Below are 72,089 nucleotides of genomic sequence, written 5' to 3'. Positions count from 1 at the left end.
AGACATAGAGGGACAGTATATCATACTTAAAGGGTCTATCAAAAAAGAAGATCTAACAATTGTAAATGTCTATGTCCACAACATGGGAGCAGCCAATTACATAGGCCAACTGTTAACCAAAATAAAGAATCATATCGTCAATAATACATTAGTAGTAGGAGATTTTAAAAATCCACTCTCAGCAATGGACAGATCATCTAAGCAGATCAACAAAGAAACAAGAGCTTTGAAGGACACATTGGACCAGATGGACTTTGTAGATATATACAGAACATTCCACCCTAAAACAACAGAATACTCATTCTTCTTGAGTGCACATGGAACTTTCTCCCAAATAGACCACATACAAGGTCACAAATCAGGTCTCTACCAATACCAAAAGATTTGGGATTATTCCCTGCCTGACATTAGACCACACTGTCTTGAAACTGGAACTCAATCACAAGAAAAAAATTGGAAGGAATTCAAACACTTTTAAGTTAAAGAGCATCCTGCTTAAGAAAGATTTGGTCAACCAGGAAATTAAATAACTTAAACAATTCATGGAAACTAATGAGAATGAAAACACTTCAGTCCAAAACCTATGGGATACTGCAAAGGCGGTCCTAAGTGGGGAAATACATAGCCAACCGAGCCTCTCTCAAAAAATTAGAAAAATCCCAAATGCACAGGCTACCCTTACACCTAAAGGAGCTGGAGAAAGAACAGCAAATAAAACCTAAACCAAGCAGGAGAAGAGAAATAATAAAGATTAGAGCAGAGATCAATGAAATAGAAACCACAAAAAAGAAGAACAGATCAATGAAACTAGAAGCTGGTTTTTTGAAAAAGTTAATAAGATTGATAAACCACTGGCCAGACTTATCCAAAAGAGAGAGAGAGAGAGAGAGAGAGAGAGAGAGAGAAAGGACCCAAATTAATAAAATCATGAATGAAAGGGGAGAGATCACAACTAATACCAAGGAAATAGAAACAATTATTAGAAATTATTACCAGCAACTATATGCCAACAAATTAAGCAACCTGGAAGAAATGGATGCCTTCCTGGAAACTTATAAACTACCAAGACTGAAATAGGAAACAGACCAATAACCAATTGAAGCCTCAATCAAAAACCTCCCAAAAAAACAAGAGTCCAGGGCCTGATGGCTTTCATGGGAATTCTACCAAACATTTAAAGAGGAAATCATACCTATTCTCTTGAAGCTGTATCAAAACTAGAAACAGAAGGAAAACTTCCAAACTCTTTCTATGAGGCCAGCATTACCTTGATCCCAAAACCAGGCAAAGACCCCATCCAAAGAATTACAGACAAATATCCCTGATGAACATGGATGCCAAAATATTCAATAAGATCCTAGCCAAGAGAATCCAACAGTACATTAAAAGGATTATTCACCAAGACCAGGTGGGATTTATTCCTGGGATGCAAGGTGGTTTAACTTTAGGAAATCAATCACTGTGATACAGCACATTAATAAAAGAAAGGACAAGAACATATGATCTTCTCAATTGATACAGAAAAAGCATTTGACAAAATACAGCATGCTTTCCTGATTAAAACTCTTCAGAGTGTAGGAATAGAAGGAACATACCTCAACATCATAAAAACCATCTATAAAAGCCCACAGTGAATTTCATTCTCAATGGGGAAAAACAGAGCTTTTCCCTTAAGATCAGGAACACAACAGTGATGCCCACTCTCACGACTATTGCTAAACATAGTGCTAGAAGTCAGCCTCAGCAATCAGACAACAAAAAGAACTAAAAGGCATTTAAATTGGCAATGAAGAAGTCAAACTTTCTTTGCAGATGACGTAATACTTTATGTGGAAAACCCAAAAGACTCCACCCCAAAATTGCTAGAACTCAAGCAGCAATTCAGCCACGGGGCAGGATACAGAAATAAATGCACAGAAATCAATTGCATTTCTATAAACTAACAATAGGACTGAAGAATGAGAACTTAAGGAATCAAACCCCTTTTACAATTCCACCAAAAACCATAAAGTACCTAGGAATAAACCTAATCAAACAGGTAAAGGATCTGTAATTTAGAAACTACAAAACACTTATGAAAGAAATGGAGGAAGACACATAGATATGGAAAAACATTCCATGTTCTTGGATTGGAAGAACAAACATTGTTAAAATGTCTATGCTGCCCACAGCAATCTACACTTTCCATGCAATCCCTAACAAAATACCATTGACATTTTTCACAGAGCTGGAACAAACGATCTTAAAATTTGTATGGAAGTAGAAAAGACCCTGATTCACCAGGGGAATGTTGAAAAAGAAAACCAAGGCTGGTGCATCACAGTGCCTGACTTCAAGCTATTTACAAGGCTGTGATCACCAAGACAGCATGGTACTGGCACAAAAACAGACATTTATATCAATGGAACAGAAGAGAGGACCCAGAAATGGACCCTTAACTCTATGGTCTGCTAATCTTCAACAAAGCAGGAAAAAATATCCAATGAATAAAAGACAGTCTCTTCAATAAATGGTGCTGGGAAATTGAACAGATACATATAGAAGAATGAAACTCAACCAGTCTCTTGCACCATACACAAAGATAAACTCAAAATGGATGAAAGACCTCAAAGTGAGACAGGAATCCATCAAAATCCTAGAGGAGAACACAGGCAGTAACCTCTTCGACCTCGGCTGCAGCAACTTCTCGCAAGACACGTGCCTAAAGGCAAGGGAAACAAAAGCCAAAATGAACTATTGGGACTTCATCAAGATAAAAAGTTTATGCACGGCAAAGGAAACAGTCAACAAAACCAAGAGGCAACCCACAGAATGGGAGAAGATATTTGCAAATGACACTACAGATAAAGAGCTGGTATCCAAGATCTATAAAGAACTTACCAAACTCAACACCCAAAAACAAATAATCCAATCAAGAAATGGGCAGAAGTCATGAACAGACACTTCTCCAAAGAAGACATAAAAATGGCTAACAGACACATGAAAAAAAAATGCTCCACATCACTTGCCATTAGGGAAATACAAATCAAAAGCACAATGAGATGCCACCTTACATCAGTCAGTATGGCTAAAATTAACAAGACAGGGACCAACAAATGTTGGCGAGGATGTGGAGAAAGGGAACCCTCTTACATTGTTGGTGGGAATGCAAACTGAAACAGCCACTCGAAAAAACAGTATTGAGGTTCCTCAAGATGTTAAAAATAGAGCCACCTTACAACCCGGCCATTGCACTACTAGGTACTTACCCCAAAGATACAGATGTAGTGAAAAGTGTAATGTTCAAAGTAGCAATGTCCACAATAGCCAAACTGTGGAAGGAACTGAGATGTGAATGGATAAAGAAGATGTGGTTCACATACACAATGGAATATTACTCACAAAGGACGAATACCTACCATTTACATCGACATGGATGGAACTGGAGGTTATTACGCTAAGTGAAATAAGTTAATCAGGGAAAGACAATTATCGCACGATTTCATTCATATGTGGAATATAAGGAATAGTGCAGAGGATCATAGGCAAGGGAGGGAAAACTGAATGGATAGAAAGCAGAGGGAGATAAACCATGAGAGACTTTTGAGTCTGGGAAACAAACTGAGGGCTGTGGAAAAGGAAGTGGGTGTGGGGATGGGGTAACTGGGTGATGGGCATTAAGGAGGGCACATGATGTGATGAGCACTGGGTGTTATCTGCAACTAATGAATTGTTGAACACTACATCACAAAATAATGATGTACTGTATGTTGGCTTATTGGATTTAAATTTAAAAAAGAAGAAGACAATAGAGAATCCTTTAGTATAGAGATGTAAGAACTAAAACTACTCAGGCCAAAATTGAAAATGCTACAACTGAAATGCAGTCCCAAGTGGAGTCCATAAAAATGATGATGAAAAAAGGAGAATGGTGAATAAGTGATGTAGAAGATAAAATTATGGAAAACAAAGAAGTTGAAAAGAAGGAAATAAAAATATTATATCACGAAGGTAGATTTAGGCCACTCAGCAATTCCATAAAAATGAAATATTATCCATATTATAGGACATTCATCCCCAAAGATGAAGAGTGGTAAAAAGGGGCTGAAGGTTTATTCAAACAATAGATAGCTGAGAACCTCACTAATCTGGGTAAGGAAACAGGCATTCAAGTCCAAGAGGCACAGAGAACCCATAACAGCAAAATTGGTCAACCAATTCTGAAGAAGAATGGGACAAGAGAACCTGAACCCACAAGGGGAGACACATAAGGCTAGCCAGTAGTCCTTCCTGGGAGGCCAGAAAGGCCTTGAATGATATATTCAATCTGCTAAATGGGAATAATATGAATCAACATACTTTATCCAAGGGTTACTCTAGATGTAAATTACTCTGAATATAAACACACTAAATGCTCCAATGGTCAACCAGGAAATTAAAGATTTCAAAAAACACATGGAAACAAAAGAAAACGAAAACATGTCAATTCAAAACCTTTCAGATGTAGCAAATGTTGTCCTAGAGGGAAACACATAGCAATCCAGGCCTTCCTCAATAAGGAAGAAAAGTCTCAAATACACAACCTAACCTTAAACCTAAAGGAGCTGGAAGAAGAACAACAAAGCCTAATACAGCAGGAGAAGAGAAATTATAAATATTATAGCAAAAATCAATGATATAGATTTAAAAAGAAACAGCAGAACAGATCAACAAAACAAGAAATTGGTTCTTTGGAAGAATTCACTAAATTGATAAACCCCTAGCAGACTTATCAAAAAGAAAAGAGGACCCAAATATAAAATCATAAATGAAAGAGGAGAGATTACAACCAACACAGCAGAAATACAAACAATTCTAAAAGAATATTATGAGCAATTATATACCAAAGAATTAGGTAATCTGGAAAAATGGATGCATTCCTAGAAACACATAAACTACCAAAACTGAAACAGGAGAAAATAGAAAACCTGAACAGACCCATAACCAGCAAAGAAATTGAAGCAGTAATCAAAAATCTCCCAAGAAACAAGAGCCCAGGGCTGGAGAGCTTCCCAGGGGAATTCTGCCAAACATTTAAAGAAGAATAATGCCTATTCTTCTGAAGCTGTTTCAAAAATAGAAATGTAAGGAAAACTTCCAAACTCGTTCTATGAGGCCAGCATTACCCTGATCCCCAAACCAGACAAAGACCCCACCAAAAAGGAGAATTACAGACCAATATCCCTGATGAACATGGATACAAAAATTCTCACCAAGGTACTAGCCAATAGGATCCAATGGTAGATTAAAAGGATTATTCCCCATGACCAAGTGGGATTTATTCCTGAGATGCAGGGGTAGTTCAACACCCTCAAATCAATCAGAGTGATACACCACATTAATAAAAGAAAGAATAACTATATAATCCTCTCAATAGATGCAGAAAAAGCAATTGATAAAATGCAGCATCCATTCTTGATAAAAAACGTTCACAACATAGGGACATAATATCTTAAAGGCCATATACGATAACTATTTTCATCCTCAGTGGGGACAAACTAAGAGTTTTCCCCTAAGGTCAGGAACACACAGGGATGTCCACTCTCATCACTGTTGTTCAACATACTACTGGAAGTCCTAGCCTCACCAATCAGACAACAAAAGGAAATAAAAGGCATCCAAATGAAGCAAGGAAGAAGTCAAACATTCACTCTTAACAAACGACATGATACTCTATGTAGAAAACCCAAAAGACTCCACCCAAAAATCGCTACAGCTGTTACAGGAATTGAGCAAAGTCACAGGATATAAAATCAATGCATTTCTATACACTAGAGATGAAGTAGCAGAAAGAGAAATCAAGGAATTAATCCCATTTACAATTGCACCAAAAACCATAAGATACCTAAGAATAAACCTAACCAAAGAGGTAAAGGATCTGTACATTGAAAACTATAGAACAGTTATGAAAGAAATTGAGAAAGACACAAAGAAATGGAAAAATATTCGGTGGTATTGGATTAGAAGAATAAATATTGTTAAAATGTCTATACTACCCAAAGCAATCTACACATTCAGTGCAATCCCTACCAAAATACCATTAACATTTTCCACAGAGCTGAGACAAACAATCCTAAAATTTGTATGGAACCAGAAAAGACCCCAAATAGTCAAAGGAATGTTGAGAAAGAAATGCAAAGTTGGAGGCATCACAAACCCAGGCTTCAAGCTGTATTACAAAGCTGCAATCATCAAGACAGTATGGTACTGGCACAGAAACAGACACACAGATCAGTGGAACAGAATAGAGAGCCCAGAAAGGCACACTCAACTCTATGGTCAACTAATCTTCAACAAAGCAGGAAAGAATATTCAATGGGAAAATGGTGTTGAGAAACCTGGATAGCCACATGTAGAAGAATGAAACTGGACCACTTTCTAACACCATACACAAAAATAGACTAAAAATGGATGAAAGACCTAAATGTGTGACAGGAATCCATCAAGATCCTAGAGGAGAACACAGACTGTAACCTATTTGACCTTGGCTGAAAAACTTCTTCCCAGACACGTCTGCAGAGGCAAGGGAAACAAAAGCAATAATGAACTATTGGGACTTCATCAGGATAAAAATTTCTGCACAGCCAAGGAAACAAACAACCCAAAAGACAACCTATAAAATGGGAGAAGATATTTGCAAATGCCATATCAGATAAAGGTCTAGTATCCAAAATCTATAGAGAACTTATCAGACTTAACATCCAAAAAACAAAAAATCCTGTCAAGAAATTGGCAGAACACGTGAATAGACACTTTTCCAAAGAACATATAAATGGCTAAGAGACTCATGAAAAAAATGCTCAACATCACTCATCACCAGGGAAATATAAACCGAATCTCAAAACCACAATGAGATCCTAGTTCACACTTGTCCGAGTGGCTAAAATTAACAATTCAGGAAACAACAGATGTTGGCGAGGATGTTGGTGGGAAAGCAAACTGGTACAGCCACTCTGGAAAACAATATAGAGGTTCCTCAAAAAGTTAAAAATAGAGCTACCCTATGACCCAGGAATTGCACTACTAGGTATTTATCCAAAGGATACAAAAATAGTGATTTAAAGGGGCACATGCTCCCCAATGTTTATAGCAGCAATGTCCACAATAGCCAAAATATGGAGAGAGTCCATCAACTGATGAATGGATAAAGAAGAAGTGGTAAATATATACCATGGAATATTACTCGACCAACAAAAACATGAAATCTTGTCATTTGCAATGATGTGGTTGGAACTAAAGGGTATTATACTAAGTGAAATAAGTAGGTCAGAGAAAGACAAATACCATATGATTTCACTCATGTGGAATTTCAGAAACAAAGCAGATGGACATAGGGGAAGGGAAAGAAAAATAAAATAAGATAGAGAAGGAGGCAAATCATAAGAGACTCTTACCTATAGGGAACAAATGGAGGATTGCTAGAGGGGAAGTGTGTTGGAATTGGTAATTTGGTGATGGGCATTAAGGACGGCACTTGATGTAATGAGAACTGGTGTTACATGCAACTGATGAAATCACTAAACTCTACCCTGAAACTAATAATATACTATGTTAACTAACTTGAATTTAAATTAAAGTAAAATACAATTCTCACTGTTTCACCAGGGTCCCCACATAATTCATAAAACAAAAGATACAGTGGCATAATGTAATATTCACATATTTCAATCTAAATAGTAGTCAGCCTTTTACAAGTTAATTAGATTTAACACTTGTTTCCTGTGGGTTTAAAAAGGTTTATCCTCTATAATAAAGTTTGATTTCAGAGTTCTTTAATGGCATAACTATGGCAGAGTATCAAAATGGTCATTTATAAAGGTGTTTTCAAATAATCTCAAATGTCAGAAACTTGCAATGTCTAATATTCCTTCATTTAGATTCTCCAGTGGTTAATGATGTACATTTGCTCCTTCACAGAAATTCTCAGTGTATTTTTCCCAGTTTAGTCACAATTTAACTCAATGATAATACACAACTCACACATCAGCATAACAATGTTGAAAATCTAATCCACAGACCCACTTCAATACGAGTGTTACCAAGTACAACTACATAAAAAAATACATCTTTCTTCATCCCGATTCTGAGACTATTCCTTATTTTCATAACCTTGATTAATTTAAGGAGTTCAGATTTCTTCAACCTCATCATATGCAGTTTCAGGCATCATTGTATTCCTGATTTTAGAGAAGTTTTCAGTGTTTCATCATTGAATATAATGTGAACTGTGAGTTTGTTGTATGTGGCCTTTACTATGCTGATGTATTTTACTTCCATACAAAATTTTTTGGTGGTTTTATTATGAAAGAATGTTATATTTTGTCAAATTTATTTTTGTATCTATGGAGATGATCATATGATTTTATCTTTAATTCTATTAATGTGATATATCATATTTATTGATTTGCATATGAACCATCCTAGCCCCTCAGAAATAAATGTTACTTGGTCATGGTGTATAATCCTTTTAATGTTTTTTGAATTTGGTTTCTTAATATTTTTTGAGAATTTTTGCATCTATATTCATCAGGTCTATAGTTTTCTTTTCCTTTAGAGTCCTTATCTGGGTTGATATCAGTGTAATGTTGCCCTCATATAAAGAGTTTGAAAGTGTTCCTATTCTTAAACTCTTTTTTTGTAAGGATTTGAGAAGTTCTTCATTAAACATTTGGTAGAATTTACTGGCTGTTTAGTCATGGGTTTTCTGTACAACTAGTGTTTTCAGAATATTATAGTATACCTTATACTGGTGTATCAAGTGCAGTGGTGTACTACTGGTTAGTACACAGGTTTTTTGCAAACTGAGTGTAGCTCAAACTCTGAGTTTTTGGAAGTGCACATCTTTTGACTGAGCAGAGCTGTAGCATGTACACCTATAGAGAAGGATGGTTCTGGCCCAGCACAAGGTGGTGTCGGGATCTCCTGGGTCACACAGAGAGAGATCATTCCCCTCCTGGAGTACATTTGGAAGAGGGTATATTGCCTCTCCAAGGACAAAAGACCATGCAGGCACCAGCAAAGGCCTTCCATTGGCAGGTCAAAGAGGCACACATAGAGGGTGGATAACCTGGATGCTGCTTTTTGTTGTCTACACCATAGAGTTTGCACACTGCAGAAGCATAGACTGTGTTAGTGGTTCAAAGGGCACTAGTAAGAGCACAGAAAGGCTCTAATCCAAGGAGGGAGCAGATCCAAGGAATGCCAGCTCCTTTAAGATTTGGAGTTTTGAATCCCAGCCATGCACCAAAGAGAAAAAGCAGGAGAGCTGTTCAGCCAGGCATGTTCATGGCCCTCAACTTTTTGTTGGGCTTCCTGAACATGGAGATGGGAAATCCCCTGTCCATGGACAAGAGACTGGGGTAACACTATTTTACGATCGCTACAAACACAGTTGGACTTCAGAGAGCAACACAGCAGCCCCCAGTGAAGGTGGAAGCCCCTTACATCAAACCCCGCCCCCCATGCTTGGCAAATGTTTTTTTTTACTGGGGCAGGATTGACTCAGAGCCAGCGCAACAGACCTCTCCCCCAAAGGAGCAACAGGCGGCATGCCACAAGCACCATACAGTGCCTCAGCATCCCCTTCAGTTCTGGTGGAAATAGGACCAGGCTGTATTTCTTTTCTTCCTTTTTTTTTTTTTTTTGAATCAGGCTTATACTTTGGTTTTCTTTTCATTTCCTTTTTGTTTTTTTCTTCTTTTTTTGGATCAGGCTTCTTTTCTTTTTTTGATAGAAATGATCAAATTTTTGTTTTATTTTATTTTTTAAAGATTTTACTTTCAAGCAATCTCTACACCCAATGTGGGGCTCGAACTAACAACCCCAAGATCAAGAGTTGCATGCTCAACCAACAAAGCCAGCTAGACACCACAAAGATCAAATTTTTATTTATTATTTTTTTCAATTTGATATTTTATCTTATTTTATCACTATTTATTATGTTCAGTTAGCCAATCTATAATACATCATTAGTTTTTGATGAAGTGTTCAATGATTCATTAGTTGCATAAAACACCCAGTGCTCATCACATCATGTGCCCTCCACAATACCAATCACTCGGTTACCCCAACCCCCCCATTCCTCTCCCTTCTGTAATCCTCAGTTTGTTTCCTGGAGTCCAGAGTCTCATATTTTGTCTCCCTTCTGAATTCTTCCAATTCAGTTTTCCCTCCCTTCCCCTGTGGTCCTCTACACTGCCCATTTCTTGACTGGATTTTTTGTTCTTTGGATGTTAAGTCTGATAAGTTCTTCATAGATTTTGGATACTAGACCTTTATCTGATATGTCATTTGTGAATATCTTCACTCATTCCATAGTTGTGTTTTAGGTTTGTTGACTCTGTAGAAGCCTTTTATCTTGATGAAGTCCCAATAGTTCATTATTGCTTTTGTTTCCCTTGCCTCTGCAGACATGTCTAGGAAGAAGTTTTTCAGCGAAGGTCAAATAGGTTATTGTCTGTGTTCTCCTCTAGGATCTTGATGGATTCCTGTCACACATTTAGGTCTTTCATCCATTTTTAGTTTATTTTTGTGTATGGTGTTAGAAAGTGGTCCAGTTTCATTCTTCTACATGTGGCTATCCAGGTTTCTCAACACCATTTTTCCATTGAATATTCTTTCCTGCTTTGTTGAAGATTAGTTGACCATAGAGTTGAGTGTGCATTTCTGGGCTCTCTATTCTGTTCCACTGATCTGTGTGTCTGTTTCTGTGTCAGTACCATACTGTCTTGATGATTGCAGCTTTGTAATACAGCTTGAAGCCCGGGATTGTGATGCCTCCAACTTTGCATTTCTTTCTCAACATTCCTTTGACTATTTGGGGTCTTTTCTGGTTCCATACAAATTTTAGGATTGTTTGTCTCAGCTCTGTGGAAAATGTTAATGGTATTTTGGTAGGGATTGCACTGAATGTGTAGATTGCTTTGAGTAGTATAGACACTTGAACAATATTTGTTCTTCCAACACAATACCACCAAATATTTTTCCATTTCTTTGTGTCTTTCTCAATTTCTTTCATAACGGTTCTATAGTTTTCAATGTACAGATCCTTTACCTCTTTGGTTAGGTTGATTCCTACATATTTTATGGCATTTCTTTCCATTGTAAATGGGATCAATTGCTTGATTTCTCTTTCTGCTGTTTCATTGTTGGTGTATAGAAATTCAACGGACTTCTGTGTAATGATATTATATCCTGCAACATTGCTGAATTCCTTCATCAGTTCTAGTTATATTTTGGTGGAGTCTTTTGGGTTTTCTACATAGAGTATCATGTCATCTGCAAAAAGTGAAAGTTTGATTTCTTCTTTGCTGATCTGGATGCCTTTTAGTTCTTTTTGTTGTCTGATGGATGAGACTAGGACACTCAGTACTATGTTCAACAACAGTGATGAGAGTGGACATCCCTGTCTTGTTCCTGACCTTATGCGAAAAGCTCTCAGTTTGTCCCCATTGAGGATGATATTACCTGAGGGTATTTCATATATGGCCTTTATGATGTGGAGTTATGTTCCTTCTATCCCTAAATTGTGACCTTTTTTTCAAGAAAGGATGTTGTATTTTGCCAAATGCTTTTTCTGCTCCTATTGAAAGGGTCATATAGTTCTTATCCCTTCTTTTATTAATGTGGTGTGTCCCATTGATTGATCTGCAGATGTTGAATCCCCCCTGCATCTCAGGAATAAATGAGATTAATAAATTAAATAAACATATTTAATAAATCATTTCTTAAATAAATGATTTAATAAATCATTAAAAGGTGAATAAACCTTTTAATGTACTATTGGATCCTATTAGCGTGTATCTTGGTGAGAATTTTCACATTCATGTTCATCAGGGATATTGCTCTGCAATTCTCTTTAGTGGGTTCTTTGTCTAGTTTTGGGATCAAGGTGATGCTGGCCTTATAGAATGAATTTGGAAGTTTTCCTTCCATTAATATTCTTTGGAATATTTTCAGAAAAACTGTATTAATTCTTCCTTAAATGGTTGGTAGAATTCCCCTGGGAATCCATCTAGCCCTGGACTCTTGTTTGTTGGGAGATTTTTCATTACTGTTTCAATTTTTTTGCTGGTGGGTCTGTTCAGGTTTTCTATTTCTCCCTGTCTGAGTTTTGGTAGTTTGTATGTTTCTAGGAATGTGTCCATTTCTTCCAGATTGCCTGATTTGTTGGCGTACATTTGCTCATAATATTCTCTTACAATTGTTTGTATTTCTGTGGTGTTGGTTGTGATCTCTCCTCTTTCCTTCGGAATTTTGTTTATTTGGGTCCTTTCTCTTTTCTTTTGGATAAGTGTGTCTAGGGGTTTATCAATTTGGTTAATTCATTCAAATAACCAGTACCTAGTTTCATTGATCTGTTCTACTTTTTTTTAATTCTATATCATTGATTTCTGCTCTAATCTTTACTATTTCTCCTATCCTGCTGGATTTAGGCTTTAATTGCTGTTCTTTTTCCCAGCTTCTTTAGGTGTAAGATTAGGTTGTGTATTTGAGACTTTTCTTCCTTTTTAAGGTAGGCATGTACTCTACCTCCCAAAGGTTTTGGACTATCACCTCTTCATCTTCATTTGCTTCCATGTATTTTTTTAACCCTTCTTTAATTTCCTCTCAACCGATTCATTCTTCAGTAGGATGTTCTTTAACCTCCATGTATTTGTGATTCTTCCAAATTTTTTCTTGTGGTTGACTTCAAGTTTCACAGCATTGTGGTCTGGAACTATATATTGTATGATCTCAATCTTTTTGGACCAGTTGAGACCTGATTTGTGACCCAGTATGTGATCTCTTATGGAGAATGTTCCATATGCACTCAAAAAGAATTATATTCAGCTGCTTTAGGATGAAATGCTCTGAATATATCTGCTAAGTCCATCTAGTTCAGTACATCTTTCAAAGCCCTTCTGCTTAGATGATATGTCCATTGCTGTGAGTAGGGTGTTAAAGTCTCCTACGATTATTATAGTATTATCAATGGATTTCTTTATATTAGCTATTAATTGATGTATATATTTGACTGCTCCCAAGTTAGGGGCATATTTGCAATTGTTAGATCTTCCTTTTGGATACAACCCTTTATTAAGATATAGTGTCCTTCTTCATCTCTTATTACAGTCCTTGATTTAAAATCTAGTTTCTTTGATATAAGGATGTCTATTGTAGCTTTCTTTGATAATAAATGGTTCTCCACCCCTTCACTTTCAATCTGGAGGTGTCTGTGGGTCTAAAATGGGTCCTTTGTAAGCAGCATATTGATGGGTCTTGTTTTTTTTTTAATCCATTCTGATACCCTATGTCTTTTGATTGGAGCATTTTGTCAATTTACATTCAGAGTAATGATTGAAAGATATGAATTTAGTGCCATTGTATTACTGTAAAGTTGCTGTTCCTGTAGTTTGTCTCTGTTCCTTTCCAGTCTTTATTACTTTTGGTCTCTCTTTCTGCTCAAAAGGTCCCCTTTAATATTTCTTACAGGGCTGGTTTAGTGTTCACAAACTCCTTTAGTTTTTGTTTGTCCTGGAAACTCTTTATCTCTCCCTCTATTCTGAATGACAGCCTTGCTGGATAAAGTATTCTTGGCTGCATATTTTTCCTATTTAGCAGGTTGAATATATCATGCCAGTCCTTTCTGGCCTCCCTGGTCTCTGTGGACAGGTCTGCTGCCAGCCTTATGTGTCTACCCTTGTAGGTTGAAGACCTCTTGTTCCGAGCTGTTTTCAGACTTGTCTCCTTTTGTTCTTATTTTGCAAGTTTCACTATGATATGTCATGAGGTTAACCTATTTTTGTTCATCTTGAGGGGGGTTCTCTGTGCCTCTTGGACTTGAATGCCTGTTTTCTTCCCTAGATTAGGGAAGTTCTCACCTATAATTTGTTAAAATAACCTTTCTGTCCCTTTTTCCCCACTCTTCTTCTTCTGGGACTCCTAGATTCAGATATTATTTCATCTTATAGAATTGCTTAGTTCCCTAAGCCTACGTTCATGATCTAATAGTTTTCTTTTCCTCCTCTTTTCAGCTTCTTTATTTTCCATAATTTTATTCTCTATATCTATTGTCTCCTCTGCTTCTTCTATCCTCATTGTTATTATATCCAAACTATTTTGTATCTCAGTTATAGCATTTGTATTTCAGCCCGACTAGTTTTTAGGTCCTTTATATCTGCAGCAAGAGTCACTCTGGTGTCTTCTATGTGTTTTTCAAGTCCAGCTAGTCGTCTAATGACTGTTGATCTAAATTCTTGTTCAAATACCTTGCATATATCTGCATTCAGCCAGTCTCTGCCATGATATCTTCTGGCCCTTTCTTTGGGGAGAATTCCTCTGTCTTGTAACTTGGGCTAAGTTTCTATCTTTTGCCTGTTATGAAAGCTTGTTATATTGCCTGCACCTCAGATGAATGCTATATTAAAAAGAGGTCATATACTGTCTGGGGCTGACACTTAAAAAAGTGTTTCTGGTGTATATGCTGAGTGCACTCTGCTGTTGCATTTTGGCTGCTCTTTCCCACTGGTCATTCCTCTGCAGAGTTACTCCTTGATTGCAATGAGGAGTGCTTGGACCTTTATCTAGGTATACTTTGATTTGTTGGTTAAAAAAACCCTGGGAAAAAAAGGAGGGAGAGAAGAGAGAAAGAAAAAAAAGAGAAACAAAAAAAAGGAGAAAAAGAAAAGCCTGCTTCCAAAATAAATAAATAAATAAAAGGAAAAGAGGAAAGGGAATGAAGAAAACCAGACAGCCAAAAACAACAACAACAAAAAACTATTACCCTGGGGAGGCAAGAAGGTGGAGGAGTAGGGGCCCTATTTCAACAAGTCCCCTGAATTTAGCTGGATATCTACCAAACCATTTGGAACACTCACAAAATCAGCCTGAGATGTAAGAATATATATCAGGATCTCTACAAGCAGAAAAAGTAGCAGTCGTGAGGTATGAAGGGTGGAGTTGTGATTCTGTGGGCAGATATCACAGGATAAGCAGAAGGGGGAGGGAGCCGCCATAAGCTGGCACCAAGAAAGTGATATAACACTGGAGGACAAAAGCATCCTGCGTTGGGGACTGGGCACAAACTCACAGAATAGTATCAGACAGAAGATGGCTTTAGAGCAGCCCCCAGGTAGGATCCAGGAGCAGTGAGTGCACACCCCTAAAACCTGGGGCGGCTCATGGTTTTAGAAGCACAAAGGTCAGAGACACACCCCAGCCCTGGGACTGAACTCTGGGAGAGTTGCTGTGGGCAAACACCACTGCAGGAGGCTGTAGTTTTTAGCAGCTCATACAGAAACAGAGACTGTGTGTCCTGGAGGGCTCAGTGAAGAGCAGACTATGATTTCTCTGCTCTGGGACCGAGGTTTGGGTGTGGCCATTTCTGCTCTGAATCTCAGAACAGGCGTGGAAAGCTGCCAGAGAACAAAAGCTCAAAAATCCTGTTTCCACAGAGCCCACTTCCCCAAATAGGGAGGAGGGCAACTCTGCCCAAGCAGGGTTGCCTGAGTAACAGCGTGGCAAGCCCCTCCCCCAGAAGACAGGCTGGAAAAACAAGAGGACAACAACCCTAAGGTCCCTATAAAACAGGGGCATCTTGCTTGGGTCGTGGTTATACTTTGGACTCTGTACATTCCCTCAACCACCCCTCAAGAGAATGACGAAGAGGAGGAACCCCCAACAAAGAAAAGAATCAGAGACTGTGGCCTTTGTCACAGACCTAGTGGATATGGATATAACCAAGATGTCAGAAATAGACTTCAGAGTAGCAATTATGAAGTCGATATCTAGGCTTGAGAAAAATATGACCGACAATATAGAATCTCTAAGGGCCGAAATGAGATCTAATCAGGCCAAAATAAAAAATGCTATGAATAAGATGCAGCCTAAACTGGATACCCTGAAGCCAGGGTAAATGAGTCAGATGAACGAATTAGTGAGCTAGAAGATAAGACAATAGAAAGGAAGGAAATCAAGGAGGCCTGTGATAATTAGCTAAAAGCCCATGAGAACAGACTGAGAAAGATGAATGACACCATGAAACCTTCCAATGTCAGAATTATTGGGATCCATGAGGGGTGGAGAGAGAGAGAGAAAGGACTAGAAGGTATATTTGATCAAATCGTAGCTGAGAACTTCCTTAATCTGGGGAAGGAAATAAGCATTCATGTCCAGGAGGTAGAGAGCACCCCTCCCAAGATCAATGAGAACAGACCAATGCCCTGTCATTTAATAATAAAACTTGCAAATCATCCTGAGAGCAGCTAGGAGGAAGAGATTTCTTACATACAGAGGGAGGAATATCAGAATAACGTCGGACCTGTCCACAGAGACCTGGCAAGCCAGAAAGGGCTGGCAAGACACATTCAGGGTACTAAATGAGAAGAACATGCAGCCAAGGATACTTTATCCAGCAAGGCTGTCATCCAGAATGGACAGAGAAATAAAGAGCTTCCAGGAATGGCATAAACTGAAAGAATATGTGACCACCAAGCCGACCCAGCAAGAAATATTAAGGGGGTTCTATAAAAGAAGAAAGACCCCAAGAGTAATATAGACCAGAAATTTACAGAGACAATCTATAGAAACGGGGAATTCACAGGCAATATGATGGCACTAAACTCATATCTTTCAATAGTCACTCTCAACATGAACAGCCTAAATGCTCCCATGAAACAGGACAGGGTTGCAAATTGGATAAAAAGACGTGACCCATACATATGCTGTCTACAAGAGACGCATTTTGAACCTAAAGTTACGTCCAGATTGAAAGAGAGGGGATGGAGAACCACTTATCATGTCAATGGACCTCAAAAGAAAGCTGGGGTAGCAATTCTCATATCAGACGAATTATATTTTAAGCTGAAGACTGTAGTAAGAAATGCAGAGGGACACTACATCACACTTGAAGTGTCTTTCCAATAAGAAGGTCTAACAGTTATAAATATATATGCCCCCACCATGGGAGCAGCCAACTACATAAGCTAACTGTTAACCAAAATAATGAATCATGTTGATAATACTTTAATAGTAGGAGACCTCAACACTCCACTCTCAACAATCAACAGATGATTTAAGCAGTAGATCAACAAAGAAACAAGAGCTTGGATGGGCACATTGGATCAGATGGACCTCATAGATATATACAGAACATTCCACCCTAAAACAACAGAATACTCATTCTTCTCGAATGCACACAGAACTTTCTCCAGAATAGAACACATACTGGGTCAAAAATCAAGTCTCAACTGATACCAAAATATTGAGTTTATTCCCTGTATATTTTCAGACCACAGTGCTTTGAAACTGGAACTCAATCACAAGAAAAAATTTGGAAGAAGGAATTCAAACACTTGGAAGTTAAAAAGCATCCTGCTAAAGAATGATTGGGTCAACCAGGAAATTAAAGAAGAACTTAAACAGTTCATGGAAACCAATGAGAACAAAAACACTTCAGTCCAAAACCTATGCGATACTGCAAAGGTGGTCCTAAGGGGGAAATACATAGCCATCCAATCCTCACTCAAAAAAGTAGAAAAATCCCAAATTCACAAGCTAACCTTACACCTAAAGGAGCTGGGGAAAGAACAGCAAATAAAGCCTAAACCAAGCAGGAGAAGAGAAATAATAAAGATAAGAGCAGAAATCAATGAAATAGAAACTAGAAGAACAGTAGAACAGATCAATGAAACCAGAAGTTGGTTCTTTGAAAGAATTAATAAGATCAATAAAACTCTGGCTTATCTAAAAGAAAAGAGAAAGGACCCAAATTAATAAAATTATGAATGAAAGGGAAGAGATCACGACTAACACCAGGAAATAGAAGCAATTATTAGAAATTAGTACCAGCAACTATATGCCAACAAATTAAGCAACCTGGAAAAAATGGATGCCTTCTTGGAAAATTATAAACTACCAAGACTGAAACAGGAAGAGGTAGAATATCTGAACAGACCAATAACCAATTGAAACAGTAATCAAAAACCTCCCAAAAAACAAGAGTACAGGGCCAGATGGCTTCCCAGGGGAATTCTACCAAACATTTAAAGAGGAAATCATAGCTATTCTTCTAAAGCTGCATCAAAAACTAGAAACAGAAGGAAATCTTCCAAACTCATTCTATGAGGCCAGCATTACCTTGATCCCAAAACCAGGCAAAGACCCGATCCTAAAGGAGAATCACAGACCAATATCCCTGATTAACATGGATACCAAAATACCCTAATATCTTGGTAGCCAATAGGATCCAACAGCACATTGAAAGGATTATCCATCACGTGATTATCCATCACGACTAGGTGGGATTTATTCCTGGGATGCAAGGGTGGTTCAACATTCAGAAATCAAACAACATGATAGAACACATTAATAAAAGACAAGACAAGACAATGTGATCCTCTCAATTGATGCAGAAAAAGCATTTGACAAAATACAGCCTTCTTTCCTGATTAAAACTCTTCAGGGATAGAGGGAACACTCCTCAATATCATAAAAACCATCTATGAAAAACCCACAGCGAATATCATTATCAGTGGAGAAAAGCTGAGAGCTTTTCCCTTAAGATCAGGAACACGACAGTGATGCCCACTCCTGCCACTACTGTTCAACATTGTACTAGAAGTCCTAGCATCAGCAATCAGACAACAAAAACAAATAAAAGGCATTCAAATTGGCAAAGAAGAAGTCAAACTCTCTCTCTTTAGAGATAACATGATATTTTGTGTGGAAAACCCAAAAGACTCCACCCCCAAATTACTAGGACTCATACAGCAATTTAGTAATATGGGAGGATACAAAATCAATGCATAGAAATCAGTTGCTTTCTTATACACTAACAATGTCACTGTAGAAAGAGAAATTAGAGAATCAATTCCATTTGCAATAGCACCAAAAAACATAAGATACCTAGGAATAAGCCTAGCCAAAGAGGTAAAGATCTGTACTCTAGAAACTATAGAACACTTATGAAAGAAATTGAAGAAGATGACACAAAAAGATGGAAAAACATCCCATGGTCTTGGATTAGAAGAATACACATTGTTAAAATGTCTATGCTGCCCACGGCAATCTACACTTTCAACGCCATCCGGTATGGAACCAGAAAATATCCCAAATCGCCAAGGAAATGTGAAAAAGAAAAACAAAATGTTGCCTGATTTCATGCTAAATTACAAAGCTGTGATCACCAAGACAGCATGGTATTGGCACAAAAACAGACGCATAGATCAATGGAACAGAAAGAGTGTCCAGAGGCAAAGGAAACAGTCAATAAAACCAAAGACAACCAACAGAATGGGAGAAGATATTTGCAAATGACATATCAGACAAAGGGCTAGTATCCAAAATCTATAACGAACTTATCAAACTCAACACCCAGAGAACAAATAATCCAATCAAGAAATGGGCAGAAGACATAAACAGACATTTGTGCAAAGATGACATCCAAATGGCCAACAGACACATGAAAAAGCGCTCAACATCACCCATCATCAGGGAAATACAAATGAAAACTTTATTGAGATACCACCTCACACCAGTCAGAATGGCTAAAATTAACAGGTCAGGAAATGACAGATGTTGGCGAGGATGCAGAGAAAGGGGAACCCTCCTACACTGTTGGTGGGAATGCAAGCTGGTACAGCCACTGTGGAAAACAGTAGAGGTTCCTCAAAAAGCTGAAAATAGAGATTCCCTATGACCCAGCAATAGCACTACTGGGTATTTACACCAAAGATACAAATATTGTGATCCAAAGGGGCAGGTGCACCCCAATGTTTATAGCAGCAATGTCGACAATAGCCAAACTATGGAAAGAGCCTAGCTGTCCATCAACAGATGAATGGATAAAGAAGATGAGATACATATATACACACATACATACAGTGGAATATTATGCAGCCATCAAAAACTGAAATATTGCCATTTTCAATGACATGGCTGGAACTAGAGGGTATTATGCTAAGCGAAATAAGTCAATCAGAGAAAGACAAGTATCATATGATCTCACTGATAGGAGGAATTTGAGAAACAAGACAGAGGATCATAGGGGAAGGGAGGAAAAAATGAAACAAGATGAAACCAGAGAGGGAAATAAACCATAAAAGACTCTTAATCTCAGGAAACAAACTGAGGGTTGCTGGAGTGGAGGGCAGTGGGAGGGATGGGGTGGTTGGGTGATGGACATTGGTAAGGGTATGTGCTATAGTGAGTGCTGTGAATTGTGTAAGACTGATGAATCACAGACCTGTACCCCTGAAACAAATAATACATTATATGTTAATAAAAAAAAAAAAGAATATAAAGTTTATTCTAAAAAAAAAAAAAAAAAAGAAAGAGTGTCCAGAAATGGACCCTCAACTCTATGGTCAACTAATCTTTGACAAAGCAGGAAAAAATATCCAATGGAAAAAACACAGTCTCTTCAATAAATGGTGCTGGGAAAATTGGACAGCTATATACAGAAGAATGAAACTCGACCATTCTCTAACATCATACACAAAGATAAACTCAAAATGGGTGAAAGACCCCAATATGAGACAGGAATCCATCAAAATCCTAGACGAGAACATAGGCAGTAACCACTTTGACATCGGCCACAGCAACTTCTTTCAAGATTCACCTCCAATGCTAGTGAAACAAAAGCAAAAATGAACTTTTGGGACTTCATCAAGATAAAAAGCTTCTGCACAGCAAAGGAAACAGGCAACAAAACAAAGAGGCAACCCACAGAATGGGAGAAGATATTTGCAAATGACACTACAGATAAAGGGCTGGTATCCAAGATCTATAAAGAACTTCTCAAACTCAACACCCAAAAAAACAAATAATCAAGTCAAAAAATGGGCAGAAGACATGAACAGACACTTCTCCAAAGAAGACATAAAATGGCTAACAGACACATGAAAAAATGTTCATCATTAACCATCAGGGAAATTCAAATCAAAACCACATTGAGATACCACCTTACGCCAGTTAGAATGGCAAAAATGGACAAGGCAAGAAACAACAAATTTTGGAGAGGTTGTGGATAAAGGGGAAACCTCTTACACTGTTGGTGGGAATGCAAGTTAGTACAGCCACTTTGGAAAACAGTGTGGAGGTGCCTCAGAAAATTAAAAATAGAGCTACACCATTACCCAGCAATTGCACTACTGGGTATTTACCCCAAAGACACAGAAGTAGTGAAAAAAAAGGCCATATGCACCCCAATGTTCATAGCAGTAATGTGCACAATAGCCAAACTGTGGAAAGAGCTGAGATGCCCTTCAACAGATGAATGGATAAAGAAGATGTGGTCTATATATACAATGGTTTCAGAAAGGATGAATACACAACTTTTACATCAACATGGTTTTACATCAACATGAATGGGACTGGAGGAGATTATGCTAAGTGACATATCAAGCAGAGAAAGTCAATTATCATACGGTTTCACTTATTTGTGGAACATAAGGAATAGCATGGAGGACATTAGGAGAAGGAAGGGAATAATGAAGGGTGCGAAATTGGAGGGAGAGATGAACCATGAGAGACTATGGACTCTGAGAAACAAATGCGGGTTTTAGAGGGGAGGGGGGTGGAGGGATGGGTTAGCCAGGTGATGGGTATTAAGGAGGGCATGTACTGCATGGAGCACTGGGTGTTATACGAAAACAATGAATCGTGGATCACTACATCAAAAACTAATGATGTATTGTATGGTGACTAACATAACATAATAAAATAAAATTTTAAAAAATAAATAAAATAAATAAAAAGTGAATATAAAGTTTATTCTATAAAAAAAAAAAAAAAGCATCCATAAATGGACCCTCAACTCTATGGTCATCTAATCTTCGACAAATCAGGAAAAAATATCCAATGGAAAAAAGACAGTCTCTTCTTTAAATAGTGCTAGGAAAATTGGACAGCTATATACAGAAAAACCAAACTGGACCATTCTCTTACATCATACACAAAGATGAACTCAAAATGGGTGAAAGACCTCAATGTGAGACAGGAATGCATCAAATCCTAGAGGAGAACATAGGCAGCAACTTCTTTCTAGACACGTCTCCAAAGGCAAGGGAAAAAAAACAAAAAATGAATTTTGGGACTTCAACAAGATAAAAAGCTTCTGCACAGCAAAGGAAACTGTCAACAAAACTAAGAAGCAACCCACGGAATGGGAGAAGATATTTGCAAATGACATGACAGATAAAGGGTGGTATCCAATATCTATAAAGAACTTCTCAAACTCAACATCCAACAAACAAATAATCAAGTCAAAAAATGGGCAGGTGACATGAACAGACACTTCTCCAAAGAAGACATAAAAATGGCTAACAGACACATGAAAAAATGCTCAACATCATTAGCCATCAGGGAAATTCAAATCAAAACCACACTGAGATACCACCTTATACCAGTTAGAATGGCAAAATTTAACAAGGCAAGAAACAACAAATGCTGGCGAGGATGTGGAGAAAGGGGAACCCTCTTACACTGTTGGTGGGAATGCAAGCTCGTGCAGCCACTCTGGAAAACAGTATGGAGTTTCCTCAAAAAGTTAAAAATAGAGCTACCCTACTACCCAGCTATTGCTCTACTGGGTATTTACCCCAAATACACAGATGTAGTGAAAAGAATGGGCACTTGCACCCCAATGTTCATAGCAGCAATGTCCACAACAGCCAAACTTTGGAAGGAACTGAGATGCCCTTCAACAGATGAATGGATAAAGATGTGGTTCATTTATACAATGGAATATCACTCAGCCATCCAAAAGGATGAACACCCACCATTTGCACTGACATGGATGGAACTGGAGGGGAGTATAAGTCAAGCAGAGAGACAATTATCATATGGTTTCACTCATATGTAGAGCATAAGGAATAGCACGGAGGACATTAGGGGAAGGAAGGGAAAACTGAAGGGGGGAAATTAGAGGGTGAGACGAACCATGAGAGACTATGGACTCTGGGAAACAATCTGAGGGTTTCAGAGGGGAGGGGGTGGGGGATGGGTGAGCCCGGGATGGGTATTAAGGAGGGCACGTGTTGTAATGAGCACTGGGTGTTACATGCAAATAATGAATCATTGAACACTACATCAAAAACTAATGATGTACTGTATGGTGACTAATAAATAAAAATTAAAAAAAAACTATTACCCTGATTATAAAGAAAAAGGTAAAGAAAAAGAAAAAAAAAGAACCCTGATCCAGAGAAAAAAGAGAAAAGGAAATGAAAAAACAAACGAACAAGCAAACAAAAATCTATAAGCCTAATTCCAATGGAAAAAGAAAAAAGTAAAAGAAAGAATAAGTAAAAAAACAAAAACAAAAACAGCCTGATCCTATTTCCACCAGAACTGAAGGGGATGCTTTGAAGCTCTCTATGATTAGTAGACTTGATGCATGTGGCCTGCTGCCTGTTTTGCTCTCCTGGGGGACAGGCCTGCTGTGCTAGCTCAGAGTCAATCTTGCCCTTGTTAAAACAAGAACAACAACAACAGTTGCCAAGAACGGGGTGGGGGGTGGGGTGTATGGAGTTTGATGTAAGCAGCTCCCACCTCTACTGGGGGCCACTGTGTCGCTCTCTGATGTCTGACTGGGTTGGTAGTGGGGGTAAAATTGTGACACCCCCCTCTAGACAGGGGATCTCACACACCCTCCTATTCTGGAAGCCCTCACAGAAGAGCGAAGGCTGTTAGCACAGCCAGTGCCCAGCTTAACTGTATTTTATCTTTGGCAGGGTGGGGATTCAAAACTCCAAATCTTTAAGGAGCTGACCACTGGGATCCACTCCCTCCTCTGGATTAGAGACTGGCTGTGCTCTTACTAGTGCCCTTTGCCCCAGAAAAACAGTCCCCTGCCTTTGCAGTGCTCAGAATCTATGGTATATTCACTTCGAAAATCAGCAACCAGTTTATCCATCCCCTGCCCTCACCTTTGTCCCCTACCTATGAAAGGCCATTTGCTGGTGCCTGCAGGGTCTTTTGCCCTTGGAGAGGCAATATACCCTGTTCCAAATGTACTCCAGAAAGGGGAACAATCTCTCCCGGTGCCACCCTGGTGATTGATCCCTCTACCACTCTGTGTGCACTCCCAGGCCAGAGCCCTCCTTCTCTCCAGGAGTGCATGCTATAGTTCTGCTTCTACAAAAGTTATGTGCTTTCAAAATCTCTGAGCACGAGCTCCACACACTGCAGAAAAACCTGCGCCACTCAGTTCCCCCAGCTCCTCAGTCTTGGTCCAAGAGATTTTCTTCTTGTGCGAACCCGATACCTCCCTCTCTCAACCCCTCTCTCCTACTCTCCCTTTTCTCTCTCTGTGGAAAGTGTTCCCTCCCCTCTGCAGCACAGCAACTTTTCTCTCCCCCAATTCACTTCTATGTACCTCACACCTGCCTCCAACTATGGAGACCCTTCTTCCAATCCTCAGATCAATTTCCTGGGTGTTCCAAGTGACCTGACCTCAATACAGCTGTGTTTGGGGGACAAGGAAAGCCCAGAATCCCACTACTTCTTCACCATCTCAACTCCTCTCTCCTAAGATTAGCTTTTTATACCATATTTTATGCCTATGGCTCATGAATGAATCCCCTAGCTCTTTTTTTTTTTTTTTAATAAATCCCCTACTTATATTTAGATATATTTAAAAATGTACACTGGAAGTGCATCCGGAGTTATGGTAAAAATAAAACCCCACAGCTAATGAACACTATTTACACTGTGCTATATATTCCTTTGACTTTTTTTTTCATTTTAGCAAATATTTATTGAGTGGAAACTCTGTGCTAGTCTTTATTATAAACACTGAGGATATAGAATCTAACAAGATGGTCAGGGTACCTGCTCTTGAGGAGTTAACATTCTAGTTGGGGAATATATACAATAAGAAAACAAATTTTAAAAATTAGTTCAGTTAAGTACTATAAAGATCATCTCACAGGAAGATAGAGAATGATAGGGTTCTACCATACACAGAAAGATAAAAGAAGGCTATTTCTTACGCTCTTTCTCCTTCTTTATATTGGTGCACACTTGAGTCTGTAATGTTTCAGAAACAGCCTTCATTTTATAAAAATCTATTATTTCTTCTTCCAGTTGTCTTCCCTCCTCCTCAAGTTTCATGGTCTCCTCTTGTTGGGCTCTTTTAAGATGCTCAAACTTCTCCTGTAGCTGTGAAACAAATGTGCAGTTATGACTCAAAGTACCCTATGGTGGCACATTCCCAGGGACATGCTTGTCTTTTCTACTCGTTATCAAACATAGCCTACATCAAAGTAGAGCTTGATCTTAATGACAGTTTCAAAATTTCATATTTAAAGTAAAAAATCAGATATAGAATTTCTTTCTTTTAATTTTAAATGTGTCCCCATTGAACCAAATGTAATAAAACACAAAGTTATGAAAAGCACTTAATTGTAGAAATTTTTCCTAATGAGGTATGTATTTTTAACTCTACATTTTCCCATAACTCTACATTTTCCCATAAATCTCTTTGAGTAAAATTTAATATATCCAAGTCCACTAAAATTACATACATTAAAATATGACATGGATTATAAAATATTTCCTGACATTTTAATTCATAAAAGCATTTTGAAAGAAAGTCTGATAATTTTCTTGTTAAGTAATATTAGCATAATTATAGGAAGAAACAAAAATCTCATTCAGTTACTTTTTATTTGCTTCTGAGATCTTATTTTATCTGTGGGACTTAAAATGAGCTTAACTAACCATAAAAAGGAAACAATATCACCTAGAGTTTCCATTAGAGAAAGGCCTGGGTCTTTAGCATGACTTTATTCAACATAAGCATTGCTTGTATGCATCAGAGGACATATGATTTTTTTTTTTTTTAAAGATTTTATTTATTTATTTGACAGAGAGAGACACAGCGAGAGAGGAAACACAGCAGGGGGAGTGGGAGAGGGAGAAGCAGGCTTCCCGCGGAGCAGGGAGCCCGATGCGGGGCTCGATCCCAGGACTCTGGGATCATGACCTGAGCCGAAGGCAGACGCTTAATGACTGAGCCACCCAGGCGCCCCAGGACATATGATTTTTAAAGCTATGTCTACTGTGGCATAAAAACACGTAGGACACTTATCTTCAGTTTAACTTTTTGAAGAAAAAAAAACAAACAAACTGGGTGCTTAAACTGCCACAATATTAATTAGCTGGCTTATATAGGGCTGTGAAGAACACAAGCACGTTGTCATACTAGTGGTTCTCAACTCTAGATGACCATTAGAATCATTCAGTAAGCTTGCAAGTCTCCCAATGCACAGGTTGCACACAGATCAGTTGCATCCAACTATCTGGAGTGGAAACCTGAGTATCACTGTTTTTAGAAATTCCTAGGTGAAGTTTTTCCCGAAAAAGATGGTGGAGGAGTAGGGGAACCTATTCCAACCGGTCCCAGGAATTAAGCTGGATATCTACCTGACCACTCTGAACACCCACGAAATCAGCCTGAGATGTAAGAAGATATATCAGGATCTCTACAAACAGAATATTGCAGGGAGTTGGTTTTGAGGTATGAAGCAGGGAGCCGTGATTCTGTGGGCACATATCCAAAGATAAACGGAAGGGGTAGGGAGCCGTGAGGATCATACACTGCTGGTGATTGATAACCTCCCAGGCTGGGGACAGGGCACAGACTCACAGACCGGTAGCAGCACGGAAAAGACTTTAGGGCAGTCCCCTGGACTGAAACCTTGAGCAGCGGGGCTGCGTGTGCAAACTGGGGGCAGCTGGTGGTTTTAGAAGCACAAGGGCAGAGACGTGCCCCCGTGCCCTGATCTGGAGGCAAGGACTGGGAGCCCTGCTGAAGGGTGCACAACCCAGGATGCTGCAGTTTATAGCAGCACAGACAGAAATGGAGATAGTGTGGCCGGGAGAGCTCACTGAAGAACAGACTGTGATCTCTCTGCTCTGAGGCAGAGGGTTGGAAATGGTCTCTTCTGCTCTGACTCTCGGAAGAGATGCAGAAAGCCACCAAGGAAAGCTGCCAGAGAACAAAAGCCCCCCAAAAACGGTTTTCACTGAGCCCATCCACCCCCACAAGGGGCAGGGCAACTTTGCCTAAACAGGGTTGCCTGACTAACAGCACAGCAGGCCCCTCCCCCAGAAGATAGGCTGGGAAAACAAGAGGCCAGCAACCCTAAGGTCCCTAGAAAACATGTACATCTTGCTTTGATGGTGGTCAATAATTTGGACTCTGTATATTCCCTCAACCACCCATCAACAGAATGACTAGGAGGAGGAACCCCCAAAATAGGAAAGACTCAGAGATTATGACTTATGCCACAGATTTACAAGTGGTTACAGATATAACCAAGATGTCAGAGATGGAATTCAGGGTAGCAGTTGTGAAGACAATATCTAGAATGGAGAAATTGATTAATGGCAACACAGAGTCTCTAAGGGCAGAAATGAAAGCTGAACTGGCAGAACTTAAAAATGCTATCAATGAGATCCAATCTAATCTAGATATTCTAACAGCTAGGGTAAGTGACGCAGAAGAACGAATTAGTGACCTGGAAGACCATTTAATAGATAAAAAGGGAAAAGAGGAAGCCAGGGAAAAACAACTCAGAAACAATGAAAATGGAATCAGAGAAATAAGTGACACCAACAAACATTCCAAAGTCAGAATTATTGGAATCCCTGAGAGGTGGAGAGAGAGGGGGCGGACTAGAAGATATATTTGAGCAAATCGTAGCTGAGAACTTCCCTAATCTGGGGAATGAAACAAACATTCATGCCCTAGAGGCAGAGAGGACCCCTCCCAAGATCAAGGAAAACAGGCCAACACCCCGGCATGTAACAGTAAAACTCGCAAATCTTAGAACCAAGGACCATCTTAAGGGCAGTTAGGGGGAAGAGATTCCTTATGTACAGAGAGAGGAACATCAGGATAACATCAGACCTATCCACAGAGACCTGGCAAGCCAGAAGGGGCTGGCAAGACATATTCAGGGTACTAAACGAGAAGAACATGAAGCCAAGAATACATTATCCGGCAAGGCTGTCATTTAAAATGGATGGAGAGACACAGAGCTTCCAAGACCGGCAGAAACTGAAAGAATATGTGACCACTAAGCCAGCCTGCAGAAATATTAAGGGGGGTTCTATAAAAGGAGAAAGACTCCAAGAGTGACATAGAACAGATATTTACAGGGTAAAAACAGGGAATTCACAGGCAACATGATGACAATAAATTCATATCTTTCAATAATCACTCTCAATGTGAACAGCCTAAAGATACATCCAGACTGAAAGTGAAGGGATGGAGATCCATCTTCCATGCCAGCGGACCTCAAAAGAAAGCTGGGGTAGCAATTCTTATATCAGACAAATTAGATTTTAAATAAAGACTGTAGTTAGAGACACAGAAGGACACTATATCATTCTTAAAGGGTCTATCCCACAAGAGGATCTAACAATTGTAAATATCTATGCCCCCAACATGGGAGCAGCCATCTACATAAGCCACCTGTTAACCAAAATAAAGAGTCATATTGATAACAATACGTTAATTGTAAGAGACCTCAATACTCCACTCTCAGCAATAGACAAATCATCTAAGCAGAAAATCTACAATGAAACAAGAGCTTTGAATGACACACTGAATCAGAAGGATCTCAAAGATATATACAGAACATTCCACCCTAAAACAACTGAATACACATTCTTCTCAAGCGCACATGGAAGTTTCTCCAGAATAGACCACACACTGGGTCACAAATCAGGTCTCAACAGATACCAAAAGACTGAGCTTATTCCCTGCATATTTTCAGCCCATAATGTTTTAAAACTGGAACTCAATCACAAGAAAAAATTTGGCAGAAATTCAAACACTTGGAAGCTAAAGAGCACTCTGCTCAAGAATGTTTGGGTCAACCAAGAAATCAAAGAAGAACTTAAACAATTCATGGAAACCAATGAGAATGAAAACACATTGGTCCAAACCCTATGGGATACTGCAAAGGCGGTCCTAAGGGGGAAATACATAGCCATCCAAGCCTCACTCAAAAAAATAGAAAAAACTCAAATTCACCAACTTTACACCTTAAAGAACTGGAGAAAAAGCAACAAACGATGCCTAAGCCACGCATTAGAAGAGAAACAATTAAGATTAGAGCAGAGATCAATGGATTAGAAACCAGAAACACAGTAGATCAGATCAACGAAACTAGAAGCTGGTTCTTTGAGAGAATTAATAAGATTGATAAACCACTGGCCAGACTTATCCAAAAGAAAAGAGAAAGGACCCAAATTAATAAAATTATGACTGAAAGAGGAGAGATCACAACTAACACCAAGGAAATAGAAACAATTATTAGAAATTATTATCAACAACTATATGCCAGTGAGCTGAACAACCTGGGTGAAATGGATGCCTTCCTGAAATGTATAAACTCCAAAGACTGAAACAGGAAGAAATTGACAACCTGAATAGGCCAATAACCAGTAACAAGATTGAAGCAGTGATCAAAAACCTCCCAAAAAACAAGAGTCCAGGGCTTGATGGATTCCCTGGGGAATTCTACCAAACATTCAGAGAAGAAATAACACCTATTCTCCTGAAGCTGTTTCAGAGAATAGAAACAGAAGGAAAGCTTACAAAATCATTCTATGAGGCCAGCATTACCTTAATCCCCAAACCAGGCAAAGACCCCATCAAAAATGAGAATTTCAGACTGATATCCCTGATGAAAATGGATTCCAAAATCCTCAACAAAATCCTAGCTAATAGGATCCAACAATACATTAAAAGGATCATCTACCACGACCAAGTGGGATTTATCCCTGGGATGCAAGTGTGGTTCAACATTTGCAAATCAATCAATGTGATAGAACACATTATAAGAGGAGAGAGAAGAACCATATGGTCCTCTCATTGATGCAGAAAGGGAATCTGACAAAATACAGCATCCTTTCCTGGTTAAAACTCTTCAGAGTATAGGGATAGAGGGAACATTCCTCAAGTTCATAAAATCCATTTATGAAAAACCCACAGCGAATATCATCCTCAATGGGGAAAAGCTGAGAGCCTTTCCCTTAAGATCAGGAACACGTCAAGGATGCCCACTCTCGCCACTATTGTTCAACATAGTACTAGAAGTCCTAGCAACAGCAATCAGACAACAAAAAGAAATAAAAGGTATTCAAATTGGCAAAGAAGAAGTCAAACTCTCTCTTTTTGCAGACGACATGATACTTTATGTGGAAAACCCAAAAGACTCCACCCCCAAATTACTAGAACTCATACAGCAATTCAGTAATGTGGCAGGACACAAAATCAATGCACAGAAATCAGTTGCTTTCTTATACACTAACAATGCAACTGTAGAAAGAGAAATTGGAGAAATGATTCCATTTACAATAGCACCAAAAACCATAAGATACCTTGGAATAAACCTAACCAAAGAGGTAAAGGATCTATACTCTAGGAACTACAGAACACTCATGAAAGAAACTGAAGAAGACACAAAAAGATGGAAAAATATTTCATGCTCATTTATTGGAAGAATAAACATTGTGAAAATATCTATGCTGCCCAGAGCAATCAATACCTTCAATGCCATCCCAATCAAAATTCCAATGACATTTTTCAAAGTGCTGGAACAAATAATCCTAAGATTTGTACTGAATCAGAAAAGACCCCGAATCACCAAGGAAATGCTGAAAAAGAAAAATAAAGTTGGGGGCATCACGTTGCCCGATTTCAAGCTATATTACAAAGCTGTGATCACCAAGAGAGCATGGTACTGGCACAAAATCAGACATATAGACCAAAGGAAGAGAACAGAGAGCCCAGATATGGACTCTCAACTCTATGGTCAAATAATCTTCGACAAAGCAGGAAAAAAAATGCAATGGAAAAAAGACAGTCTCTTCAATAAATGGTGCTGGGGAAAGTGGACAGCCACATGCAGAAGAATGAAACTCGAACATTCTCTTACACCATACACAAAGGTAAACTCCAGATGGATGAAAGACTTCAATGTTAGACAGGAATTCATCAAAATCCTAGAGGAGAACATAGGTAGTAACCTCTTCGACATTGGCCACAGCAACTTCTTTCAAGATACATCTCCAAAGGCTAGTGAAACAAAAGCAAAAATGAACTTTTGGGACTTCATCAAGATAAAAAGCTTCTGCACAGCAAAGGAAACAGTCAACAAAACAAAGAGGCAACCCATGTAATGGGAGAAGATATTTGCAAATGACATGACAGATAAAGGGCTGGTATCCAAGATCTATAAAGAACTCAAACTCAACACACCCCAAAAAAATAATCAAGTCAAAATATGGGCAAAAGACACGAACAGACACTTCTCCAAAGAAGACATATAAATGGCTAACAGACACATGAAAAAATGTTCATCATCATTAGCCATCAGGGAAATTCAAATCAAAACCACACTGAGATACCACTTTCCACCATTTAGAATGGCAAAAATTGACAGGACAAGAAACAACAAATGTTGGAGAGGATGTAGAGAAAGGGGAACCCTCTTACACTGTTGGTGGGAAGAAAGTTGGTACAACCACTTTGGAAAACAGTGTGGCGGTGCCTCAGAAAATTAAAAATAGAATTACCTTATGACCCAGCAATTGCACTGCTGGGTATTTACCCCGAAGACACAGATGTAATGAAAAGAAGGGCCATATGCACCCCAATGTTCATAGCAGTAATGTCCGCAATAGCCAAACTGTGGAAAGAGCCAAGATGCCCTTCAACAGATGAATGGATAAAGAAGACGTGGTCCATATATACAATGGAATATTACTCAGCCATCAGAAAGGATGAATACCCAACTTTTACATCAACATGGAGGGGACTGGAGGAGGTTATGCTAAGTGCACTAAATCAAGCAGAGAAAGTCAATTATCATATGGTTTCACTTATTTGTGGAACATAAGGAATAGCATGGAGGACATTAGGAGAAGGAAGGGAAAAATGAAGGGGGGAATCGGAAGGGGAGTTGAACTATGAGGAACTATGGACTCCGAGAAACAAACTGAGGGTTTAGAGGGGAGGGGAGTAGGGTGATGGGTTATCCCAATGATGGGTATTAAGGAAGGCACATACTGAAAGGAGCACTGTGTGTTATACAAAAACAATGAATGGTGGATCACTACATCGAAAACTAATGATGTATTGTATGGTGACTAACATAACATAATAATATAAAATTAAATTTAAAAAATGCCTGATTTCAAGCTATATTACAAAGCTGTGATCACCAAGAGAGCATGGTACTGGCACAAAAACAGACATATAGACCAATGGAACAGAATAGAGAACCCAGATATGGACCCTCAACTCTATGGTCAGATAATCTTTGACAAAGAAGGAAAAAACATCCAATGGAAAAAAGACAGTCTCTTCAATAAATGGTGTTGGGAAAATTGGACAGCCACATGCAGAAGAATGAAACTCGACCATTCTCTAACACGATTCACAAAGATAAACTCAAAATGGATGAAAGACCTCAATGTGAGACAGGAATCCATCAAACTCCTAGAGGATAACATAGGATGAATACCCAACTTTTACATCAACATGGATGGGACTGGAGGAGATTATGCTGAGTGAAATAAGTCAAGCAGAGAAAGTCAATTATCATATGGTTTCACTTATTTGTGGAACATAGGGAATAGCATGGAGGACATTAGGAGAAGGAAGGAAAAAATGAGTGGGGGGGGGGGAATTGGAGGGAGAGATGAACCATGAGAGACTATGGACTCTGAGAAACAAACAGGGTTTTAGAGGGGAGGGGGGAGGGGGGATGGGTTAGCGCAGTGATGGGTATTAAGGAGGGCATGGACTGCATGGAGCACTGGGTGTTATACGAAAACAATGGATTGTGGATCACCACATCAAAAACTAACGATGTATTGTATGGCGACTAACATAATAAAATTTAAAAAAAATAAACACAAAATTTTTTTGTAACAATAAAAATCAAAACTAAAAAGAAATAAATAAATGAATAAATAAATAAATAAATGACACACTGGACCAGATGGACTTCACAGATATATTCAGAACATTCCATCCCAAAGCAACAGAATACACATTTATCTCTAGTGAACATGGAACATTCTCCAGAATAGATCAGATCCTAGGTCACAAATCAGGTCTCAACCTGTACCAAAAGATTGGGATCATTCCCTGCATATTTTTGGACCACAAGGCTTTGAAACTAGAACTCAATCACAAGAGTAAAGTCAGAAAGAACTCAAATACATGGAGGCTAAAGAGCATCCTACTAAAGAATGAATGGGTCAACCAGGAAATTAAAAAAGAATTTACAAAATTCATGGAACCAAATGAAAATGAAAACACAACTCTTCAAAATCTTTGGGATGCAGCAAAGGCAGTCCTACAAAGAAAGTATATAGCAATACAAGCCTTTCTCAAGAAACAAGAAAGGTCTCAAGTACACAACCTAACCCTACACCTAAAGGAGCTGGAGAAAGAACAGCAAATAAAGCCTAAACCCAGCAGGAGAAGAGAAATAATAAAGATCAGAGCAGAAATCAATGAAATAGAAACCAAAAGAACAGTAGAACAGATCCATGAAACTAGGAGCTGGTTCTTTGAAAGAATTAACAAGATTGATAATCCCCTGGCCAGACTTATCAAAAAGAAAAGAGAAATGACCCAAATAAATAAAATCATGAATGAAAGAAGAGAGATCACAACCAACACCAAAGAAATACAAACAATTATAAGAACATATTATGAGCAACTCTATGCCAGCAAATTAGATAATCTGGAAGAAATGGATGCATTCCTAGAGATGTATCAACTACCAAAACTGAACCAGGATGAAATAGAAAACCTGAACAGACCTATAACCACTAAGGAAATTGAAGCAGTCATCAAAAATCTCCCAAGAAACAAAAGCCCAGGGCCAGATGGCTTCCCAGGGGAATTCTACCAAACATTTCAAGAAGAATTAATACCTATTCTTCTGAAACTGTTCCAAAAAATAGAAATGGAAGGAAAACTTCCAAACTCGTTTAATGAGGCCACCATTACCTTGATCCCCAAACCAAAGACCCCATCAAAAAGGAGAATTACAGACCAATAACCTTGATGAACATGGATGCAAAAATTCTCACCAAAATACTAGCCAATAGGATCCAACAGTACATTAAAAGGATTATTCATCACGACCAAGTGGGATTTATCCCTGGGCTGCAAGGTTGGTTCAACATCCACAAATCAACCAATGTGATACAATACATTAATAAAAGAAAGAACAAGGACCATATGATCCTCTCAATCGATGCAGAAAAAGCATTTGACAAAGTACAGCATTCTTTCTTGATCAAAACTCTTCAGAGTATAGGCATAGAGGGTACATACCTCTATATCATAAAAGCCATCTCTGAAAAACCCACAGCGAATATCATTCTCGATGGGGAAAAACTGAGAGCTTTCCCCCTAAGGTCAGGAACATGGCAGGGATATCCACTATCACCACTGCTATTCAACATAGTATTAGAAGTCCTAGCCACAACAATCAGACAACAAAAAGAAATAAAAGGCATCCAAATGGGCAAAAAAGAAGTCAAACTCTCATTCTTAGCAGATGATATGATATTTTATATGGAAAACCCAAAAGACTCCACCCCAAAACTGCTAGAACTCATACAGGAATTCAGTCAAGTGGCAGGATATAAAATCAATGCACAGAAATCAGTGGCATTCCTATACACCAACAACAAGACAGAAGAAAGAGAAATTAAGGAGTCGATCCCATTTACAATTGCACCCAAAACCATAAGATACCTAGGAATAAATCTAACCAAAGAGGCAAAGAATCTGTACTCAGAAAACTATAAAATATTCATGAAAGAAATTGAGGAAGACACAAAGAAATGGAAAGAAACGTTCCATGCTCATGGATTGGAAGAACAAATATTGTGAAGATGTCAATGCTACCTAGAGCAATCTACACATTCAATGCAATCCCCATCAAAATACCATCCACTTTTTTCAAAGAAATGGAGCAAATAATCCTAAAATTTGTATGGAACCAGAAAAGACCCCGAATAGCCAGAGGAATGTTGAAAAAGAGAAGCAAAGCTGGTGGCATCACAATTCTGGACTTCACGCTCTATTATAAAGCTGTAATCATCAAGACAGTGTGGTACTGGCACAAAAACAGACACATATATCAATGGAACAGAGTAGAGAGCCCAGAAATGGACCCTCAACTCTATAGTCAACTAATCTTCGACAAAGTAGGAAAGAATGTCCAATGGAAAAAAAACAATGTCTTCAACAAATGGTATTGGGAAAATTGGACAGCCACATGCAGAAGAATGAAACTGGACCATTTCCTTACACCACACACAAAAATAGACTCAAAATGGTTGAAAGACCTAAATGTGAGACAGGAGTCCATCAACATCCTAAAGGAGAACACAGGCAGCAACCTCTTTGACCTCAGCCACAGCAACTTCTTCCTAGAAACATCGCCAAAGGCAAGGGAAGCATGGGCAAAAATGAACTATTGGGACCTCATCAAGATAAAGAGCTTTTGCACAGCAAAAGAAACAGTCAACAAAACCAAAAGACAACTGACAGAATGGGAGAAGATATTTGCAAATGACATATCAGAGAAAGAGCTAGTATCCAAAATCTATAAAGAATTTATTAAACTCAACACCCAAAGAACAAATGATCCAATCAAGAAATGGGCAGAAGACATGAACAGACATTTTTCCAAAGAAGACATCCAAATGGCCAACGGACACATGAAAAAGTGCTCAACATCGCTCGGCATCAGGGAAATCCAAATCAAAACCTCAATGAGATACCACCTCACACCAGTCAGAATGGCTAAAATTAACAAGTCAGGAAACGACATATGTTGGCAGGGATGCGGAGAAAGGGGAACCCTCCTACACTGCTGGTGGGAATGCAAGCTGGTGCAGCCACTCTGGAAAACAGTATGGAAGTTCCTCAAAAAGTTGAAAATAGAGCTACCATACAACCCAGCAATTGCACTACTGGGTATTTACCCCAAAGATACAAATGTAGGGATCTGAAGGGGTACGTGTCCACTATAGTCAAACTGTGGAAAGAGCCAAGATGTCCATCAACAGGTGAATGGATAAAGAAGATGTGGTATATATCTACAATGGAATATTATGCAGCCATCAAAAGGAATGAAATCTTGCCATTTGCAAGGACGTGGATGGAACTGGAGGGTATTATGCTGAGTGAAATAAGTCAGTCAGAGAAGACATGTATTATATGACCTCACTGATATGAGGAATTCTTAATCTCAGGAAACAAACTGAGGGTTGCTGGAGTGGTGGGGGGTGGGAGGGATGGGGTGGCTGGGTGATAGACACTGGGGAGGGTATGTGCTATGGTGAGCACTGTGAATTGTGTAAGACTGTTGAATCACAGACCTGTACCTCTGAAACAAATAATACATTATATGTTAAAAAGAAATAGAAGAAGATAGTAGGAAAGGAAGAATGAAGGGGGGGAAATCGGACGGGAAGACGAACCATGAGAGACTATGGACGCTGAGAAACAAACAGAGGGTTCTAGAGGGGATGGGGTGGGGGGTTGGGTTAGCCTGGTGATGGGTATTAAAGAGGGCACATACTGAATGGAGCACTGGGTGTTATACGCAAACAATGAATCATGGAACACTACATCAAAAACTAATGATGTAATGTATGGTCATTAACATAACATAATAAAAAAAACTTTAAAATTAATAACACTCCTAAAAGTGAATACAAACTATACCAGACTACTATACTTGCCTCTTTTTCAGATTCTTTAAATGTTGTTTCTTTCTCTTTTACTCGCTGCATAAACTTTTGTTTCAGTTCTTCTTCTTCCCTCTGACATTGATCATAGAACTTTTGTCTTTTGGTTTCATAGATCTCTTGAAAACTATAAAAAAAATATTTTAATACTCATATTAAAATGGTAATATAAATAAACCTATAAAAATATATATTGTATGATAAGTCCCATGTAAGGGCATTTACCAACATTTTCCTCATGTATAGAAATAGAAATTTCTATATCATGAGATGTAAAAAAAGTAAGGTGTAGTATTGAAGAATATATAGACAGTATGCCTAAAAAGTACTAGAATTTTGAAACAATTATATTACTGATTTCTTGTTACCACCACTTTTCAATATATCACACTTCTTCACATCTTTTGATAATAAAATTTGGGGAAACCTCCACTTTATAAGGTTCTTATTTAAAATAAAGCCACGCAGGGATGCCTGGGTGGGTCAGTTGGTTAAGTGTCTGCCTTTGGCTCAGGTCATGATCCTAGAGCTCTGGGATTAGTCCCACATCAGGCTCCTTGCTCAACAGGAAGCTTGCTTCTCCCTCGGCCTGCCACTCCCCCCTGCTTGTCCTCTCTCTCTCTCTCTCTCTGATAAATAAATAAATAAATAAATAAATAAATAAAATCTATTAAAAATAAAAATAAAATAAAATAAAGCCAGGCATCCTAATAATAATAATAATAATAATAATAATAATAATAATAGTATAATACTGGCACAAAAATGGAACATAGTAGAGAGCCCAAAAACAAACCCAGGTTTATATGGTCAATTAATCTATGACAAAGGAGGCAAGAATATACAATGGGGGAAAGACAGTCTCTTCAATAATTGGTACTGGAAAACTGAACAGCTATATGCAAAAGTATGAAACTGGACCAGTTTCTTATACCATACATAAAAAGAACCTCAAAATTAATTAAATACCAAAATGTGAAACCTGAAACCATAAAACTCCCAGAAGAAAACATAAGCAGCAATCTCCTGGACATTGGTCAACATTTTTCTACCAACATTTTTCTAGCTATGTCTCCTAAGGCAAAAGAAACGAAAGCAAACATAAATTATTATGACTACACCAAAATAAAAGCCTTTTGTACAGTGGAGGAAACCATCAACAAAATGGAAAGGTAACCTACTGAATGGGAAAAAAAACATTTGCAGGGAAGCCTGGGTGGCTCAGATGGTTAAGCATCTGCCTTCGGCTCAAGTCATGATCCCAGGGTCCTGCGATCGAGCCCCACATCAGGCTCTCTGCTCAGCTGGGAGCCTACTTCTCCCTCTCCCTCTGCCTCTCCCCCTGCTTGTGATCTCTCTCTCTCTGTCAAATAAATAAATAAAATCTTTAAAGAAAAACATTTGCAAATGTTCTTTATGTATTTTGGTTATTAACCTTTTATCAGATGTAAGAACTTATATGACTCAACACTAAAAAAAAAAAAACAGAAAAAATGGGCAGAGAACATGAATAGAGATTTTTCCAATGAAAATATACAGATGGTCAAAAAACACATGAAAAAATGCTCAACATTACTATCATCAGGGAAATGCAAATCAAACCACAATGAGATATCATCTTACACCTGTCAGAATTGCTAGAATCAAAAAGACAAAAATAAAAAAATGTTGGTGAGGATGTGGCAAAGAGGAACCTTCATGCACTGTTGGCTGGAATGTAAATTGCTGCAGCCACTGTAGAAAAAAGTATGGAGGTTCCTTAAAAAATTAAAAATAGAAATATCATAGGTTCTAGTAATTCCACTACTGATTATTTACCCAAAGAAAATGAAAACACTAATTTGAAAAAAATATATGAATCTTTATGTTTATTTCAGCATTATTTACCATAGCCAAGATATGGAGGCAACCTAAGTTTCCATCAATAGATGAATGGATAAATAAGATGTGTGGTGTGTGTGTGTGTGTGTGTGTGTGTGTGTGTGTGTGTAAAGAATATTACTCAACCTTAAAAAAAGAATCTTGCTATTTGTGACATGAATGGACCTAGAGAGTACTATGCTAAGGGAAATGTCAGACATAGAAAGAAAAATACCATATAATTTCATTTATATGTGGAATCTAAAAAACAAAGCAAATGAATAAACAAACAAACAAGAAAAGGAGAAACAGAAGAATAAATACAGAGAACAAACTGGTGATTGCCAAAGGGAAAGGTAATGGGAGATTGGCAAAATGGGCGAAAGAGAGCGGGAAGTACAGGCTTCTGGTTATGGTATAAATAAGTCATGGGGATGAAAGATACAGCGTAGGAAATACAGTCAGTGGTATTATAATAGTGTTCTATGGTGACAAATGGTAGCTACACTTGCAGTGAGCATAGCATGATGTATAAAGTTATCAAATAATTATGTGTACATCTGAGAGTAATGTAATATTGGGTATCAACTATACTTCATTTTTTTAAATTGACTTTGAGAGTAAAATAAAATCTGGTTTCCACAACATCTTTATTAAAAAGCCCATCTCTTCTCCCAAAATAAAACTATAAAAATTAAGTCAGGCATCTTTCAAAATTTAATTCAGTTAAGATAGCCAGTTCAATTTTGGTTGTCTTCAAAGTACCTAAAAAATCGATATACCTGGATCATACTACACTGTCATCCTTTGCAGTACAAATCCTATTCCTCTTAAATATATCTAAATACACCTGCTCTCAAACTATTTTCACTTGACTTCCACAATGTTACTGTTGCTTTTCCTCTTTCCTTCATCCAACATTCAATGTCCTTTGCCATCCTTCTCAATATCCTTTGCCAGCCTTTATCAGTCTTTGCCAATATTTGAAAATCTCCTCCATGAACATCTATTTCATATAAAATACAAAAATAAAAACAAAATAATATTTTTCTTTTGGATACACATTTCAGCATATACACATATTGAATACTCATATTTGAGTATATAAATGGGCCTTTGAATTACATTGCTGCTAATAACTCTATCCATCTAAGTCTGATGATTAAAAAACATACAATTCAGGATGACCCAGAATGTGAAATGTACAGTTATTCTCATTCCCATATGATTGAATCTCATGGTTGTAAGGGATTTCTAAATCACCCATTAGCTTGTTCTGACAAGATCTCCTCCACTCACCTAAGTGGCTTGTTGTCTGGGCTGACATCAGTAAAGCCCATTTTCTTCAGTTTGCAGCACCTATAACGTTCATAGTGCTGAATGTGGGTTTGTTCTTTCAGGTCTTCTGTATTTATACAAAGAAGCATATCCCGGAGCTTGACAAAATCAGAGTGATTTTCATTTTCCACTAGGCAGAAAAATAAGAAAGTAACAACACTCATTATCCATCCTTGGCACACAATAAATATTCCTGAGTGAATGTATGCATGAAAAACACATTTAAAATAACAGCTAAGAGATTGTTATAATTAATAGATCTAACTCTTTGTAATTGTAACTATGATTATATGGTACATATCTATTATAGACAGAGTTTATTTTTGGATCAGGAAATTTGCTTTAATTTATTGGCCAAAAAATAAATAGGAAACAGTGAATTAACATGTTATATTAGTGTATGGCATAGTTTTTTGTTAATAATTGTTAGTATTTTACAAACTGCTCCCAAGGTATTTCACAGAGCACTAACAAAGAATGTAATATAATTTCACTAAAGTAAATAATTTCATTAATCCTGCTACCATGAAGGCATTAAAATTATGCATGTTTTAGTTCTCAAATACTATTTATACCCCATATTTATGAAACCAAATTAGTTAATATTTAAAATCAATCAATAAATTTACATGGCTCTCTCCTGTGTTTGTCATATCCAGACTACTGAGAACTATATATATTTTATTGTGCATGATATTGTAACCAAATTTAATATTCATTAAAATATATTATTTTGTGTTTCATAAATTTAATTTTTAATATATCAGTTAATAAAACAACATTTTGGAAACTAGCACAAGTGGAAATAATCCAATCCCCAGTAATTTGTATTACAACTATATAAACCAGAGAATACATGACTGCCTGTTAGAGTATTTCAACTCATCACAATGTTAGATAACTAATATAAATATTTAAGCATAATTTTTCTAAAGGTAAATTACATTTATTTTAAAACTAGTTAACCATTTTTTTGTCTAGTGACCACTTAAAAATGCCTTATAAATTAAGTAGTAATTAATTTATGTAACAGGTTTTAACCCTAGTATTTATGCTTTAATGTTGCTCAAAGTTCTTTTGTTCAAAGCACTTTCCAACATTCTGAATGTAATTATTTATGCATATAGAGATACTATGCATATGTCAGATTGGGGTAAATGAGGAGGTTCTACCAAACCTCTGTGAATTTTTGTCTAAAGCACCACCTAGCAAACTCTTATGAGAATGAATTATAGTCAAAGTAAGAACTCGCTTAAATGGAAAAAAATTTGTGCTCTTCATTAGTAACCCTTAATTTACTGTTTAGCAACAATTACCAATATTGACTCAAGTTAAAATATTTTAAGACTATAAGAATACACACACACACACACACACACACACATACACACACTTTCCAGAGCAAGCCTGCTCACTTTCATCACATTTACCTTGTAAAACTCCCCAAGGGTACTGACGGCCTCTGACCATTCTTTTTCCAACTTTCACTTCATCCATACTCCCTACTACAGCAAAAGGTAACTGTCCCTAAAAGTAAGAACAACTTTAATTATGTTCCCTTATAACAATATGGCCTACTCTGTTCTTTCTTTCTTTCTTTTTTTTTTAGGGAGAAAAACAAATTAGATTTTTATTTTTTTTATTATGTTACTTATTTCTGTTACAGGAATCGATAGAGAGAAGAATATCATAATAAGTTTATTCAAACAAGGCATCTACCCTGTCTCAGATTTTAAGACTTAGTAGTAAATATGTGCAAATTAATTTTTGCAAGCATTATCATCAGGCCATGCACACAACTGAAAACTATCTACTGAGTAGAGCCTAAAGCAAGGGGTTCTGCTGTGGGGAATACAAATAAAAAATATTTTTACTAGATACAAATTTTTTCACATTATCTTTACCCTGAAATACAAACATGTCGAGGAAATAATATGTAAACCACTTTTAACTCCAGTATACAAGTTAAAATGGAAAGTATTAAGAAAAAATTATAGGGGCGCCTGGGTGGCTCAGTTGGTTAAGCGTCTGCCTTTGGCTCAGGTCATGATCCCAGGGTCCTGGGATTGAGTCCCACATGGGGCTCCCTGCTCCGCGGGAAGCCTGCTTCTCCCTCTCCCACTCTCCCTGCTTGTGTTCTCTGTCTCACTGTGTCTCTCTCTGTCAAATAAATAAAATCTTAAAAAAAAAGAAAGAAAAAAACTATAATAATTAGTTAATGGGTATACAATTAGAGCATACTAATAAATATACTCTATACATCTCAATGAATTCTAAATAAAATTAAAGGGTCACTCTGGGAGGTGAGAGTCAGAGGGATCTGAAAATTAATGTGCAACCCAAGGGAGATTGGGGAAGATGATAAGAAGAATAATCATAGGTAAAATAGGGTTTTGAGCAGGATGTAAAGACAGCAGAAATATGCAAGATAAATTCATGATCTGTCAGAAGTTACATAGATTGAATAGAAGGGTTGATATACAAGAAATGTCAATGATAAAAATTATTAAGCATCATTTTAAATATTTAATAATTAACAGTATTTAATTTATTAATTAATTTTGGTTAAAAAAATATTCCCTATGAATCCCTAGAGGTAAAATTAGAGAAGTCAAAATCTTTAAGACAAAATCTAAAGAAAATATAACACAGAAGAATAAATAAAAATCTTACATTACTCAGCTTTTCAATTCAGAAAACTAGTTTGTGAAATCTTAAGATAAATGGTGTATGAAAAATAACAAAAGAAAATGGAAGAAACAGAATTAGTACTTATTTGTTATATCTAGACACCGTGTATCAGGGACTTTGCAAGAAGTTTTACAAGAAGCCTCAATAGTCATATCAGTGATCCCATAGTATATATAAGTTAACAGGCTCAGGGAAGATAGGAATTGTATAAGATCCTGTGGATTTTTTAAATAGTTTTACTCTTTTTTAAAGTTTTTATTTAAGTTTCAGTTAGTTAACATATAGTGTAATATTAATTTCAGGTGTACAATGTAGTGATTCAACACCTCCATACAACACTTGGTGCTCATCACAATGCACTCCCTAATCCCCATCACCTATTTAACCCATCCCCCAACCCATCTCCCCTCTGATAACCATCAGTTTGTTATCAAATATTTAAGAGTCTGTTTCTTGGCTTCTCTCTCTTTCTTTTTCCTTTACTCATTTGTCTTGTTTCTTAAATTCCACATATGTGTGAAATCATATGGTATATGTCTTTTTCTGGCTAACTTACTTCCCTTGGCATTATACTCTCTAGCTCTATCCATGTCATGGCAAATAGCAAGATTTCATTCTTCTTATGGCTGAATAATATTCCATTGTATATATGAACCACATCTTCTTTATCCATTCGTCTATTGATGGACATGTGGGCTGCTTCCATAATTTGGCTGTTGTAAATAATGCTGCTATAAACATACAGGTGCATGTATCCCTTTGAATTAGGGTGGTTTTTTTTTTTTTAATTTTGGGGGTAAATACCAAATAGTGCAACTACTGGATCATAGGATAGCTCTATTTTTAACTTTCTGAGGAATTTACATACTGTTTTCCCTATTTTGCTTCTTATATTCCAATTTTCTTTTTGTTTCCTTTACATCTTTTATTAAAGAGTTTATTTAATTATTTGACAGAGAGAGACACAAGCAGGGGGAGTGGGAGAGGGAGAAGCAGGCTTCCTGTGGAGCAGGGAGCCTGATGCGGGGCTTGGTCCCAGGACCCTGGGATCATGACCTGAGCCGAAGGCAGATACTTAACAGCTGAGCCACCCAGGCACCCCTCCATTTACAACTTAAATGTTTTTTCATACCTTCACTTTTAATCTGTGTGTGTCTTTAGGTCTGAAGTGAATCTCTTATAGACAACATATGGGACTTGCTTTTTTTTTTTGCCATTTTAACCATTTTATTATTTTTTAAATTAAATTTTATTTTATTATGTTATGTTAGTCACCATACAATACATCATTAGTTTTTGATGTAGTGATCCACGATTCATTGTTTTCGTATAACACCCAGTGCTCCATGCAGTACATGCCCTCCTTAATACCCATCACCTGGCTAACCCATCCCCCCACCCCTCTCCCCTCTAAAACCCTAAGTTTGTTTCTCAGTGTCCATGGTCTCTCATGGTTCCTCTCTCCCTCCGATTCCCCCTCTTCATTTTTCCCTTCCTTCTCCTAATGTCCTGCATGCTATTCCTTATGTTCCACATATAAGTGAAACCATATGATAATTGACTTTCTCTGCTTGACTTATTTCTCTTAGCATAATCTCCTCCAGTCCCCTCCATGTTGATGTAAAACTTGGGTATTCATCCTTTCTGATGGCTGAGTAATATTCCATTGTATATATGGACCACAGCTTCTTTATCCATTCATCTGGTCTTGCTTTTTTATACGTCCAGTAATTCTGTCTTTGGATTATTTAAAACATTTACCTTTAGAGTGATTAATGATAATAAGTACTTATTACCAGTTATTGTTTTACAGTTGTTTTTATAGTTCTCTCATTCTTCCTCCTTCTCTTGTATTCTTCCCTTGTGGTTTAATGTTTTTCTCTAGTGTTATTCTTCTATTTCTTTTTCTTTTTACTATCTATTTTAGATTTTTTATTTTTTTTACCATTAGTTTTATATATAATATCTTATGTGTATAGTAGCTTATACTAAGTTGATGGTCATTTAAGTTTGAACCCATCTTAAAAGAACTAAATTTCTATTCCCCCTCACCACATTTTAAATATATGGTGTCATACTTTACATCCTTTTATCTCATGAATTCTTGACTCATATTTGTGGATAGGATGATATGGGTTTTTTTGGTTTGTTCTGTTTTGTTTAAATTCAAGTTAGTTAACATATAATGTATTATTAGTTTCAGGGAGAGAATTCGGTGATTCATCAGTTGCATGTAACACTCAGTGCTCATTATATCAAGTGCCCTCCTTAATGCCCATCACCAAATTGCCCCATCACCCAAATTAACCCATCCCCCAACCCATCTCCCCTCTGATAACCATCAGTTTGTTATCAAATAGTTAAGAGTCTGTTTCTTGGCTCCAGCAACCCTCAGTTCATTCCATATAGTTAAGAGTCACATCTGTTGTTTCCTGACTTGTTAATTTTATCCATTCTGACTAGTGTGAGGTGGTATCTCATTGTGGTTTTGATTTGTATTTCCCTGATGCCGAGTGATGTTCAGCATTTTTTCATGTGCCTGTTGGACATTTGTATATCTTCTCTGGAGAAATGTCTGTTCATGTCTTCTGCCCATTTCATGACTGGATTATTTGGTTTTTGGCTGTTGCATTTGATAAGTTCTTTATAGATTTTTGATACTAGCCCTTTATCTGATATGTCACTTGCAAATATCTTCTCCCATTCCATAGGTTGCCTTTTAGTTTTGTTGTTTCTTTTGCTGTGCAGAAGCTTTTTATCCTGATGAAGTCCCAAAAGTTCATTTTTGCTTTTGTTTCCTTTGCCTTTGGAGACATGTCTAGGAAGAAGTTCCTGGGGATGAGGTGAAAGAGGTTGCTACTTGTGTTCTTCTCTAGGATTTTGATGGATTCCTGTGTCACATTTAGGTCTTTCACCCATTTTGAATTTTTTTTTTAAAGATTTTATTTTATTTATTTGACAGAGAGAGACACAGTGAGAGGGAACACAAGCAGGGGGGAGTGAGAGAGGGAGAAGCAGGCTTCCCGCCGAGCAGGGAGCCCGATGTAGGGCTCGATCCCAGGACCCCGGGATCATGACCTGAGCCGAAGGCAGACGCTTAACGACTGAGCCACCCAGGCGCCCCTCCATTTTGAATTTTTAAAAAGATTTTACTTACTTATTTGACATAAAGAGAGAGAGACAGAGCACAAGCAGGGGGAGTAGGAGAGGGAGAGGCAGACTCCCCGCCGAGTCAGGAGCTCGATGCAGGGCTCAATCTCAAGACTCTGGGATCACGACCTGAGCCAAAGGCAGATGCTCAACAGACTGAGCCACACAGGCACTCCTGAATTTATTTTTGTGTATGGTGTAAGTAGTCCAGTTTCATTCTCCTGCATGTAGCTGTCCAATTTTCCCAACACCATTTGTTGAAAGATTGTCTCTTTTCTATTAGATATTCTTTCCTGCTTTGTCAAAGGTTAGTTGACCATAGAGTTGAGAGTACTTTTCTGGGTTCTCGTTCTGTTCCATTGATCTATGTGTTTGTTTATGTGCCAGCACCATCATGTCTTGATGATTACAGTTTTGTAATATAGCTTGAAGTCTGGAAATATGATGCCTCCAGCTTTGCATTTCTTTTCAACATTATTTTGACTATTTGGGGTCTTTTGTGGTTCCATACAAATTTTAGAATAGTTTGTTCTAAGCATGCTATCACTTTTAAATACAGAAGGTAGAATTGAAATTTAAGTCTAACTACAGGGTTTACCTTTCAAATATGATTTGAGGAGGAGTTAAGATGACAGAGGAATAGGGGGAACCTAAGCTTGCCTCATCCCTTGGAGACAGCTAGATAATTATCAAAACAGTCTGAACACCCAAGAAATCAGAGGCCTGAAAGAACAAAACTGCAAGTCTACAAGTAGAAAAGCAAGCACCTCTGGAAGGTAGGAGGTGCGGAGTGGATTTAGGGGAGATAAGAACTTTGAGGACTGTGGAGGGGAGGGAGCCCTGCTTACAGAGACTCCACATGGTAGTATAAGCAACAGAGCATTACCCTGCTGTGTCCACCCTGAGAGATTATAATCTCTCTCCCCACCTCCCCCTCTTTTTTTTCTCTCTTTTCTTTTTTCTTTCATCTTATTGATTTGGATCATCTTGGCTTTAGTGGTGTATCTGTGGTAGCGTTCGACCACTTCAGATTTTTTCTACGGAGCATCTTGCTTGGGGCGTGGTCGATATTTTGGACTGTGTCCATTCCCTCAATGATCCCTCAACATAATAAGGAGGAGGAGGAACTCCCAACAAAGAAAAGAACCAGAGACAATGTCCTCTGCCACAGAACTAATGGATATAGATATAAGCACGATGGCAGGGACAGACTTCAGGATAGCAATCATGAAGTCAATAGCTAGGCTGAAGAAAAGCATTAGTGACAATATAGAATCTCTAAGGGCAGAAATGAGATCTAATCAGGCCGAAATTTAAAATGTTATGAATGAGATGCAGTCTAAACTGGATACTCTAACAGCCAGGGTAAATGAGGCAGAAGAACAGATTAGAGATCTAGAAGATAAGCTGATAGAAAGGAAAGAAGCTGAGGAAGATAGGGATAGGCACTAGTAGCCCATGGAAATAGACTTAGAGAGATCAATGACACAATGAACATTCCAATGTCAGAATTATTAGTATCCCTAAGGGGGTGGAGAGAGAGAGGGCCAGAGGTGTAACTGAGCAAATCATAGCTGAGAACTTTCCTAATCTGGAAACAAGCATTCGTGTCTAAGAGGCAGAGAGGACCCCTCCAAAACCAATAAAAATATATCAACACCCTGACATATAATAGTGAAGCTTATAAATCTTAGAGCCAAGGAAGCCTATCCTGAGAGCAGCTAGGGGGAAGAGATTTCTTGCATAGAGAGGGAGGAACATCAGAATAACATCAGACCTATCCACAGAGACCTGGCAAGCCAGAAATGGCTGGCAAGACATATTCAGATACTAAATGACAGAACATGCAGCCAAGAATATTTTATCCAGCAAGGCTGTCATTCAGAATGGACAGAGAGACAAAGAGCTTGCAGGACCAGCAGAAACTGAAAGAATATGTGACCACCAAGCCAGCCCTGCAAGAAACATTTAGGGGGATTCTATAAAAGAAGAAAGATCCCAAGAGTAATATGCACCAGAAATTAACACAGACAATCTATAGAAACAGGGACTTTACAGGCAATACCATGGCACTAAATTCATATCTTTCAAAAGTTACTCTCAAAGTGAACAGCCTAAATGCACCCATGAAATGGCACAGGGTTCCGGATTGGAGAAAAAAGCAGGACCCATCCATATGCTGTCTACAAGAGACTCATTTTGAACCTAAAGACACATCCAGACTGAAAGTGAGGGGATGGAGAACCATTTATCATGGTAATGGCATTCAAAAAAGCTGGGGTAGCAATTCTCATAACAGACTAATTAGATTTTAAACCAAATACTGTAGTAAGAGATGTAGGGGGACACTATATCATACTTAAAGGGGCTATCCAACAAGCAAGTCTAACAATTGTAAATATCTATGCCCCCAACGGGAGCAGCAACTACATAAGCCAACTAATAACAAAAATAAATAATCATATTGATAATAATACATTAATAGTAAGAGACATCATCGTAGATATATACAGAACATTCCACCCTAAAACAACAGAATACTCATTCTTCTCTAATGCACATGGAACTTTCTCCAGAATAGATCATATACTGGCTCACAAATCAGTACCAAAAGATGGGGGTTATTCCCTGCATATTTTCAGACCAAAGTGCTTTGAAACTGGAACTCAACCACAAGGAAAAATTTGGAAGGAATGCAAACACTTGGAGGTTAAAAAGCATCCTGCTAAAGAATGGATGGGTCAACCAGGAAATTAAAGAGGAACTTAAACAATTCATGCAAACCAATGAAAATGAAAACACATTGGCTCAGAACCTAGGGTATACTGCAAAGGCGGTCCTCAGAGGGAAGTACATAGCCATCCATGCCTCTCTCAAAAAAGTAGAAATATCCCAAATGCACAAGCTAATCTTACAACTAAAGGATCTGGAGAAAGAACAGCAAATAAAGCCTAAACCAAGCAGGAGAAGAGAAATAATAAAGATTAGAGCAGAAATCAATGAAATAGAAACTAGAAGAACAGTAGAAGTGATCAATGAAACTAGAAATTGGTTTGTTGAAAGAATGAATAAGATCAATAAACATCTGGCCAGACTTACCCAAAAGAAAAGAGAATGGACCCAAATTAATAAAATCATGAATGAAAGGGGAGAAATTACAACCAGTACCAAGGAAATAGAGACAATTATTAGAACTTATTACCATCAGGTATATGCCAAAAGCTATGCAATCTGGAAAAAATGGATGCTTTCCTGGAAACTTATAAACTACCAAGACTGAAACAGGAAGAGGTAGAACATCTGAACAGACAAGTTACCAGCAAGGAAATTGAAGCAGAAATCAGAAATCTCCCAAAAAACAAGAGTCCAGGGCCAGGGCGCCTGGGTGGCTCAGTCGGTTAAGCGACTGCCTTCGGCTCAGGTCATGATCCTGGAGTCCCGGGATCGAGTCCCGCATCGGGCTCCCTGCTCAGCGGGGAGTCTGCTTCTCCCTCTGACCCTCCTCTCTCTCGTGCTCTCTGTCTCTCATTCTCTCTCTCACAAATAAATAAATAAAATCTTTAAAAAAAAAAAAAGAGTCCAGGGCCAGATGGCTTCCCAGGGGAATTCATTTAAAGAGTGAAACATTTAAAGAAGAAATCATCCCTATTCTACTGAAGCTGTTCCAAAAAATAGAAATGGAAGGAAAACTTCCAAACTTGTTCTATGAGGCCAGCATTAACTTGATTCCCAAACAAGACAAAGACCCCATCAAAAAGGAGAATTACAACCAATATCTCTGATGAGCATGGAGCCAAAATACTCACCAAGATACTAGCCAATAGGATCCAACAGTATATTGAAAGGATTATTCAGCATGACCAAGTGGGATTTATTCCTGGGATGCAAGAGTGGTTCAACATTCAGAAATCAATCAACGTGATAGAGCACATTAATAAAAGAAAAGACAAGAACCATACAATCCTCTCAATTGATGCAGAAAAAGCATTTGACAAAATACAGCATCCTTTATTGATTAAAACTCTTCAAAGTATAAGGATAGACGGAACATACCTTAATATCATAAATCCATCTATGAAAAGCCCACAGTGAATATCATTCTCAATAGGGAAAAAATGAGAGCTTTTCTCTTAAGGTCAGGAACATGACAGGGATGCCCACTCTCACCACTATTATTCAACATAGTACTAGAAGTTCTAGCAACAGCAATAAAACAACAAAAATAAATAAAAGGCATTCAAATTGGCAAAGAAGAAGTCAAACTCTCTCTTTTCACAGATGACATGATACTTTATGTGAAAAACCCAAAAGACTCCACCCCCAAATTACTAGAACTCGTACAGCAATTCAGCAACATGGCAGGATACAAAATCAATGCACAGAAATTAGTTGCATTTCTATGCACTAATAATGAGACTGAAGAAACAGAAATTTAAAAAAATCGATCCCATTTACAATAGCACCAAAAACCATAATATACCTAGGAATAAACCTAACCAAAGAGGTAAAGGATCTATATTCTAGAAATCACAGAACACTTATGAAAGAAACTGAGGAAGACACAAAGAGATGGAAAAACATTCCATGCTCATGGATTGGAAGAATAAACATTGTGAAAATATCTATGCTGCCCAGAGTAATCTACACTTTCAGTGCCATCCCCATCAAAATACCATTGGCATTTTTCACGGAGTTGGAACAAACAATCCTGTAATTTGTATGGAATCAGAAAAACCCCGAATTGCCAGGGGATTGTTGAAAAAGAAAACCAAAGCTGGGGGTATCATAATGCTTGACTTAAAGCTATATTACAAAGCTGTGATCAAGGCAGCATGGTATTGGCACAAAAACAGACACATAGATCAATGGAACAGAGTAGAGTCTCCAGAAATGGACCCTCAACTCTGTGGTCAACTAATCTTCAACAAATCAGGAATGAATATCCAATGGAAAAAAAGTCTCTTCAACAAATGGTGTTGGGAAAGTTGGACAGCCACATGCAGAAGAATGAAACTAGACCATTCTCTTACACCATACACAAAGATAAATTAAAAATGGATGAAAGACCTCAATGTGAGACAGGAATCCATCAAAATCCTAGTGGAGAACATAGGCAGCAACCCCTTTAACATTGACCACAGCAACTTCTTTCAAGACATGTCTCCAAAGGCAAGGGAAACAAAAGCAAAAATGAACTATTGGGATTTCATCAAGATAAAAAGCCTTTGCACAGCAAAGGAAACAGTCAACAAAACTAAGACGCAACCCACAGAATGGGAGAAGATATTTGCAAATGACATTACAGATAAAGGGCTGGCATCCAAGATCTATAAAGAACTTCTCAAACTCAACACCCAAAAAACAAATAATCCAGTCAAAAAATGGGCAGAAGACATGAACAGACACTTCTCCCAAGAAGACATACAAATGGCTAACAGACACATGAAAAAATGTTCAACAACACTAGCTATCAGGGAAATACAAACCAAAACCACAATGAGATACCACCTTACACCAGTTAGAATCACAAAAATTAACAAGACAGCAAACAAGTGTTGGCCAGGATATGGAGAAAGGGGAACCCTCTTGCACTGTTGGTGTAAGCTGGTACAGCCACTCTGGAAAACAGTATGGAGGTGACTCTAGACATTAAAAATAGAGCTACCCTACTACTCAGCATTTGCACGACTAGGTATTTACCCCAAAAATACAGATGTAGTGAAAAGAAGGGCACATGCTCCCCATGTTCATAGCAGCAATGTCCACGATGGCCAAACTGTGGAAGGAGCCAAGATGCCCTTCAATAGATGAATGGATAAAGAAGATGCAGTTCATATATACAATGGAATATTACTCAGCCATCAGAAAGGATGAATACCTACCATTTGCATCGACATAGATAGAACTGAAGGGGATTATGTTAAGTGAAATAAGTCAAGCAGAGAAAGACAATTATCATATGGTTTCATCATATGTGGAATATAAGGAATAGCGTGGAGGACCACAGGGGAAGGGAGGGAATACTGAATGGAAAGAAATCAGAGAGGGAGACAAACCATGAGAGACTCTGGACCCTGGGAACCAAACTGAGGGTTACAGAAGGGAGGGAGGTGGGGGGATCAGGTAACTGGGTGATAGATATTAGGCACGTGCTGTGATGAGCACTGGGTGTTATACCCAAGTCTTGAATCACTGAACACTACATCAATATTTTTGATGTACTATATGTTTGATAATTGAACATAATAAAAAATTTTAAATAATAAAAATAAAAATATATTTTTTTCAATGAAAAAAACAAAAAATAAAAAAAAAACACTTGGTATTAGGATGTTCCTGCTGATCTTCTGGTGGAGGGTTCTGTTGTGCTGATTCTCAGGTGTCTTTGCCCTGTCAGAATCGCACCGCCCTTGCCAGGAGGCCAGGCTCGTTGTGAATGCCTTCAGATTGCTCTACGTGGCTTTTGTTCCCTGAAAGCTTTCTCTACCACTTTAGAGGATGAAAATCAAAATTGCGGTCTCCCAATCTCCAGCTGGGGATCTGAAATATTGCACCCCCCACCTCTTCAGTGAGTCTTCACAGAAAAGCAGTCAATCACTCTTGTCTCCCTGGTTTCCATCTACACTCTGTGTTCACCCAACCTGTGACCAAGCATTTTTATCTCAGGCTCCTGACCCCATTTTGAGTCTCCGAACTTTACAGACTCCTGTGGCATGCACTTTCACCACTCCCCCCTGGGGGATAGAGAGGAGTCTTGCCACGGTTCTGCCTCTTGTTGGGCCCCTGCTTGGAGAGTGGTTGCCTGACCGGCCAAGGTTCATGGTTTATGGCAACACAGCTGAAAGCCCATTCCTGGGCTCTCTGTTTGCAGTCGGCTTCCCTACTCCAATGTTTGGGAACTCTGCAGCACTCAGGCACCCCCATTCTTTTTGTGACCCCAGGGATCCTGAGACCACACTGTTCCACCTAGGATTCTGCCCACTTTGCCACCTGAGTGCCTCAGACAGGAATATCCCTCACTGGAGCAGACATCTAAAAGTTTTGATTTTGCACTCTACTGCTATATCACTTTCCAGTAGCCGGCTTATGGAGGTTCCCTCCCCCTGCCCCCATGGTTTATCTTGATATACGGCCTGGGATTCCTTGCAAAAAGTAGTTGGTTCTCTATTTGTAGAATTGCAGCAATTCTTTTCTTAGATCTCCAGTTGAGTTCACAGATGTTCAGAAAGATTTGATAGCTATGTAGATGAATTCCAGAGGCCAGACAAAATTAGGGCCCCCTACTCCTCTGCCATCTTCCTCTTAAATCTGTTACATTTGTATACACCACTAATGAAGCAACAGATAAAGAAACGAAGGAATCAATCCCATTTGCAATTGCACCAAAAATGGTAAGATACCGAGGAATATATCTAACTAAAGAAGTAAAAAATCTATACTCTGAAAACAATAGGACACTTATGAAAGAAGTGGAAGAGGACACAAATAAATGGAAAAACATTCTGTGCTCATGGTTTTGAAGAACAAACATTGTTAAAATTTCGATACTACACCCAAAGCAATCTACACATTTAATGCAATCTCTATCAAAATACTACCAGCGCTTTTCACAGAACTAGAGCAACCAATCCTATAATTTGTACGGAACAAGAAAAGACCCCAAATAGCCAAACAATTGTGAAAAAGAAAAACAAAACTGAAGGCATCCCGATTCTGGATTTTAAGCCACATTACAAAGCTGTAGCCATCAAGACAGTAAGGTACTGGTGTGCCTGGGTGGCTCAGTCAGTTAAGCGTCTGCCTTCAGCTTAGGTCATGATGCCAGTGTCCTGGGTTCAAGCCCTGCATCGGGCTCCATGCTCAGTGGGGAGCCTGTTTCACTCTCTCCCTCTGCAGCTCCCCTTGCTGGTGTTCTCTCTCTGTCAAATAAATAAGTAAAATCTTAAAAAAAAAAAAAAAAAAAAAGGACAATATGGTACTGAAACAAAAACAGACATATAGATCAATGGAACAGAACAGAGAACCCAGAAATGGACCCTCAAATCTATGGTCAACTAATCTTCAATAAAGCAGGAAAGAATATCCAAAGGGACAAAGACAGTCTCTTCAACAATGGTGTCGGGAAAACTGGAAAGCAACATGCAAAAGGATGAAACAAGACCACTTTCTTACACCATAAAACAAAAATAAATTAAAAATGGATGAAAGACTTAAATGTGAGACAGGAATCCATCAAAATCCTAGAGGAGAATACAGGCAGAAACCTCTTTGACCTCAGCCTTGCAACTTCTTATTAGACACATCGCCTGAGGCAAGGGAAACAAAAGCAAAAGTAAATTATCGAGACTTTATCAAGATAAAAAGCTTCTGCACAGCAAAGGAAACCATCAACAAAACTAAAAGGCAACCAACGGAATGGGAGAAGATATTTGCAAATGACATATCTGATAAAGGGTTAGTATCCAAAACCTATAAAGTACTTATCAAATTCAACAACCAAAAAACAAATAATCCAGTTAAGAACTGGACAGAAGACAAAAATAGACACTTTTCCAAAGAACATACAAATGACTAACAGGCACATGAAAAGATGCTCAACGTAAGTTATCATCGGGGAAATGCAAATCAAAACCATGATGATATACCACCTCACACCTGCCAGAATGGCTAAAATTAACAACACAAGAAACAAGAGGTGTTGACAAGGATGTGGAGAAAGGGGAACCTTCTTGCACCATTGATGGAAATGCGAACTGGTGCAGTCATTCTGGAGAACTGTATGGAGGTTCCCTCAAAAAGTTAAAAATAGAACTGCCCTAAGATCCAGTAATTACACTACTAGGTATGTACCCAAAGGATACAGAAATACTGATTTGAAGGGGTACATACACCCCAATGTTTTGTAGCAGCATTATCAACAATAGCCAAACTATGAAGAGAGCCCAAATGTCCATTGAATGTCCACTGAATGATGAATGGATAGAGAAGATGTGATATATATATATATAATGGAATGTTACTCAGGCATCAAAAAATGAAATCTTAACATTTGCAATGACGTGGAAGGAAATAGAGGTTATTATGCTAAGCAAAATAAGTCAGCCAGAGAAAGACAAATAGCATATGATTTCACTCATGTAGAATTCAAGAAACAAAACAGATAAACAGAGGGGAAGGGAAGGAAAAATAAAATAAGACAAAATCAGAGATGGAAACAAACCATGAGACTCTTAACTATAGGAAACAAACAGGGTTGCTGGAGGGGAGGTGGGTGGGGGGATGGGGTAACTGGGGGATGGGCATTAAAAAGGGCACATGATGTAATGAGCATTGGGTGTTACAGGCAACTGATGAATCACTAAACTCTACCTCTGAAACTAATAATACATTATATGTTATTTAATTGATTTTAAATTTTAAAAAAAGAAAAAAGAAAAATTTCAAATCTACAACCTAACCATTCATTTTAAGACACTAAAAAAAAAGAAGATCTAAACCTAAAGCAGGCAGAAGGAAGGAAATAATGCTGGGTAAAGTGTGAATTAATGAAATAAGGAACAGTAAAATATAGAAAAATCAAAGATATTAAAAGTGGGTTCTTTGAATAGATCAACAAAATTGACCAACCTTTAGCCAGATCAACCAAGATAAAGAGACTCAAGTTACTAGAATCAGAAATGAGACACATTACCACCAACATTGCAGAAATAAAAATAATCATAAATGAATACTATGAACAACAGCACACCAACAAATCAGAAAACTAAATAAAATGGATATTTACTCATTTCTCCACTGATGATATACAAACTTAAAAAACACGTATAAAGATGCTCAACTTCAGTAATCATTAGGAAAATTCAAATCAAAAGTACAGTGAGATACCAGCTCACAACCATTAAGACTAGCTATTATTTAAGGAAAAAAAAAAAAAAACAGAAAAGAAGAAGCATTGGCTAGGATGTAGATAAGCTGTAGTTGATAATGAAACAGTGTGACAGTTCTCCAAAAAATTAAACAGAATTCCATAAAATCTAACAATTCCACTTCTTGGAAGGTACTCAAAGTAATTAAAAGCAGGACTCAAAGAGATATCTGTACAGACATTAAAGGGCAAATATTGTATAATTCTGTTTTCAGGAACTACCTTGAATAGTCAAATTTATAGACAGAAAGTACAATGGTGGTTTCCAGGGGCTGAGGGGAGGGGTGATGTGGAGTTACTGTTTCTTTTTTTTTTTTTTTTTTAAGATTTTATTTATTTATTTGAGAGAGAGAGAATGAGAGACAGAGAGCACGAGAGGGAAGAGGGTCAGAGGGAGAAGCAGACCCCCCGCTGAGCAGGGAGCCCGATGCGGGACTCGATCCCAGGACTCCAGGATCACGACCTGAGCCGAAGGCAGTCGCTTAACCAACTGAGCCACCCAGGCACCCGGAGTTACTGTTTCTTAGATACAGGCTTTTAGTTTTGCAAGGTGGGAAAACAGTTCTGTGGATAGATGGTGATGATGGGAGCACAAAAATGTGAATGATTAATACCACTCCACTGTACACTGTAGAATATTTAAGATGGTAAATTTCATGTTATGTGTATTTTCCATAATTTTTTAAACTCTTAGAAGAAAACATAAATATCTATTACCTTGGATTTGGCAAAATATTCTTAGATATCACACCAAAAATATAAACAACAACAACAACAACAAATAGATAAATTGGACTTCATCAAAATTAAACCTTCTGTGTTTCAAATGATAGCAAAAAGAAAGGAAATGACCAACAGCTTGGGAGAAAATATTTCCAAGTTATATGTCTCATAGGGAACTTATATCCAGAATACATAAAGAATTTACAATTCAATGATAAAGAGACAAAAGCTCACTTAAAATGGATCTTTTTTTCCATTTTCCAGATCCTTATAAAATGGATATAAGCAAACATTTCTCCTGGGAAGATATGCTAATAGCCAATAAGTACATAAAGAGACTAAATATCATTAATTCTATTCATATGATATGTCCAGAACAGAGAAATCATCTACAGAGAGGGAAGTTGATTAGTGGTTGCCTATGGTTGGTGAGGAGATCTGACAGGTAGGAGAGGAGAAGAAAGGAGAGGAGAGGAGAGGAGAGGGGAGGAGAGGGGAGGAGAGGGGAGGGGAGGAGAAGAGAGAAAGAAAGAAAGGGGGGGGGGAAGGAGGGAGGGAAGGGGTGAAGGGGAGGGGAGTGGAGGGGAGGAGAGAAAAGAGATTTCCCACAATAGATTTTAAAGTCTCTTTGTCAGATACAAGTTACAATTTATTACTAATATTGTTACTTACAAATTATATTTTTATTCCCACACAAAATAGAATTGATATTCAATAGTTAAAAGCTTACATTCATTGAAGAGTTCATCTTAGCAATAGTTTCATCATCTGTTGGAAACTGATATATCTGGATGCCATTACTAACCAATTCACTCATTATTTTACACTTGAATTTCTGTAAATCATTTTTAGAAATTGTATCTGCTTTGGCAATCAGTGGTACAATGTTCACCTGTAAATAAAGAAGCAAACAAAATCTCACCATTGAGGATTTGTTGTTAATCCTGGAATTTTTATGTCAAAACCTCACAACCTCTGACAATAAATTTTTACAACTAGATAATCACTGGCTACTACCATACCTTCTTCACAAAATGGCTTTCCAAAATAATCATTACTTTTGAAGATTAATATTTTATCAGAATTCAGGTTTAGAAGTTTCAAATTTCTTTTCTCAAACTTTCTTACACTTTCAACACATTTGGAGTTAGTAAAATGTGAGTAGTAGAATAAGATAGTCAAATTAATTCATTATCAATTTAATTTCTTAAACTGAGTACTAAAAGTCAGAAGAGTCTTTCATCAATACTGTACACTAAATTAATTTTGTCCTTCTACATGTCATTCATTTTCATCACCCTCTCCATAAATCCATCTTTGTAGATATATTTGCTTGTGTTTTCCAAAGGCCACCTAAAATAATAGACCCTTTTTTGTTACCATACTCTGAAGACTGAGTCTATGTGTATATGTGTATAATACCTTGCTCACAAATATCTTCATTTGTAATTTGTAAAAAGGTACTATTTCTGTATTGCATATTTGAGGTTGAAATTTTATTCATAAACTTTTCTTCCTAGTTCTACAGTATGATCACTCCTGTCTCCATGCATTTACATTTTAATAAACTTTGTAGAAATTAAAAATGTGCAAAATTATAAAATATTTTATTACTGTTAAAGTATCTTATTAAATCATAGCTACATAATGTCAAGTTCTGTGATATAGTAAGAGTGCATAAAAGTCAGTTCTAGGTATATTGTTTTTGTTTTAGATTCTTCAAAGTTCATTTTAAAAAATCCTTGTACAAATCTAGGGCCTCAATATAACACTGATGTTCAAATTTTTATCTAATTTTAGAATCTTAAATAATACCTTCCACAGTAAAAAGCACACAACTACTAAGGTAGGTTCAAGTCTAACATAAATATCTTGGATTGTATTGCTGAGAAAGCTATCTTCTAATGATAGTAAAACCTTAACACATAACAAATGGAAATTTTCCATGTTAATAATTCTTTAGGTGTTCAGATTTGAGGAATGAAAGTCACTTATTGCAGAAGGGAACTAGGCAACCTAGAAGAGAAGACAACAGACACACACACATACACCACTGCTCACCCCTTTATGTAATGTTCCTGTAAAAAAAAATAGTAATTTTCTGTATCTGGAAATTGTTTAATGATAAGAGCTACCCATAAAATTAAAAATAAAACTGTGTGTCCCTGGCAATTGAATATAGTAATACTCAAGAAATTGAGGCAGCTCTTGATTTTAACTAGAAATCTAACTTCTTTCAACAACTTGGTGACATATAAGATTAGGTACAAATTTTTTTTTCCAGTTCGAACAATACATAGCAAAGGTCAGGCCTTCTTTGATAAAAACAAACCAAATTTTAGAACTTTTTCTCTCTTCAACTTAAGAAAGTGTAGAAAAGAACACATAACATAAAAGTTTCTTTCACATGTATATTTACCCTCCATTGGAAAAAATATATACATACATACTACATTCTGAATACTCTGTGATAGGACCACTAGCCAGGATCATGAAAACTTCATGATAGTCAAATTAATTCATTATCAATTTAATTTCTTAAACTGAGTACTAAAAGTCAGAAGAGACTTTCATCAATACTGTACACTAAATTAATTTAGTGGTATCACACAATCAGTGGTAACAGGTAATGTTAATGGGATTGTTTTATACTACTGTAGAATGAATTCAGTTTTAAAAATACAGCCAAATTACCACAACCTCTATGACTTTAATCACAAAAAAACCATAAATTTTTATTTTAATATTTTTTAACCTTTATCTTATTTTCCTAATACATACCTAATTAAATTTTTCTGGAAAGCAAACTAAGGTTGAAATTTATCAAATGCTATTATGTGCTGAATGTATCATCCCTCCCCAGTGCATATGTTGAGACCCTAACCCCCAGTATCTCAGAACAAGACTCTTTAAAGAGGTAATTAAGTGAAAATAAAGTCATTAGAATAGGCCCTAATCCAATGAGACTGGTGTGCTTATAAGAAGAGGAAACACAGACATATAGAAACATCAGATATGTGCAGAGGAAAGACCATGTGAGGACATGGTGAGAAGGCAGCCATCTATCACTCAGAAAAAGAGGTTTTAGAAGAAAAAAAACCTTGGTGGCATCTTCATCTTGGACTTCTACTTCCCATAACTGTGAGAAAATTAATTTCTGTTGTTTGAACTACTAAGTTTGTGGTATGTTGCAATGCCATCCCTTGGAAACTAAGAGCAGTGCTTTAAAGATTAACAGAAAAAATTATGTTTGGGGGTGCCTGGATGGCTCAGTTGGCTAAGTGTCTGCCTTCAGCTCAGGTCGTGATTCCAGGGTCCTGGGATCAAGCCCTGAGTTGGGCTCCCCGTTCAGAGGGAAGCCTGCATCTCCCTCTCTGTCCGCCTGCTGCTCCCCCTGCTTGCACTATCTCCCTCTCTCTGTCAAATAAATAAATAAAATCTTCTTTAAAAAGAAAAATTATATTTTAACATATTAAAATTAACAAGTTCTTGTATGCAAATACCTTCAAATTATATATTATCACAAAATAATTATCAAATCTTGATAGACTACTGGATTTATCTAACACACCTTACTGTCAATGTTCTTCATAGTTAATAGATCAAGGGACTTCAGAGAATGTCCTGTAGGTGAAATGAAGTAAAGGCACACATGTATACGGGAATCATGGTAGTCAATGAAGGAACGTTTAATTTTCAATTCTTCTTGAAAATAGGCCTCAAATTGAGCATCTACATAGTCAACTACAGGCTGATAGCTGAAAAAAAAAAAAAAGATTATTTCAACAGATTAGCATGACGGATTAATAACACCTATAGTCTGTCTTTTCACCATTTAATAAATAATTAATATGGGGGAGCTTGGGATGATGGTGGAGTAGAAAGACACTGGGCTCACCACATCCCATGTTTACAAATAAATATCATCCACATCCAAGTCAGTAAATCAGAGAGAGATCCAAAGACTGGCAAAACAAATTTCACAGCTAAATATAGAGAAGAAGCTGCATCTAGGGCATGTAGGTGGCTCAGTAGGTTAAGCATCTGCCTTCAGCTCGGGTCATGATCCCAGGGTCCTGGGATCAAGCTCTGCGTTGGGCTCCCTGCTCAGTGGGAAGACTGCTTGTCCCTCTCTCTCCCCCTCTGCCCCTCCCTCTGCTTGTGCTCTCTCTCTTAAATGAATAAATAAAATCTTTAAAAAAAAAAGAAGAAGAAGAAGCTGCATCTGAAAGTTTAGGAAGGTCAGAAAGGTAGAGGAAGACTGGGAGGGAGCTGCATGTGCAGAGAGGGGAGAGAAATAGGTCCTTGCACCACGGAGCTCACAGAGGGAAGACAAATCCCCATATCTTTTGGTTTTAAAAACCAGAGGAGCTGAATTCCATGAGTTTGTATAACCACGGGGATTTGGAACCTGGAGCTTTAAATGCCAGCTGACTCAGCACTGGGCAAGCCCAGAGGGCTGGTAATAGCTGTAACAGCTGTGTCACTACCCTTAAGAGACAGCAGCCTGTGCATGGAGGTAATATAAAAAAAACGGCAGTCTACAAAATGCTGAGGGCAAACAGGAGACACATCTGTTTTTACTGATTTCAGAGCATGTTGGAGATTTCCCTGAAAATGAGGGAGCTGGCAGGTGCCACTTTCCATCATAAACACAGGGCCATTTGCAGGACCCTGGGCTGCACAGACACTAGCTAACTAACTTATTAGCAATGTGCCATGCCCATGAGTTCTCCTGAGGACTCCCACACTCCAATGCTGCTAGCCTCAGCCCTGGGCTCAGGGAAAATTTCATTAAGTTGCATATGGGCCCGGCCCAGCTGCTGGGTTCACAGTCACCATTGCACACCTGACTCAGCTATGCCCACCTATCACCACACACAGTGCCCAGCAACCCACACCCTCTCACACTGAAGCCCAGCCCCCAGCTGCCCCTGCACTTCAAGGGATCCAGCATAAGACTATTGCATAAAGAAAATTTTGCTAAAGCTGCTGCCCCATCCCCAAGTTCTTCAGCAGGTGTAACCCCTAAGAGCTGCCTTGCCTAGGTCTCACTAACACCACAGAGAACAAGCACAGCCCACAATAGGCAGAGAGTCAGTGCAGGAGACTGAACTGAAAGGAAAAGTGACTCAGACACAAAAGCAGGATGTAAGCAACACACATAGGATACTCTACTGAAGTGTCAGTTTCCAGTACACAGGGGACACTGCACAGGGCCTCTTCATAAAGTCACTACTTTCAAGAAGAGAAGACATAGCTGACATTCTTAACACACACAAACAGACACCAAGAGGTAGACAAAATGAGGAGACAGAGAAACTTACATAAATTGAAAGAATAGGACAAGGCCACAGCCCATTCAAAGCAAAACAAATAAAAGAAACATGCCTGATAGAGAATTTAAAGCAATGATTATGAGGATTCACTGGAATTGAGAAAAGAGTGCAAGACATGAGTAAGAACCTTAAGAAAGAGATAAGGAACAAACAACAGAGCCAAAGGGCACAATAAACTAAAAGAGAAACATGCTTGATGGAATGAATGGAAGAAAGGAAGAAGCAGAGGAATGAATTAGTGACCCAAAAGACAGAGTAATGGAAGAAAGTAACCAAGCTGAACAAAAGAGGAAAAAAAAGAATTATGTAAAAGGAAAATAGACTTATGGAACTCAGTGACTCCATCAAACATAGTATCATCCATAGTATAGAACTCCCAGAAGAAGAAGAAGAGAGAAAGGGGGCAGAAAATTTATTTCAAGAAATAATACCTGAAAACTTCCCTAACCTGGGGGAAAAAACAGACATATTCAGATCCAGGAGGCATGGAAAACTGCCATCAAAATCAACAAAAGTGGGGGGGAGGACAAAGATGGCAGAGGAGTAGGAGACCTAAATTACCTCTGGTCCCAGGAATTCAGCTAGATAGGGATCAAACCACACTGAACACCTACGAACTCAACAGGAGATGGAAGAAAAGAATAGCAGCAACTCTCTAATCAGAAAAGCAACCACTTTCTGGAAGGTAAGACGTGCGGAGAAGTGAATTCGAGGCGATATTCGGAAGGATAGACGGCGGGGGAGGGGGCCTCCATCGGCCGCTTCTGGCAAGTGATAGAACCACGGAGCACAAATTTGGAACTTTTAGAAGCTGCTCCACTGAGGGACGTCGCTCCAGTGGCTAAGCAGGGGGTGGACCCCTCACGGGGCCAGTGTGGTCTCAGGACCCTCGGGGTCACAGAAAGACCGGGGATGCCTGAGTGCGGCAGAGCTCCCAGGGATCGGAGCAGGGAAGCCAGCTGCAGAGACGGAGCCCAGGCGTGGGCTCTCAGCTGGGGTTGTCATAAACCGTGATCCACGGCACAGTCGGGCCACTGCTCTCCAGCAGGGACCCAACAAGCGGCAGATCTGGGGAGACTCCCCTTCCTCCCCCGGAGGAGCGGCGCGGGAGTGCACCGCATGGATCTGCTGGGTTTGGAGACTCCACATGGGGTCGGGTGCCAGAGATAGAAATGCGCGGTCACAGGCTGGGTGAGCACGGAGTGAGGCCGGAGACCGGGGAGGCAGGAGTGATTGACTGCTTTTCTCTGGGGGCGCACTGAGGAGCGGGGCCCCGAGTTCTCCGCTTCTACGGGGCGGAGCTTGGGAGGCCACCATTTTCACTCTTGGCCTCCAAAGCTGTACGGAAAGCTTGCAGGGAACAAAAGCTCCGAGAGCAAAGCCCAGCAGATTACTTAGCCCGGACCCAGCAAGGGTGGGGCAATTCGGCCTCTGGCAAAGACATTTGGGAACCACGGCAACAGGCCCCTCACCCAGAAGATCAGCAAGAACAGCCAGCCAAGACCAAGTTTACCGATCAATGAGAACGGCAGAACTCCAGCGCTAGGGTAATACTGCACATAGAATTCATGGCTTTTCCCCCATGATTCTTTAGTCTTTCAAAGTTAATTTTTTTTTAACTTTCTTTATCCTTTTTTTTTTTTGAATTTTTCTTTTTCCCTTTTTCAACCAAAATCTTATCAATCCCTTTTTTAAAAAATCTTTTATTTTTCATTTTTAGAATCATATTCTATCCCTTCATAGTAGTTAACCTTATTTTTGGTTTATATATATAAGTTGTTCTCTCTTTAAAATTTTGGGATACAGTTTCTTCTAACAGACCAAAATATACCCTAAATCTTTAGTGTATGGCTTTGTTCTAGTCTCCTGCCTGATCACATTCTCTCCCTTTTTCTTTTTAAATCCTCTTCTTTCTTTTTTCAACCAACTTCTTATCTTATCAATTCCTTTTATAAAATCTTCTATAATTTTCATCTTTCCAGTCATAGTCTATCCCTTCATCGTATTTACCCTTATTTTTGTACATATATGTTTTTTTTTCTTTAAAGTTTTGGGAGGCACTTTCTTCTAACAGAACAAAATATGCCCAAAATCTAATGTGTGGCACTGATCTATGCACCAGCCTGATAATATTTGATCATATTCTGTTTTTTCTTTGTTTGTTTGTTTGTTAGTGGTTTTTTTTTTATCTTTTTCTTTTTCTTTTTTTTTTCTTTCTCTTTTCTTTCTTTCCCTTTCTTTTTCCCCGGTTTCAGGTCTCTTCTGATTTGTTTAGTGTATATTTTTCTGGGGTCGTTGTTACCCTGTTAGCATTTTGTTCTCTCATTCATCTATTCTCCTCTGGACAAAATAACAAGACGGAAAAAAATCAAAAATGGTCCAATCAAAAATGGAGGCTCTAACTGTTAGGATAAATGAGGCAGAAGAGAGAATTAGTGATATAGAAGACCAAATGACGGAAAATAAGCTGTTCAAAATCTTTGGGATACAGCAAAGGCAGTCCTAAGAGGAAAGTATATAGCAATACAAGCCTTTCTCAAAAACAAGAAAGGTCTCAAATACACAACCTAACCCTACACCTGGGTTTTCAATGAAATAGAAACCAAAAGAACAGTAGAACAGATCAATGAAATGATAAAACCCTGGCCAGACTTATCAAAAAGAAAAGAGAAATGACCCAAATAAATAAAATCATGAATGAAAGAGGAGATATCACAACCAACACCAAAGAAATACAAACAATTATAAGAATATATTATGAGCAACTATAGGAAACAAACTGAGGTTTTTAGAGGGGAGGAGGTGGGGGGATGGGTTAGCCCAGATTTTGAACAGTTGTGTTTCCATTTTCATTTGTTTCCATGAATTTTTTAAATTCTTCTTTAATTTTCTGGTTGACCCATTCATTCTTTAGTAGGACGCTCTTTAGCCTCCATGTATTTGAGTTCTTTCCGACTTTCCTTTTGTGAGTGAGTTCTAGTTTCAAAGCATTGTGGTCTGAATATATGCAGGGAATGATCCCAATCTTTTGGTACCGATTGAGACCTGATTTGTGACCTAGGATGTGATCTATTCTGGAGAATGTTGCATGGGTACTGGGTGTTATACAAAAACAATGAATCGTGGATCACCACATCAAAACTAATGATGTATTGTATGGTGACTAACATAACATATTAAAATAAAATTTAAAAAATATTAAAAAAAAAAAAACCTTAAAAGCACACACAAATTTTTGAATTAAATTAACTGTCTTTTGTGGGCACAGGTCATTGGGCCACAAAACAATTACAATAGTAACATCAAAAATCCCTGATCATAAATCACCATAACAAATAGAATAATGAAAATTTTTGAAATATTGCCAAAATTACCAAATGTGACACAGTCACAAAATCACCAAATGCTGTCGGAAAAACCATATAGACTTGCTTCACAGAGATTTGCCAAAAACCTTCAATTTTTCAAGCAAACAAACAAAAACATATCTGACAAGAACAATTAAGTGAAGAGTAATAAAATGAGGTATTCTTGTACAAATAATGAGGTTAAATAAATAATCAAAAATCTACCAACATATGGATTGTAGAAATGTTCATCTCATGGATATGTGTAAATACCATAGGATGTCATTGTAAAATGACTTATTGCCATAGAACTTGATAAATGTTATAAATCACATCCTTCCCCCTAAAACAGAATGCAGGCTAACGGACATTTGGGGTCCTATTTGTTTATGAGGCGGTTGTTCGTTCTCACCCCTGTTCCCAGAGTTAATCCAAGTAGGTTCATTTACATATTCTAAAGGAAGAAGCTCATTAGCACAGTGTGTGCGCATACAAATTCCATTATGTTTGTACAGTAAAATCCAATGAATCATTGATTCTCTTGAGAAAAAAAAGAGTATATTATGTCTGATGAGCACATTTGGTGACTTCAGAGTATTCTATTTAGAATCTGTCTCTGATTTCAAGTAAAGGACTGTTTCAAACTGATCAGAGGAGGAGCACCTGGGTGGCTCAGTCGTTAAGCATCTGCCTTCAGCTCAGGTCATGATCCCAGGGTTCTGGGATCGAGCCCTGCATCGGGCTCCCTTCTCGTCGGGAAACCTGCTTCTCCCTCTCCCACTCCCCCTGCTTGTGTTCCTGCTCTAGCTATCTCTTTCTCTGTCAAATAAATAAATAAAATCTTTAAAAAAAAAATCTACCGGGGCGCCTGGGTGGCTCAGTTGGTAAAGCGACTGCCTTCGGCTCAGGTCATGATCCTGGAGTCCCTGGATCGAGTCCCGCATCGGGCTCCCTGCTCGGCAGGGGGTCTGCTTCTCCCTCTGGCCCTAACCCCTCTCATGCTCTCTGTCTCTCATTCTCTCTCTCTCAAATAAATAAATAAAATCTTTAAAAAAAAAAAAATAAAAAAAAAAAAATAAATAAAAAAAAAAATAAAAAATAAAAAATAAATCTACCAACATAGAGAAACTCAGGACCATATGGCTTCAGTATTGAATTCTAAGAAACATTAAAGGAAGAATTAACACCAATACTTAAACTCTTCCAGAAAATTAAAGGGAAAACTTCTAAACTCATTTGAATGCTCAGAATTATCCTGATACAAATAATAATAACAATAATAATAATAACAATAATAATAAAGAAAAGAAATGACAGGCAATATCCCTAATGAACACAGATCAACAAAATACGTAGCAAACTGAATTAAATAGCAAATTAAAAGGATCATACAGGATCATAAAGAAGGATTTATCTTCAGAATGCAAGTGTTATTCAACATAAGGAAATTGATTTATAAACCCCACATTGATTGAAAAATAAAAATCATATGAGCATTTCAATAGTTGCAGAAAATGTATTTGACAAAATTCAACATCCTTTCATGATTTAAAAAAAATAACTCATGAAACTAGGTATAAAAGGAATTTATGTCAGCACAATAAAGGCCATAGATTGGGGCGCCTGGGTGGCTCAGTTGGTTAAGCGACTGCCTTCGGCTCAGGTCATGATCCTGGAGTCCCTGGATCGAGTCCCGCATCGGGCTCCCTGCTCAGCAGGGAGCCTGCTTCTCCCTCTGACCCTCCCCCATCTCATGTGTTCTCTCTCTCTCTCTCATTCTCTCTGTCTCAAATAAATAAATAAAATCTTTAAAAAAAAAAAAATAATAATAAAGGCCATAGATTAAAAGCATCTAAATTGTTGACTTTACTATAAACTGGTTAACTGAACATAATAAAAAAAAATTAAATTCAAATCCAAGCAGCTTACACCCTAAAAAAATAAAAATAAAAAATAAGTTGTTGAATTTATAGGCATTGACTTATTTGTTGTATTCTTATTTTTTAATTTTTGTAAAATCAGTAATAATGTCTGCTTTTTTATTCCTGATATTGGTGATATTTGATTTCTCATTTCTTTTGCTTGCTCAGTCTGGTTAAAGGTTTTCAATTTTATTGACTTTTGTAAATAACCAGCAAAATTAATTTGCTGATTTAATTGATTTTCTGTCCTTTTTTCTGTTTTCATCAATTTCTACTGTAGTATAATTTTTCCTTTCTTTTTCTTGCTTTAGAGTAAATTTGTTTTTATTTGTCTAGTTTCTTAACATGGAAATTTACAATACTTGGGATTGTATTTTTTTTCTTTTTCCCCCCTTTTTTTCCTAACATAAGTATTTTATGCTATAAATTTCCCTCTAAGCAATACTTTTGCAGCATCCCATAGGGTTTTTTTAATTGTGGTAAGAACACTTAACAGGAGATCTACTCTCATAACAAATTTTTGAATGTACAATGAAGTACTGTTAAATATACTGTTAAATCTTCTTTCATACAGAAGACCTGAAGAACTTGTTCATCTTGCATAATTAAAATGTTATATCCATTGAACAATAACTCTTAATTCCTCCTTCTCCCCAGCCACTGGCAAACATTTTACATTCTTCTGAGTTTGATGAGAGGTTGTGATCAAGGAAGGTAATGCCTGAGGCCCATGGGCATCAGTCATAATTTGAATAGAAAGATATTTACATAGGATGTTTCTTTCAGAATTATCTATTAACCTGTTCATAAAGGTTTTATGCATTTTTAATTATACACCATATAGTTTAAATAAGTTTGTTCTGTATGATTTCAAACATATTTTAATTACTACAAAAGTTCAGTAGTGGAATGACAACATAAGGTCTGAGAGGACACTTATTAAACTTATAATAGTGGCTATTTTTGGAAAAAGAAAAGGCTCAAAATACTTATGTTTGGCTAAGTGGGTTTTTATATCATCTGGTACATTTAAATTTTTACAGAAATAAATTTATTTATTACTTGGATAAGTGATAGAAAACAAGTAATCCAGCAAGTAAATAAAGATCTTATTTATTTATTTATTTATTTATTTATTTGAGATAGAGTGAGAGAGAGGAGAGAGCATGAGTGGGAGGAGGGAGGAGCGGAGGGAGAGGGAGAAGCAGGCTCTCTACTGAGCAGGGAGCCCAACTCGAGGCTTGATCCCAGGACTCTGGGATCATGACTTGAGCTGAAGGCAGTCACTTAACTGACTGAGCCACCCAGGCGCCCCAAGCAACAAGTAAATAAGTGGGAAAATCTATTTTAAAAATTATTTAAGAATTCAATCTTATCTTATAAAGTAGGAACAGTGGATTCAATGGTGGGACCCAAAAAGATATGTCTGCATTCTAATCCATAAAACCAGTAATTAAATCCATAAATTTAATCTTACTGACAATAAAGAGTGTTTATATAAATAAGATCATCCTGGATTATCTAGGTACATCTTATATCAAACAACAAATGTCCTTAAAAGAGACACAAGGAGAGCAGAAAAGGCTATGTGAAGATAGAGGCAGATGGGAGAGATATAGCCAGAGGAAATATCAACAAAGAAACTAAATTCCTTGAAATAAGAAAATCTTTTATAAATAAAATACGAAAACACTAACCTGGCTTCTTTGTTTATTTGATCACCATATCCCACTGTCTTCACAATGGTTAATTTCAATTGAACATTACTTTCTTGAAGTTCATATGTCTGAATTTTAAGTCCAACATTTGAGTAAAAATGTGAGGATTTTTTGTCTTTCAAATTAGCATTGAATAATGTGTCAATGAGTGTTGATTTTCCAATCCCAGTTTCCCCTGTAATAAACATAGATACATTATCTAGGGGCATGAGATGGCTGAGAAGAAGTAAGACACTTAACCCCTAAAGTGTTATAAAGGGTCTCAAATACATCAATGACTATAATATCCATTAAAGTATACATGCTTCTCTTGACTCTCTCAGTCATTAATATAATATAGAAAATATAAACACAAAGATAATCAGATTTTGAAGAGCACTGAAACCTTTAAAGAACAAAAGTCTAAGTAGTATGACTAACATGACGGAAACAAATACAGATCAACAGCCATGGTCTTGAACTAACAACACCAGTGTTATACTACTTAAGATAAGTTGAAATGAGCATTTCAAAAATTAATTAATAATTGAGATGAGAAATCAGGCACTTACCCACACAGAGAATATTAAAAGAGAATCCTTGTTGGATAGATCGGTTCACCAACTGATGAGGCAAACATTCAAAACCAAAATGACCAAGCATTTTTAAACAACGGACACTATCTCCTTTGGGCTTAAAAAAATAAAAATAAAATATTTAATTAGAATTAGTAATATCATTTAAAAATATAATTTTATATATGTTAAAGAAACTAGAATTATCATTTGAATATTGTAACTCAGACAATATTCAAATGAAGTAAATTTGTGAGCAAATAAGTCTTTGTACAAACACATAGATTTTTACTTCAATTAAAAAAATAGTAAATCTGGAGGAGGAAGTGGAAGATGGTAGTGGAATAGGAGGACCCTAGGTTCATCCTGTCTCACCAACACAAATAGATAACTATAAAATCATCCTAAATACCCCAGAAATCAATCTGAAGAAGGACAGAACAAACTCCAAAACTAGTAGTGTGAGTGGGGCAGGATGTGTGCCACCCACCCAAAAGGAGACCCACAAGAAAGAAATTTTTATTGATGGTTTAAGAAGCTACGGCTCAGCAATATGGCAGAGGAGTAGGAGACCTGGATTTCGTCTGGTCCCAGGAATTCAGCTGGATAGGGATCAAACCATTCTGAACACCTACGAACTCAACAGGAGATCGAAGAAAAGAATAGCAACAACCCTCTGAACAGAAAAGCGACCACTTTCTGGAAGGTAGGACGTGCGGAGAAGTGAATCCGAGGTGATATTCGGGAGGATAGACGGCGGGGGAGGGGCCTCCGTCTGCCGCTTCTGGCAAGTGATAGAGCCGCGGAGCACAAAATCGGAACTTTTAGAGTCTGCTCCGCTGAGGGACGTCACTCCAGTGGCTAAGCGGGGGCTGGAACCCTCGCGGGACAGTGTGGTCTCAGGACCCTGGGGGTCACAGAAAGACCGGGGGTGCCGGAGTGCGGCAGAGCTCCCAGGTATCGGAGCGGGGAAGCCGGCTGCAGAGACGGAGCCGAGGAGCGGGCTCTCAGCTCGGGGTTGTCATAAACCGTGATCCGTGGCACAGTCGGGCCACTGCTCCTCCAGCAGGGACCCAACAAGCGGCAGATCCGGGGAGGCTCCCCTTCCTCCCCCGGGAGGAGCAGCGCGGGAGCACACCGCAGGGATCTGCTGGGTTTGGAGACTCCACCCGGGGTCGGGTGCCAGAGATAGAAACGCTCGGTCACAGGCCGGGTGAGCACGGAGTGCGGCAGGAGACCGGGGAGACGGGAGTGACTGAAGGCTTTTCTCTGGGGGCTCACTGAGGAGCGGGGCCCCGAGTTCTCGGCTCCTCCGGGGCGGAGATTGGGAGGCCGCCATTTTCAATCTCCGCCTCCAAAGCTGTACAGAAAGCTTGCAGGGAACAAAAGCTCCGAGAGCAAACCCGAGCAGATTACTTAGCCCGGACCGGGCAAGGGCGGGGCAATTCCGCCTCCAGCAAAGACATTTGGGAACCATGGCAACAGGCCCCTCCCCCAGAAGATCAGCGAGAACAGCCAGCCAAGACCAGGTTTACCGATCAATGAGAACGGCAGAACTCCAGCGCTAGGGGAACACTGCACATAGAATTCAGGCTTTTTCCCCATTATTCTTTAGTCTTTCAAAGTTAATTTTTTTAACTGTTTTTTTTTTCTTTTTCCCTTTTTCAACCAACATCTTATCAATCCCTTTTTTAAAAAATCTTTTTTATTTTTCATTTTTAGAGTCATATTCTATCCCTTCATAGTAGTTACCCTTATTTTTGGTATATATATATATATATATATATATATATATATAAGTTGTTCTCTCTTTAAAATTTTGAGATACACTTTCTTCTAACAGATCAAAATATACCCTAAATCTCTAGTGTATGGCTTTGTTCTAGTCTCCTGCCTGATCACATTCTCTCCCTTTTTTTTTTAAATCCTCTTCTTTCTTTTTTCAACCAACTTCTTATCTTATCAATTCCTTTTATATAATCTTTTATACTTTTCATCTTTCCAGTCATATTCCATTCCTTCATCGTATTAACCCTTATTTTTGTACATATATAAGTTTATCTTTCTTTAAAATTTTGGGAGACACTTTCTTCTAACAGACCAAAATACGCCAAAAATCTAGTGTGTGGCACTGATCTATGCACCAGCTTGATAATATTTGATCATATTCTGTGTTTTGTTTTGTTTTGTTTTTGTCTTTTATTTATTTATTTTTTCTTTCTCTCCCTTTCTTTTCCCCCGGTTTCAGGTCTTTTCTGATTTGTTTAGTGTATTTTTTTCTGGGGTCATTGTTACCCTGTTAGCATTTTGTTCTCTCATTCATCTATTCTCCTCTGGACAAAATGACAAGACGGAAAAAAATCACCTCAATAAAAAGAACAAGAGGCAGTACCGACCGCCAGGGACCTAATCAATACAGACATTAGTATGATGTCAGAACTAGAGTTCAGAATGATGATTTTAAAGATACTAGCTGGGCTTGAAAAAAGAATGGAAGTTATTAGAGAAACGCTTTCTGGAGAAATAAAAGAACTAAAATCTAACCAAGTCGAAATCAAAAAGGCTATTAATGAGGTGCAATAAAAAATGGGGGCTCTAACTGCTAGGATAAATGAGGCAGAAGGGAGAATTAGTGATATAGAAGACCAAATGATGGAAAATAAAGAAGCTGAGAAAAGGAGAGATAAACAACTACTGGATCACGAGGGCAGA

The 72,089-nt window shown here is 38.0% G+C and overlaps 1 protein-coding gene across 1 annotated transcript; it reads right to left on the bottom strand.

Moving 5' to 3' along the window:
* Positions 1 to 24,805: 24,805 nt before the first annotated feature.
* Positions 24,806 to 69,480, bottom strand: SEPTIN14 (septin 14). The gene is made up of 8 exons (XM_032430894.1): positions 69,375 to 69,480; positions 68,803 to 68,998; positions 60,069 to 60,255; positions 57,228 to 57,389; positions 41,439 to 41,535; positions 39,970 to 40,138; positions 36,805 to 36,937; positions 24,806 to 25,161 (listed from the first exon to the last, which is right to left on the bottom strand). Exons 1-8 carry the CDS (start codon positions 69,463 to 69,465, stop codon positions 24,982 to 24,984), a joined length of 1,215 nt encoding a protein of 404 aa, XP_032286785.1. The 5' UTR covers positions 69,466 to 69,480; the 3' UTR covers positions 24,806 to 24,981.
* Between the last annotated feature and the right edge of the window lie 2,609 nt (positions 69,481 to 72,089).

The sequence above is a fragment of the Phoca vitulina genome, unplaced genomic scaffold (assembly GCF_004348235.1).
Source record: "Phoca vitulina isolate PV1807 unplaced genomic scaffold, GSC_HSeal_1.0 scaffold45, whole genome shotgun sequence".
Taxonomy (NCBI): Eukaryota; Metazoa; Chordata; class Mammalia; order Carnivora; family Phocidae; genus Phoca; species Phoca vitulina.
This window is presented reverse-complemented; position numbering and strand designations above follow the sequence as displayed.

What these genes read in the sequence shown, in the direction of transcription:
- SEPTIN14 (XM_032430894.1), bottom strand. Translation starts at nt 69,465, where the DNA reads ATGCTTGGTCATTTTGGTTTTGAATGTTTGCCTCATCAGTTGGTGAAC. An exon ending in TGAAGAACATTGACAGTAAG is followed by an intron (nt 57,390 to 60,068) that starts GTGTGTTAGATA and finishes CTTTATTTACAG; the next exon opens with GTGAACATTGTACCACTGAT. An exon ending in AGATGAACTCTTCAATGAAT is followed by an intron (nt 41,536 to 57,227) that starts GTAAGCTTTTAA and finishes TCTTACTTTTAG; the next exon opens with GGACAGTTACCTTTTGCTGT.